Genomic DNA, 72,089 nt, shown 5'->3' with positions numbered 1-72,089 from the left:
AAATTGGAGGTGGAAAGATCATTTTTGTGGTAAAAATATGATTTTTTAATTGTACGGCTGTGCGTTATAAACTTCTGTGAAGCCCTTGTGGGTTCAAAGTTCTCACCACATATCCAGATAAGTTCCTTGGGGGTCTAGTTTCCAAAATGAGGTTACTTGTGGGGGATTACACTGTTTAGGTATGTCAGGAGCTCGCCAAACGTGACATGGCGCCCGATCTGAATTCCAGCCAATTTTGCATTGAAAAAGTCACGGCGCTCCTTCCCTTCTTAGCTCTGCCATGCGCCGAAACAGTGGTTCCCCCCAAATTTCAGGTATCAGCGTACTCAGGACAAATTGCACAATAACTTTTGCAGTCCAATTTCTCCTGTTACCCCAGGTAAAATAAAAAAAATTGGACCTGAAGTAATTTTTTTGTGAAAACAAGTTAAATGTTCATTTTTTTTAAACATTCAAAAAATTCCTGTGAAGCATCTGAAGGGATAATAAACTTCTTGAATATGGTTTAGAGCACCCTGAGGGGTGCAGTTTTTAGAATGGTGTCACTTTTGGGTATTTTCTATCATATAGACCCCTCAAAGTGACTTCAAATGTGATGTGGTCCGTAAGAATAAAATGGTGTTGCAAAAATGAGAAATCGCTGGTCAACTTTTAACCCTTATAACTTCCTAACAAAAAAAAAATTTGGTCCCAAGATTGTGCTGATGTAAAATAAACATATGTGAAATGTTATTTATTAAGTTTTTTTGTGTGCCATATCTCTGTGATTTAAGGGCATAAAAATTCAAAATTGGAAAATTGTGAAATTTTCAAAATTTTTGCCAAATTTCCATTTTTTTACAAATAAACGCAAGTTATTTGAATGAAATTTTACCACGAACATGAAGTACAATATGTCACGAGAAAACAATGTCAGAATCACCGGGATCCATGGAAGCATTTCAGAGTTATTACCTCATAAATGGACGGTGGTCAGAATTGTAAAAATTGGCCCGGTCATGAACGTGCAAACCACTCTTTGGGGTTAAGGGGTTAAACATAACACATAGCATTAGCAACATACTATAAATATAATTGGTGAAGTCCAGGTGTGACTGAATAACAAAACTAAAGAAATTGTGCAGAATAAAAATACAGATATATATCTATTACTTGACTTACCCATGTGGACTGTTTCTATAAACCAGTCTACTAGGCATGCTCAGGAAAAGTATTTCTGATTGTTTAAGACTGCAATGGCAGTTACTATAGAGCCGAGGTACTACATCATGATGCAGAAGCTTCTGTTGGTGATCATAGACTTAGTGAATTTGTCTGCTTTTCTATTTATTGTAACAATGATCATTTTTTTTATAAGTAACTCTGCGCATTAAAACAATTCCAATTTTATTTTTTTGCTAAATGTAAAATGTATTCCCATGAAAAAAAAGCTAATATATGTTTTTATTTGAAATGTATACTTTTTTTTATTACAAACCAGTGAATCTTTTCCTGATTAAAAAAAATTTGCCCCTCTATTACCAACTACAAATGGCTAAGATGAAACACAAAGTGCATTCTCCTGAAAAATAACACGGCTGATTAAACCAACTAGAACTGTAGTGTTGCATGATTTTAATTCTATGCTGCACCAGGATTTTGGCCCATGATATTTGAACCATTTTGAATATAGACCAAAAAGAAAAAAATAGTCAGCTCACCCATATGAAGATATGAAGCACAGTCAGACAACAAACCCATTTCAGACTGCTATATTTAATGGTTTCAATCTTTAAAAATTGCAATGATTAAAAACAGCTGTCTGAAAAGTGTTTGCTAGATATATCTATATAGGGGTTGCAATTATTAATGCTTGCCTAAAAAAATGTGGTTTTAACTAAAGTTCTTGATGCTGGAATCATTTACCTCTTCCTTCTTTGAATATGATATAGAAGTGTTCTTGGAATGTATAAGGGTCCTGTTACATTTAGCGATGCACCAGCGATCCCGACAACGATCGATACAACCTGGTCAGGATCGCTGGTGCATCGCTAAATGGTCGCCAGTGAGCTGCCAAACAGGCAGATCTCACTAGTGACGCAGCAGCGATAAGCAATCTGTCGGCGGTCGCTTTTACCTGTCACACCGCAGCGATGATGACGATTTCCGCCTACGTCCATGCGCCGCTAGTCAGCGCCAGCGGGACGCCAATGAGGGGAAAATGGCCCAGGACATTCGAGCGCGATCAGCGATATCCAGCGGGGGGGTGGCAGTCGCAGGTACGTGTCGCACAAAGCGAGATCGCTAGCGATATCGCTGTTGCGTCACAAAATCGGGGACGCTTTAGCGATATCACTAGCGATCTCGCTATGTGTAAAAGGCCCTTTAGACATTCTAAGAACTAAACACTTTTGAATGGCTAGCCTATGTATAAGTTTTCAACAAAGACTTATTTAGCAGAAGAATAAAAGATATGAAAAAATATTGACATAAAGCAAGCCAACTAATAAGTAATGTACCATGAGCCATCATAACAAATTTCTCAAATATTAAGTTGCTTTAGTCTGTGTTTACATTGTCTAATTGTTAGACACTTTTACGTTCCATTAATGGATTGGACATTGACTTAAACAAAAGCCATTTATAAATGCCACTGTACCATCTTTCTGAAAGAGAAGTAACATTTTGCTTTACTTTCTACATGTTGTGTCTCTGCAAAGAGAATCTGTACCTTTTGGGAAGCTTGTTAGGTAATAAAATATTAGTAAGAATAAACTATTTCATTAGTATATTAAAATATATGAAAATGTCTTTCCTTCAGTCTTGCTTTGCTTTCTTGTTTCCTTTATTTTCTTTCTCTTCCACAATAAAAAAAGAATTTATTGACTGTCCTGGACATTGATTTTCAATCAATATTACCCTAAGACTGCAATCTCCTACTGTAAAAACATTTACCTCAGTTTAAGCATTTACGTGTAAAGAAGTTATAGAGGAAGAGTCGTAAACTCTATCTGTGCTGTAAATGAGGTGTTTAAAGAATTCACTTACAAGCTCACAAAATGGAATTTGGGAGAATTTAATTTTTACCCAGTGCTATGATTACTTTATTCTATGCACTTCTTTAGATAACACTCTGGTCATAATGTTGTTCTAAATTGTGGATTTGTACTAGATATTTATTTAACCACTAAAATCTACATAGGATGAGAGCACTTTAGACAACATTTCTCATCGACCTATTTTAACTTTGTCACTACCTTTTTAAAATCTAATCATAAGACAATTTTTTTTTTTTGCGAATCCTTTATTATTAAGAACTTTGTTCACAGCCAGAAAAGAAAAGAAGGAAAAGTGCAATCAATATATTTTCTGTCCTGGAAGAGAAGGTCTGCACACTTGTCCTTGGACTGGGTTGATGTGCTGCCAGCAATGTTTGTTATTTGAGTGCTCCTGTTATGTGGAATTCACTTATGTTCTGGACAGAACTGGTAATCATAAAAATATCAGATCTGTTGTTAAAAGGCATCTGTGGAACCACAAAAAATGGTGTCTGTTTTCAATTCTGAATGCATCAACATCTGCAGGCAAAGGCAACAACAACAGACTGTTATTTGTGAAAGCGGTAAGTTACATAAAATGTACTGGTGCATCGCAGATGAAAGAAATGGGATGTTTATTTAGACAATCATCTATTCAGAGTCTGCCAATGTCAGGTAGGACATTGTGAATTCAACTGATGCCATGTTTAATGCAACTTCTAAGTTATAAAGAAGATCTTTACCGTCTTTATCTATATGCACAATGAAAAGCCTTGGAATTGCTAAGCATAAAGCCAAAGTGTTTCTTGGCAACAGCTACTGTATGCAGTAATATTCCATGCTAGTAGCATAGAAAGGCTGTGTAAGGCTACAAAATGGATGCACATTGCTGTCCTCGAATAATAGGAAAACAGCCATTTGCAACTCATCTTCACACCCAGGATAGACTTGATCATTTCAGACAGGGATGGTTCTTTAAGAGTTTATTGGCCTGTCCAATATTAAGTTCTTATTTCAAAGGTCCTACAATGATTAGAACATGTAATGAATATATCTGGCCTATAATAAAAAAAACCTTCCTTTTATCGGGTGTCGTATGTCATAGACATAGTCTCGCATTAAGGATTTCATTAACCTCAACACATCAAAGTGATTTATCTAATAGAATGTGAGATTTGCAAAATACAACTTGTGGACTGTACCACAGGCCCCTTAAAAACCTACCCATAGGCATACGTCTGATGCCGCTAATCCAGCTTCCGTTACTATTTCAGCAGTATCCAGACACTTTTCCAGTGCACAAAGGCAAAACTTCTGCCCTTAATTTTGCTTGCATTGAAAGAGTGTCTAGACCTATTAGAGAAAGAGATTATTATTATTATTATTAATAATAATAATAATAATAATCTTTATTTTTATATAGCGCTAACATATTCCGCAGCGCTTTACAGTTTGCACACATTACCAACACTGTCCCCGATGGAGCTCACAATCTAAATTCCCTATTAGTATGTCTTTAGAATGTGGGAAGAAACCGGAGGAAACCCACGCAAACACGGGGAGAACATACAAACTCCTTGCAGATGTTGTCCTTGGTGGGATACGAACCCAGGACCCCACTGAGCCACCGTGCCGCCCAATTGGATTGGAAAAGGGAAATCCTTAGTCAAGAATCCTATTGGATCTTTATGTTGGAAACCAGAGTTCCTTTAATATTAAACATCAGACATGATCTTATATTACAATATAACTGGAAATCCACGTATGCTTCATTAACATCATTTTAATGTGGTATTTACTTTTTATCCAGTTTAGTCTGGTCAGTCATGGCTTTATTTCTTTGTAATCTGGTCTGCTATGTGCTATAATTCTTGGCTTTACTATTTTTGTGAAATAAACTTCAAGTTTTACTTACCTGAGGACGTTTCGCCGGAGAATCAACTTTTACTTCCTACTTGCTTCTGCAGCCCTGGCCTGGGCAGCTCTGTGCATTATTCCTTTTTGGTGTTTTTATTGTTGGTGAGCTGACTTCTCCTGATACATAATAAAGCCTCTATGTTTTCAACAATGTGTTGACTCATACATGTACTACAAATCTATATTGTTTATTTTACTAAAATGTAAAATGTGAGTCTCCTATACAAATTTCCACTTTATTTATATACATCTCTATAGGGAGACAAATGTACATTCACAAAACAGTGCTTCTGTATTGTTTCGCTGCAAAATATGTTAAATCTGAAAGCAAACATTATTTTGTTTTTTTCTTTAAAGCCTCCCTAACACAGTCTTTGGAGATTTCTCTAAAAGGTATTGTTCGCCTTTTATTTCAAGCAAACAATTCCCATAAGCATGTTTTCTATAATCCATTAAGAAAACCCTATGGGAAACTGAATCAAAGTGATTTGAAGTGCATTAGCTTTTCAGGATTACATAAAGAAATGATCAAAATAAAAGTTTTTATGTATTTAAATATGTATGAATAGTTTTTGGCTTGGGTCTCTGGCTGTATAGTTAAGCTATTACTGATTTTTTTCCATCAATACATAGAACTCCCACTCCACCACTGAATAAAGTTCAGTGAGTGCTCGGCATGTCAAAAACCTGTTTCAGACTAATGCTTTCAATAAAATTAGCACATTTTGAAAAGTAGTAGGTTGAAAGGGCATATATGCAATGACTCCTAGCATTTACTTTCCAATAAAACAAAACAGATGAAGTACTCAAGTGAGCCCTTAGCAGGGAAAGGATTTGCTCCTTTCTCTCTACTGACAGTATATATTTGCTTATTCTCAATCTCCTTAATTTAGCATTACAAATTGCATTGTAGGAAATGTTATACCACATTCACACCTAAAATACCTTTGCTTGCAACTGTAAGTCTTTGAATTGTATTCTTCAATAAAGTTGTTAAAGGGGAAATGGGAATTCCAGAAACAGAAGATAAATGTTATTCATTGTGTAACTGGAAGGAGATGGACAAAGGGAAGATTTCCACAGTTAATAAATGTCCGCAAGTCAGCACTGTCATCTACTGGCCAAATATTGTAAGACAAGAACAATGGAGAGGATTGTATCAGCAGGAACTGCATAATGAAGAGCCTGATTCCTGAGGGGAAGAGTTTGAAGGCGTCACCAGGTCAGGTGACAGATATGGTGAAGTTAATAGTTATAAAAGGCCCAGGAGGGCAGTGAAGAGGAGAAGTCAAAGCCTGAATCTGTAGCATTAGTCATTGCATTGGTCCGGAAGAACGATGGGACTCCGAGGTTCTGTGTGGATTATCAATGCTTAAACTCCTGCACTATCTCAGATTCGTACTCCTTGCTGAGGATAGAGGAATAACAACTCAGAGATTTTTCAGCTATTGATGGAAAAGTGTCTTGAAGATTTTAAATTTCAGCCTTGTCTATCAGTGCTTTACAAACACCAGGGCAATGTGATTGACTCTGCATGAAAAATAGTTGCTAACACAAACTAAATTTCTTAGGAGAATCCTGCTTAAAATATCACATCTCCAATAATTCTTGGGGAAGACTTTAATATGCTATTCTCCGAACACAGAGACAGACTTTCGCTAAATAATAGGACTTCTTCATCCCCATCACAAACTTACTTTTCCAGAGAATTCCACAAACTCATTCATAGACCGTACACCCCTCCATACAGTATTATGGGCACCACTCAGTCCACCATACAGAATAACAAGTCCCATATATTGCTCCATACAGTATTATGGGCACCACATAGTGCTCCATACAGTATTATGGGCACCACATAGTGCTCCATACAGAATAATGAACCCCATATGTCATGGACTCTGGAGTTGCGGAGAAACAGGTAGAGGTAAGTATTTCATAGCACAGGTTGTTAAGCGTCGGGTTCCTGCCTCTGCACAGGAGGAATCCTGAGACTTGCCGTCTGCGGTCTCCCATTCCTCTCCAGCCACAGAGGAGCCTGCTCAGCAAAGATGTCATTCCTGGCATCTTGCTCAGTCTACTACTGTTGGCCTGGTTAATGCTGCTAATCAGGGTTCAGCTATAGTAACCTGCAAAAGCCAGCAGCGAGTAGCTCCTGGGACTAAGTCATTCTTTTGGTCCATTGAGCATGCCCGTGGGAAGTCCTCGCATTGAAGGTCTGAGGTAACATGCTCAGGACCTATTGCTGCTCCCAGTGGACCACTAGGAAGGACCCGGAAGGATGCTGCTATAAAAGAGTCGCATGGCAACATGGCCATGCGCTAGTATAGACTCTTATAGTATTTTGTGTGATTGATGATGGATGCATGTATCTGGTAACTGACTCATTATGACTCCCCTCCCTTGGATACATACAGTTTAGGGCTATTAGAGTCAGAATTACCCTCCACCTTCAGGCCCTGAGGCAGCTGCATCAACTGCAGCTTCAGTATGTCCGCCCCTATGTCTTACCATCCTGTCACACTGGTCCACAGTCTCTTCTGCTGAGATTCCTGCTCCAAGATGTGACTCCAGGACACAGAAGACACTTGAATATCATCACCTGTCAGCCAATCACAGATGTGCATTTAAGGAAAAGTCTGTGATTGGCTGACAGGTAATGAGTGCCTATAACTTAAAGCTGTATGAGGGGGCACTCAGGAGACCCCCTTATAGTGATATGGACATGGTTAACGTCCTGCATCAGTGACCTCACTCCCAGCACCTCCCCCTCTTCTCATATCATCAGATCAGTGGCACAGCACAGGCAGGGTTCACACTGTGAGACTCAGTGTGATGCTTCCTCCTCCCTGCAGCATCTCCACATAGATGAAACCAGACAGCAGCTTCAGCACTAACAGGTGAGAACAGCGCCCCTCAGCATAATCCTGTGTAGTGTGCAGCAGAATGGGCAAGCCTCTTATGTTAGCTATGATGCTGCTGCTGGCTCTGTGATCGATTACGCACCATAAGTTTTTCCTAGTGCCCCCTCCTGCTCGGGGCCCCAGTGCAAGTGCACCAGCTGCATCGGCGGTATGTCCGCCATTGTCTCTGTTTGTTCATATTTCAAGAATAAAAATGACCATTCACCCAAAACTGCTATACTTATTCGAAACTTTACCCATACCTGTTCCACTAACACTTAAAGTCGCTCCAAGCATCCACTAGAAGCAAACCTCTCCGCCATCTCTGCTTGACTTATATTATAGGATCAAGGATGTTAGAAATTATGAATATCATACTGTTTTGAATGAAGATTGTGTTGAGAGATTTATTCTCATCTGGTCCCTTTGAGACACTTTCTGGATACCCCTAAATATTTTTTGAGTCACATCTTCTGACTTACTCATTCATGTCCTGATTTCCCTATACCTATGCTTGTCTTTTCCAAGTTGTTGTCTAATGTGAGTAGCACAATCTATTTAGATTCTGGAAGATTGATTTCCCACAGGGCAAGATCCAATCTATCTAACTGACAAGTTTACTTTCAGCAGCAGCTGATAACATTAAGTTATCAAAGTTATCAAAGAAAAAAATGAAAAAAAATTATACTCTGCAGCTCCTTTGACCTAGGCTCACCCCCTCCTCTCATCTAACATGTCCCCCCCCGTCCACCCCTGCTCATTATACAGGATCACTATCCTAGCCAAAGTTATACAAAAGCATTAGTGGAAATCAGATGCTTTACCGAACTGTGACTGAATTTTGCTGATTTTGAGTAAAAATGCTGGGGAAACTGAACATGAATCCAAATGTGCTACATTTGTGAAAATTTAAGCTCGGCGAACTTTTCCTGAACAAGTTTGCTCATTTGTAATCACAAATATTATAGCCAAGGATGTCTTGGTAATAATTAGAGATGAGCGAATATGTTTGGAAAAAGATCGCCAAAGATAAATTCAGTGCAAATATGGCACATTCGGATTTGTGATTGGAAACACTAGTACATTTTCTTAAAATCGGTAACATTCAGTAAAAGTGCAGGAAAATATTTGAGTTGCCACTAAAGTATTTTAAAGCTCCCTTCTCACATAGCGAGATCGCTAGCAAGATCACTGAAGCATCGCCGATTTTGTGACGCAACAGCAACCTCACCAGCGATCTCACTACATGTGACACGCAGCGGCGACCGGCCCCCCGCTGGATACCGCTGATCGTGCTTGAATGTCCTGGGCCATTTTTTCATCGTCAGCGTCCCGCTGGCCAGCGCGCATCACTGTGTTTGACGCCGACAAGTGACCTCGTCGGTGACGCAGAACTCAGGGATGCAGGTGGGAAACGTCTGAAAACTCTCTGTGTGAAAAGGTACCAATGACCGCTGAGGATGGCTGGATGGTTGCTGCATCGCTGAAGAGATCTTCCTGTCTGACAGCTCACTAGTGACCATTTAGCGACGCACCAGCGATCCTTACCAGGTTGTATTGTTGTCGGTATCGCTGGTGCATCGCTAAGTGAAATGGGACCCTAAGCACCTTGGCTAGGATAACAGTGATGTATGATGAATGGGGGGCATGTGTTTGATGAGAAGAGGGGGTGGGCAGAGCTCATAAAAGCAGCATGTTTGTACAATTTTTTTTTTATAACTTTATGTACGCATATTGCAGCTAGCCAATCAGGGCGCAGGAAACATTTCTAATGTCCAGAGACAACGGCTTGTGCCATTGGCTGCAAAGATCACATGTCCCTCTTTATACAAAGAGCAAACATCTTATTTTAGCACCATTTTGCCAGTATAACAGCGCAGAGAGACTGCTCATGATGCTGGTCCTGGATGTTGATAGATTTTAAGTAGCTAGATATGCAGTTCTTTCCAAGTCAGATATTTTAGATAGCTAGTGTTCTGTGTGGCTGTGAAATCGACCTTCCAGCAGATTTTTTTTCTTGTGTTATTTGTGAGGTCCACAGGCAAAGACAGCAGGGCACATTTCATAGAAGTATGTTGTGCACTGCCTCTATTGTGCTTCATGCATGGGTAGACCTTTCAAAATCAATTTTTTTCAGTTGCTAAACGTGAATCAGCAAGGCATATGCTACCTTGTCATTTAGTGCCGCTGAGCTTAATCTGTGTGCACAGCTGTAGCAAAGTAAAAAAATCTTTTCATCAGTTGGTAACATGATTCAGCACACCACATCTCACTTTATCATTGAGTGTCGGTGAAATTCATTTTTGTGCAGAGCTGTTGCAGAGTAAAAAAAAATTTTTCTGTTACAAATGTGATGCAGCACGCCATATTAGACCTTCTAATTTTGTGATGGTGAAATTCATCTGTGTGCACAACTGTTGCAGAGTAAGAAGACTATTTTTTTCTGTTGCTAAACGTGATAGAGCACGCCATGTTCCACCTTGTCATTTATTTGTATAATAGGCTGTTTTCCTTCTTTTTAAACTGCAAATGTTTATTGAAGTTTTTTCAAATTTCACAAAATAGAAAATATAAAAAGAAAGTAAAAAGGCAGATATGTAAACAGGTATCAATATTTTAATGATAAGTTAAAACAAATACATAATAGATATGCATTAGATTATGCGCAAGATACTATTCAGAAATTCTTATTTTTAACCGTATAAGAAGTGGATAGACATGCAAAACTCACAAGCTCATTTGGATGTTTTAGGTTCTCATTAGGCTTCACCCATCCACTAACCATGAGTGGAGAAAAAGTTTTGGTATTATCATTCATATTCCCTGAAAAAAGGCCAAGAAAGCAAAAATTCTTCCGGGGTTGGTAAACTTTCGCACAGAACTATATATACTGTACGTTAGTGATATATCATCACAATAAGCAGTCAACTCTATCAACTATGCCACTTGCTATATGCTTCTACTGAATGCATTGCATTCTCTTTTACATATTAATTGTACAAGATAATTAATACACCTAATATGGTTTTCAACTGCTATCTGTAATATTACATCCACTTTTAATTCAATTTTATAGAACAGCCAAGGATTGTCTAAAATCTAATTACTTAAAGGAAACTCAAATCTAGAAATGAATAAAAGTAGGCAAGATACATAGTTGCACTTGCTATTTTTCAGTCTGCAGAATTTTTGCATAATCCTTTAACATTCAGTCTTGTAAAAACTACAACAGTTTAATCTCCTGCTGATCTGTTCTATTTTCTGCTGCCCACTGGTTGAAATGAAAGGGCTTAGCCAAAGGGAAGGCCTCAGCTATCTTTTGTACTACAGCAGACAGAGCACAGCAGGAAGGCTCTCATGCCAAACAACTTTCTTACAAATACAGAGAGCTCTGTGACTATATAACATATAGGTTTGCCAACCTCTTCATTAATTTTTTTTTTCTGTACAGTTGAACCAAAAACAAATGTCCCAATTATTTTTGCCAGCCATACACAGTGCCCCTCTTTGAAGACCATGCCCATATACCACACTTCAAATATCCTCAACATAATGTTCCTGAGGAGAGATGAGCGATTCTATCTACAGAGGATCAATTTTAAGTTGTATTTCCTTAAATATGCAGGTCTCTGCAAATTTGAACACCTTGTGATTCGATTTGCGAGTATAGGCCAAGTTTAAAAAAAATGGCAGTTGAAATTTCACACGCTGATGAAGACTCAGAGAATGGGCTATTTACATCAGGTGCATACGTGCAGGCTACCTCAATGAATTGCATTTTCTAGCAGTCAAAAAATAGAGCTATAACAGGCAATAAAAAAGCTGAGGTTCATCCAAGGAGCACCATTTTATGCTTGCACAATTTAGCACTAGGAGGTGCCTTTTCTGGGCAGCTGCGGGCTGCTATTTTTAGGCTGGGTAGCCCCTTACCAGCCTGAGAATACCAGACCCCAGCTTTCTGCTTTAGCAAGGTTGGTAGTCAAAAATGGTGGGGCATGCCATTTTTTAAATTATTTATTTAAATAATTAAAAAAAAACAGAGTGGGGACCCCTCTATTCTTGATAATTAGCCTTGCTGAAGCTGACAGCTGAGGGTTGCAGCCCTCAGCTGTGACTTTTGCCTGGCTGGTTAGCAAAAATACAGGGGAACCCAGTCCATTTTTTTTTCATTATTTATTTACAGCGCAGGAGTGGCTGATGAATACCCCCATCTGTCACTCCTGCTCTCACTGTAATTAGTGGCTGCAGGTGTCGGATGATGGGATCAGTAGTCCCATCAATTGACAGTGACACCAGTGACCAGAGGTAAGCTTTATACCTCCGATCACATCTGAGCGCTATTGCTGTCTTTTGACGGCATGGGAACTGTGGCTCTCAGACCGGTGAGATTTAACCGCCAATTAGAAGTGGTGTTTGCTGTGCTGTCATGCACATTACAGAGCAGCAAATACTGGATGTTCGGGCCCCCGATTCAAGTGAATGGGGTTCAGGTTTGGGTCCGGGTGCTGTTTGGTACCTAAACCCGAACTTTTTGAAACTGTTTGCTCGAACCCACCAGACCCGAACATTCAGGTGTCCACCCATCTCTAATCAATAGCTTCACTATATTGCTACTGCACTATAACCAGTCCATGTAAGGTAGTCAATTTATCCAATGATAGTAATTCTGCAATCTTTTTTCAGCAGGGAACTATTATACGCTATTTATAGTTCACCATTTGTTTGTCAAAAACATACAGTCAGACATTGCTAGTGAGTAATAAGATCACTATATTGCTTCTGCACTATAACAAGTCCATGTGAGGTGGGCAAATATTCCTGCGATACTAATCCTGCCAAGATTTCTCAACAGGAATATATGATACATAATTTAAATTGGGCAAGACGAATGGTAAGGGACAGTGAAGTGGACATGATCATGATGGTGAGGGCCGAGGCCAAGGACTTGGGCAATGTCAAACTATGCCTGCTGTGAGTGCACAACAAACACACACATAATGTCGACCTAGCTTCCTGTCCCACTTTGTAAGAGGTTGCGGAACACCATTCTTGAAGCCAGACCAGTGTGAAGTAGTTGTTAGATGGATAGGAGATAATGCTTATAGTCACTGTACCAACCCTGCACTGTCTTCCACACTGTCCAGTCTCATTAACCATAATTCTAGACCACACAATCTTCACCCTTTCTCCTCCCACCATGCCGAGTGCCCGGAAACAAGTGATACTTACTTGGAAACTTCTAAAAGCTATTCACATTTGCATTTATAGATTCTGGCCTCTCGTCTTGCCAGTTTCAAGCAGGACATGAGGAAAGCGCATGCTAAAATATTTGAGCAGTCATGATAACATGAAGTCGACGATGGGAAAATGCAATTACTGTCACAAGAAGAGGATGATGATGTGACACAAGTGATGTTGTTGAGGCAGCATGTCAGAAGGAGGATGAGGGTGCAGAAGTGGAAGACGAGGTGTTGGACGCTGAAGTCACTGACCCAATATGGGAAGTTGACATTCAGAGCGAAGACAGCAGCGCAAAGGGGGAGGGATTAGCAGCACCACAGCAGGCAGGAAGAGGCAGCGGGGTTGAGGGCCTTGCTTTAATCAGTGTTTCGTTTACTTTCTACAGCAGTTCCTGCACCTCCTCCTCTTCACCCTCCATCTCAAAAACGTCAACATGAGTCGCAAACTGGAATACTACAGCACTGCCTCTGACAAATGGGAATAAACTCTCCTGAAGCTAATCTGCTTAGGTACCAAACCACAAACTGCCCCAAAGTTATTGAAAGGTCAAACAGACCAGAATCATCTGTAGCTGTCACCACTGAACCTACAACCTGGCATGGTTGTGTGTGACAATGGCTGTAACCTTGTGGCAGCTTTGAAGCTTGTCTATCTCGCACACATACCATGCCTTGCTCATATGCTTATTATTATTATTATTTATTTATATTGTGCCATTAATTCCATGGTGCTGTACACGAGAAGGGGGGTTGCATACAAAGTTATAGATATCGTTAACAGTAAACAAATTTACAATGACAGACTGGTACAAAGGGGAAAGACCCTGTCCTTGCGGACTTACATTCTATGGGATAGTGGGGAAGAGACAGAAGGTCGGGGGTGCAGCAGCTCTGGTGGTGATGAGGCAGCAGCTTAGGCGGTGGTGAGGCGGCAGAATGTTTATTGCAGGCTGTAAGCTTTCCTGAAAAGATGGGTTTTCAGGTTCTGTTTGAAGGATCTGAGGGTGGTGGGTAATCGGACTTGTTGAGGCATGGAATTCCAGAGGATAGGGGATATTCGGGAGAGATTTTGGAGGCGGTTGTGTGAGAAACAAATAAGTGTGGAGGAGAGTAGGAGGTCTTGGGAGGATCGGAGACTACGTGAGGGAAGATATTGGGAGATTAGTTCAGAGATATAGGGAGGGGAAAGGTTGTGGATGGCTTTGTAGGTCAGTGTTAGTAGTTTGAAGAAAGAATGTGAAAAAATTAATTGTCCAAACCACAGGTGCTGTAGCTTGCTTAACAGCTGGGCTCCTCTGCTGAGTAGCACACAGTTCTTAGATAAACAGGCGGCATAGCTTGGTTCACGGGTGGGCAACTCTGCTGAGTAGCAGACAGTGCTTACATATACAGGAGGGATAGCTAGGCTCACGGGTGGGCTCCTCTGCTGAGCAGTAGACACATGTACTAGGCCCAAAGTATTAACTGTGCTAAATGCAGTCAAAAACTGGTTCTTTCATAAACAGGCAGCATAGCTAGGTTCACTGGTGGGCTCCTCTGCTGAGTAGCAGACAGTGCTACAAAGCCCAAAAGGATTTTCTGAACAAGATGCGGTAAAAAATTATTAGAAACACACACGGTGTAGCTCCTTGACAGGTACACTACACCGCTGGCTACCAGACACCGCTACTATGCCATGAAACTGTCTATTAACATTTAAAACCATTATTAATGGGAAAATAAAGTTACCCTTTTGGTGAACGAACCATTCTCGAACGGAACCTCCAACAGTCAAATTTTAAGCAAAGTGTTCGAGTTCGACGAACGGCTCGTACACTGCCCAAAACAGCTCGAATTTGAACTTGGCGAACAGGTCAACTCGAACACCGCTCATCTCTAATCAGGAGGCAGACTCAGATGGTCTCAGGCCCAGTATGGATTCGACAAGATTGTAGAAAGTTGAGAAAGGGTACAGTATCACTGGATACCAGGTATATATAGCATAGTTTAAACATTAAAAATCTCCGTGTATATTTCCGTAGTCCGACAAAGACACTCACAGCCTCAGTATGGATTAGACAAGAATCTAAAAAGTAGAAAAAGGGTAATGTATTCGAAGCGTACACCAGTATACATTGTTGGGGTATTTTTCAATCTTCATATATATTTTAGTCTCAGTAAGACAGTCCAGACTCTCTGCAAGAGGAAGCGAGATGGATACAAATACAGACAGAAAGTCGAGTGAATACAGAAATTTTGGAATTACTAATCACGGGAAAAACTCCAGGGAGAATTCTCAGACGCAATGCTGACCCTCAATTACTTTGTCTGTGGAGACAGCGAAAACAGTTCTTGTGAAGAAAGGTTTGCTGTATCGCAGTACCGTGGATCCCATCACCGTTACTCATCTCCATCAAATTGTGATCACAGGGAGAGATGTAGACATTGTCCTCACTGCCTATCATGATCTGTCAGGTAACTTTGGAGTGCAAAAGACAGAAGCCACAGGCCGTAGGCGATTCTATTGGATTGGCATGAGAGGGACACATTTAAAAATGTGGGCAGGAATGTCACACGTCTCTGAGTAGGATAACCGTGGAAGCTGATGATAAACCACCGCTGCATCTCATTGTGAGTCGATGTCCATAACAAATGGAAGCCATTGATCATCTAAAGATAGACCCCAGCAGGACAGGGCATAGCTACGTCTTAACCATCATCTATCAGTTCACCAAATTTGTAGTGGCAGTCCCAGTCAAGGATTTAACAGCCCAGACTACACAGCGGTAGAGCAGGGAGAGGTAAGTATTGCAAGTGCTGGGGATCTGAGCAAGTGGGGGGGCCCACTCGTGGGCGGCAGTACTGGCACAGGGCCCCTCATAGTACGCCGGTGTGTCTGACGGCGGGTGTGCACCACCTACCTGTCCAGCGCAACGGCACTCGCACGGGTGCATGCACCAGGTGGTGACCCCGGCCCTGGGGGGAGGCAGCCCAGTTAGGGAGGTTGAAAAAATGGCATAAGTTGATGTTGGACATTCAGCAGCTGCTAATGGAGGAATTAGAGAAGTCCGAGGAAGAGGAGGACAAAAGAGAGCCATTTTTCTGGCAACCTGTGTGTCAGCAGGGGAAGGTGGGACAAAATCCTTTGAAACCCATGCATGGTTCATTTTAATGAAGGTTAGATCATCAACATTTTGGGTCGACAGACGGGTCCTTTTTTCTGTCAGGATTGATCCAGCAGCACTGAAGACTCTTTCGGATAGCACACTAGCAGCAGGGCAAGCGAGCTCCTGTAAGGCATATACTGCCAATTCAGGCCAGGTGTCCAGTTTACAGGCCCAATAGTCAAAGGGGAATCACCTGTGAAGGAGAACATCGATATGGGAGGAGAAGTAGTTTGTAACCATAGTTGACAACTGCTGTCTCCTGTCACTTTCAATCGATGCAGTATTACCAGTCGTGTGAGCGGTACTTGAAAAATCAGTCCACAACATGGTCATGAAACCCCTGTGTCCAAAGCCACTTTGGCTGTGTGCACCACGTACACCTCTTCCACGTTGCCCCTAAGGCTCGTGGGAGAACCATCACCGCCGCTGTGTGCTGGGAATGCCTCAAACAAACGGTTTGCCAGAGTTGCTTGTTTGTTAGACAATATTAGCTCTAGGTTCTCCTGTGGCATGATGTTTTGGAATTTGCCTTTATAGCGTGGATCCAGGATGCTGGCCAACCAGTAGTCGTCATCGTTCATCATTTGGCAATGAGGGGGTCCCTTCTTAGGATCTGCAAGGCATAATCACACATGTGGGCCAATGTTCCAGGTGTCAATGATGCACCTTGAGTGCTGGGTGGAGGAGCCCTTTCTGGCAAATCAACATCCCTCCAGTCACGCACATACCCTGTACGTGACCGTGCCATGCCAACATTTTCTCTTGCCCCCTGAGAAGCATCCTCCTCCCCTAAATAATCATCCCCATCATCCTCCTACTCTTCCTCTTCTTCCTCCACCTCGTCCAGGAGAGTTCCCTGAGCTGACAATGGCTTCCTCTTCCAAATCCTCCTCGGCTGTAAAATGCCTGCTCCTTAATGTGCGTCGAAGTTTGCATGAGCAGATGCATAAGTGGGATGCTCATGCTTATGATGGCGTCATCTGCGCTTACCAGCCGTGTGCATTCCTCAAAACACTGAAGGACTTTACAGAGGTCTTTCAGCTTCGACCACTGCACACCAGACAACTCCATGTCTGCCCTCAAACTGCCTGCTCATGTATCCTCCCACAAATGCATTACAGCCTACGTATGTTCGCACAGCCTCTCAACCATGTGCAGGGTGGAGTTCCACCTTGTTGCAACGTCGATAATTAGGCGGTGCTTGGGAAAGGGGAGCAATCGCTGCAGCTTCTGCATACGACTGGAGTGTATGGGCGACCGGTGGATGTGCGAGCACAGTCTTCTCACCTTATGGAGCAGGGCTGTTAACTCAGGATAATTATTGAGGAAGCACTGCACCACCAGGTTCAAGGTGTGAGCCAGGCAAGGTATGTGTCTGAGTTTTGAAAGGGCTATGGCTGCCACAAAATTCCGGCCATTATGACTAACTACCTTGCCTGGATGGAGTGCTCATGTGACTGTGCTCTGTGGACGAACTTTCGCTTCTGGAGGAGGAGGATGGTCAAACGCCTACAGCCAACTGTTTCCTATACTGTGGGCTAGGCAGCATTGTCCCACTGCTGCTGTCCCCTGTGGAGCCTGCATCCACCACATTAACCCAGTGCGCAGTGATGGACATGTAACGGCCCTGACCATGCCTACTGGACCATGCATCTGTAGTGAGGTGCACCTTTCCACTCACTGATTGATTGAGTGCATGAACAATTCGGTCCTTCACATGCAGGCGGAAGGCTGGGATGGCTTTTCGAGAAAAGAAATGCCGACTGGGTAGGTCATAGCATGGTACTGCGTAGGCCATGAGCTCGCAGAAAGCTTCGCTTTCAACCAACCGGTAGGGCATCATCTCTAACGAGATTAGTTTGGCAATGTGGGCGGTCCAACACTGTGTACGTGGATGAGAGGATGAGTACTTTCTTGTCCTACTGAGAGTCTCTGGTAGGGTGAGCTGGACTGAGAGCTGCATATGGTGGAACTAGAGGTGGACATGGCGGACTGAGAGAGGGTTGGTTATGGTGATGGTGTTGGTGGTCTAGCTGATGGCCTAGATTCAGTCTTTCGTAGCAATAACATTGTGATTCCCTGACTGCTTTGGCCTTGCGACGACACCTCAACATTTGCTTCTGGTGGTGTGCTAACCGGTGGGCTTACAGTGGGGGAAGTGATGTAGCGTTGCTGACTACCTTCATTCGGAACAGGTGCACATGTTGTACGTGAGGTTTAGTAGTCCGTCCATGCTTGCAAGTGCATAGTGGTTAAATGTCTAAGCATGCAACTGGCATTCAAATTTCTCCAATTTTTCCCTCGGCTAAAGGTCTTTGCGCACTTCTTACAGATAACCTTTGCCTGATCATTAGGATTTTGTTCAAAAAAGTGCCACACTGCACTCTTCCTAGTATGGAAGACAATTTGAGGCCTTGCACGCTGTGCTAATTTGACTGTCTGGCCAAGCTGTCCTGCAACTCTTTTGGTTTTTGTAAACCGTTTTTGGACTGCTACGGGCCTGCCAGATAACAGCTGTTGCGATGTTGATGCCTGCTGCTTATCCTCCTCCTCCTCTTCTGAGCTATTGGTAGCGGCACCCTCTTCCCCCAAAGGATGCCAATCTGGGTCAACGACTGGGTCATCCATCACCTCCTCTTCAATTTCATGTGCACCTTCCTCTGTGTCACCATGTAAGGTGGTATAGTATGCGGGAAGGGGCACCTGAGTTTCATCAAGGTCTGATTCTGGCTCAGTACACTGCGAGGACAATGTAGTGCTCTGAGTGAATGTACCAGCAGATAAATCTAGCAGTGGCTGTGCATCAGTGCACTCCATGTCAGATTCATCTTGTACTGGGGAATTCACGATTTGACTTAGTATCCCAGGCATGGTATGTGAAAAGAGATCCATGGAGTAATCTGTAGTGTGGGCTGCCGCATCCTTCACTTTTGGTAGGGGTGAAGGACACAAGGAAAGGTGTTGTTCCTGACTCAGTGCTTTCATTTTTTGAAACTTCAGAAGAGGAGGTGATAGAGCTGGAGGCTGTGTCAGCAATGTAAACCAAAACTTGTTCCTGAAGCTCCGGCTTTAAAAGCGGTTTACCTACTCCCAGAAAAGGGAGCCTTCAAGGCCTTGTGGAGCCAGACGATGATGCAGGGTCAACACCTCCTGCCTTAGTTGCTATTGTGCTTTTGCCACTACCAGCAGATGCACCACCACCCCCACCAACATCAGTACCAGCTGGCAACCCCCGCCCACTTCCATGGCCTCTTCCACCATACTTCCTCATTTTTGGAAAAATGTACCCAAAATACCACCAGCTATATGGTACTGTAAAACAAGGTACAAGGTGTATACAGTATTGTGGAGAATTTGAATCTCCCTAGAGATTTTAGGAGGCTGAACTATTATCTCAGGACCACTATAGATTACACCTCACTTGAACAGGCTGAAGTAGGCAGGTGTATGACCATGCACAAGGTGTGCATATAGTGTTGGGGAGAATTGGAAGCTCCCTAGAGATTTTAGGAGGCTGAACTATTATCTCAGGCCCACTATAGATTACACCACAATTGAACAGGCTGAAATAGGCAGGTGTATGACCATGCACAAGGTGTGTATATAGTATTGGGTTGAATTGGAAGCTCCCTAGAGATTTTAGGAGGCTGAACTACTATCTCAGGCCCACTATAGATTAAACCTCAATTTAACAGGCTGAAATTGGCTGGTGTATGACAAAGTACAAGGTGTGTATATAGTATTGGGGAGAATTGGAATCTCCCTATAGATTTTAGGAGGCTGAACTATAATCTCAGGCCCACTATAGATTACACCTCATTTGAACAGGCTGAAATAGGCAGGTGTATGATCATGCACAAGGTGTGCATATAGTATTGGGGAGAATTGGAAGCTCCCTAGAGATTTTAGGAGGCTGAACTATTATCTCAGGCTCACTATAGATTACACCTCAATTTAACAGGCTGAAATAGGCAGGTGTATGACCATGCACAAGGTGTGTATATAGTATAGGGGAGAATTGGAATCTCCCTAGAGATTTTAGGAGGCAGAACTATTATCTCAGGCCCACTATAGATTACACCTCAATTGGACAGGCTGAAATAGGCAGGTGTATGACCATGCACAAGGTGTGTATATAGTATTGGGGAGAATTTGAATCTCCCTAAAGATTTTAGGAGGCAGAACTATTATCTCAGGTCCACTATAGATTACACCTCAATTGAACAGGCTAAAATAGGCAGGTGTATGACCAGGCACAAGGTGTGTATATAGTATTGGGAAGAATTGGAATCTCCTTAGAGATTTTAGGAGGATGAACTATTATCAAAGGCCCACTATAGATTACACCTCATTTGAACAGGCTGAAATAGGCAGGTGTATGACCAGGCACAAGGTGTGTATATAGTATTGAGGAGAATTGTAAGCTCCCTAGAGATTTTAGGAGGCTGAACTATTATCTCAGGCCCACTACAGATTACACCTCAATTGAACAGGCTGAAATAGGCAGGTGTATGACCATGCATAAGGTGTGTATATAGTATTGGGTAGAATTGTAAGCTCCCTAGAGATTTTAGGAGGCAGAACTATTATCTCAGGCCCACTATAGATTAAACCTCAATTTAACAGGCTGAAATTGGCTGGTATATGACAAAGTACAAGGAATGTATATAGTATTGGGGAGAATTTGAATCTCCCTAGAGATTTTAGGAGGCTGAACTATTATCTCAGGCCCACTATAGATTACACCTCATTTGAACAGGCTGAAGTAGGCAGGTGTATGACCAGGCACAAGGTGTGTATATAGTATTGGGGAGAATTGGAAGCTCCCTAAAGATTTTTGGAGGCTGAACTATTATCTCAGGCCCACTATAGATTACACCTCAATGTAACAGGCTGAAATTGGCTGGTGTATGACCAGGCACAAGGTGTGTATATAGTATTGGGGAGAATTGGAAGCTCCCTAAAGATTTTAGGAGGCTGAACTATTATCTCAGGCCCACTATAGATTACACCTCAATTGAACAGGCTGAAATAGGCAGGTGTATGACCAGGCACAAGGTGTGCATAAAGTATTGGGGAGAATTGGAAGCTCCTTAGAGATTTTAGGAGGCTGAACTATTATCTCAGGCCCACTATAGATTACACCTCAATTGAACAGGCTGAAATAGGCTGGTGTATGACAAATCACAAGGTGTGTATATAGTATTGGGGAGAATTGGAAGCTCTCTAGAGATTTTAGGAGGCTGAACTATTATCTAAGGCCCACTATAGATTACACCTCAATGTAACAGGCTGAAATAGGCAGTTGTATGACCATGCACAAGGTGTGTATATAGTATAGGGGAGAATTGGAAGCTCCCTAGAGATTTTAGGAGGCTGAACTATTATCTCAGGCCCACTATAGATTACACCTCAATTGAACAGGCTGAAATAGGCAGGTGTATGACCATGCACAAGGTGTGTATATAGTTTTGGGGAGAATTGAAAGCTCCCTAGAGATTTTAGGAGGCTGAACTATTATCTCAGGCCCACTATAGATTACACCTCAATTGAACAGGCTGAAATATACAGGTGTATGACAAAGTACAAGGTGTGTATATAGTATTGGGGAGAATTGTAAGCTCCCTAGAGATTTTTGGAGGCTGACATTGATGCTCTCAGTCCAAGTATGGCAGCAGGCAGCCTAATAAGCAGCACTGCTGCACACAAAAGTGTGGGAAAATGAATGTTTGGTAACTGTGCAGAAAAGACGAAGAAAAGTATTTTTGCTTTTAAAAAAGCAGTTTGCACAGCAGTGTGCAAACAGCAATGCAGCTATCAGGCATCCTTATAAGGCAGCCTAATAACCAACAGAGCTGATGCACAAAAAATATAGCCTCCCCTGTCACTGCACACAAACTGTTGTGTTGTGCAGTGGAAATCGCTAATGTGACGTCCATCTGCGAATCTGTGCTGCAGTAGGAACAGCACCCCAAGTAACCCCGAGACCCTTAACCCCTATACAGGGATCTGGAATTGTAGCAAGGCCCAGGGGGTAGCTGTCTGATGGAGCAGTGGACTAGAGCAGGACGGCCGCCAAGGGATTAAAACTAAAACCCGTAATCGTGGTCAGGAGGCAGGAGTCAGAGGCCGGACGGCAGCAGAGGTACAAAATCAGCAGGCAGAAGAAGAGTCAAAAGTCCGGGCCAAGGTCAGTAAACCTAGAAGGGCAGCAAAGGTACAGAATCAGCAGGCTGCAGAAGGGTCAGGAATCCAAGCGAAGGTTAGTGTCAAAAAATCGGAAGAGAGGCAGAGGTACAAAAATGGCAGGCAGTAGAATGGTCAGAAATCCAGGCTGAGGTCAGAGTTAACTATAGCAATTAACACAGTAGCAAGCAGGGGAACCAAGAATATATCCGGCGGCTTGCAAGACCAGTCCCAAGGTATTTGAGGGATCAGGTCATCCCTCTCAGGTTCCCGGGCTGATGATGTAATTAGAACCGCACCCAGGACCAGGCCAGATGGTGATGCAGTAAGCCCTACATGACTGACAGAGGGGCGGAGCCTGCGCCCACCAAATGCCTGCACAGGAGCCTCTTCTCTGTCACCACCCTCACCCAGGGGCGAACCATGGCATCTCTCAGTGGCCGAGGCAGGAACAGCCATTCCCGTGTGCGATGGCGATGCGACGATCCGGCGCCTCCTAGTGGCCGAGACCAGAACAGCAGGCCCCGAGTCTGGCGGAAACGTGTCAGTCTGGCGCCTCCTAGTGGCCGAAGCCGGACCAGCAGGCCCCGAGTCTGTTGGCGACGTGCCAGTCTGGCCCCTCCTAGTGGCCGAAGCCGGAACAGCAGGCCCTGAGTCTGACAGCGACGTGACAGCTAACAGCAGAAGCAGTTTTTTTTGGTCTTCTTCTCTGTCTAACGCTCTCCCTTATTCAGAATCAGCAGTAGCAACCTCTCCCTATGCTAAGATCGGCAGAAGTAAGATGGCGGTCGGCGTGCATGCCCTTTTATAGCCCCTATGATGCCACACAAAGCAAGCCAATCACTTGCATGTCCTTCTCAAAGATGGTGGTGACCGATGCCCCTGTCATCGCGTTGCCCACAGTGTGCGTCCTCCATCATTGGCTGAAAAAGGGTGCTGGAAGCATCATTTGAAACGTGACTTTGGCGCTCTGGTCGCCAACCTCGTGGCCGACCTCACACTATGGTCAGGCTTCATTTCATGAAGCGCGACTTTAGCGAAAGTCGGCGACTTATGAATTTGACCGACCCATTTCGCTCAACTCTACCGCCTAATCATAGACGTTGCACCAAGTTGGAACTCCACCCTGCACATGGTTGAGAGGCTGTTCTAATAGAGGAAGGCTGTAATGCATTTGTGGGAGGATACACAGGCAGGCAGTTTGAGGGAAGACATGGAATTGTCGGGTGTACAGTGGTCAAAGCTGAAAGACCTCTGTAAAGTTCTTCAGTATTTTGAGGAATGCACACGGCTGGTAAGCACAGACGACACCATCATAAGCATGAGCATCCCCCTAATGCGTCTGCTCATGCAAAGTTTGATGCACATTAAGGATCAGGTGTCTGCAGCGGAGGAGGAACAGGAGGAGGAGGAGGGAAGGCTTGCTGACAGTCAGACATTGTCTGTTCAGGGAACTGTCCTGGACGAGGTGGAGGAGAAGAGGAAGAAGAGGAGGAGGAGGATGAGGGGGATGATTATTTTGGGCATGAGGATGCTTCTCAGGGGGCAAGAGAAAATGTTGGTGTTCCAAGGTTAGGTACAGGGTTTGTGCGTGACTGTAGGGATGTGGATTTGCCAGAAAGTGCTCCTCCACCCAGCAGTGGCAGTGCATTATTGACACCTGGAACATTGGCCCACATGTGAGATTATGCCTTGCGGATCATAAAAAGGGACCCCACTTGCCAAAATGATGAAGAATGACGACTACTGGCTGGCAGCATCCTCGATCCATGCTACAAAGGCAAATTACACAACATCATGCCACAGGAGAACCTAGAGATAATATTGGCCAACAAACAAACAACTCTGGTAAACCATTTGTTTGAGGCTTTCCCAGCACACAGCAGCGGTGCTGGTTCTCCCAAGAGTCGTAGTGGGCACAATGGCTGGGCCCACTGATGGCCGACGGCACTGGCACAGGGCCCCTCATAGTACAATACAGTGTCTCTGATGGTGGGGGGGCCCACTCGTCATCAGACACACCAGCGTACTATGAGGGGCCCTGTGCCAGTACCGTCGCCAAGAGTGTGCCCCCCAGCTTGGTCATGGCCACAGCACTTGCAAGTTGCAATACTTGCCTCATGATAGGCAGTGAGGACCATGTCTACATCTCTCCCTGTGATCACAATTTGATGGAGACGAGTAACTGTGATATGATCCACGCTACTGCGATAAAGCAATCCTTTCTTCACAAAGAACCATTTTCGCTGTCTCCACAGACACAGTAATTGAGGGTCTGCATCACCTCTGCAACATCTACCGGGAGGTTTTCAAGCGATGAGTAAATCCCAAATTTCTGCAAACACTGGACTTTCCGTCTGTACTTGTATCCATGTAGTTTCCAGTAGCGGAGAGTCTAGACTGGCTTACTGAGATTGAAATATATACGAAGATTTAAAAGTACCACAACACTGTATACTTGTGTACGCTTCAAATACCTTTCTTCTTCAGCCGCAGTGGAGCCTGCTCGGCAGATTCGTCGGTCCCGGCACTCTGCCCAGGCCAACTCCATGGGTTTGCTTGCTGCTGCCACCTCTGGCACAGATATGACAATGCATGCTGCTCAGCAGCGAGATTCTCCAGGGACTAAGTCCTCATGTCAGGCCACTGAGCATGCTCATGGAGTGATCTCCCATTGGAGATCGAGGGTCACGTGCTCAGGTCCTGCTCGTGTTCGGATTGGCCCATCCGAGAAGCCAGGAAGGTCCCGGACGCCCGTGGCTATAAAAGGTTCGCATGGCCGCTCGCCCATGCACTAAGATAGACTGTATTTACAGACTATGAGGTGTGAGAGATGTATGCACGTATGAATGTATCTGGTGATTGACTCGTTATGAAACCCCTACCCATGGTACACATGTGTTGTGCAGCCTAGCCTGCTAGCGCCCAGGCTTAGTTGTAGGTAGGTTAGGGTTTGAGTCAGACATTGGTCCTCACCAGTGATCCAGCACGCCTCAGTGCATGTGCTCCACACTCCACTGCCAGTGTCTTTAGTGGCACCCGTGGCAGTGACACTGCGTGCTCAGTGGGCCTAGAGGGACTCTAACCTCATGTCCTTGGGGTAGCGTTCTGTGGCCGTACACTGTGCGCTCTTTTAGCAGAGCTCTGTGAGCACAAACAGGCTCCGGCGTTTATGTTCAGCGATATTGCGGCTCTGTGAAGCAACAGAGTCCGCCCCTGTACAATATGGGTGACGATAACCCACGTGTGTTCTTATAGTATACTGCCATATAGCATCCGTCATTACTCAGCAGCAGGTTACCACCCCTACACGGTGGACCCCGGGCTGTGAATGCGCCTTATTACCATCTTTATTATTTGGTGCGTTCCGCCAGCCCTAACAGCCTGTGAGTGTCTGTGTCTGACTCCGGAAGTAAAAACGGAAATTTACAATTACCCCTAGACTGGATACACCTGGTATGTGCTGATACAGTACCTTTGTTCAAAATTTTTTATTACGGTATCATCCATAGTGAGTGAGCATGTGTGATTTACGCCTTCTATATATATACGGTGAATCGGAGATACCAATTTTTACCCTATACTCGATACAACTTTTATCTTGTTATACAGTACTTTTGTTCGACATTTAGTATTACGGTCAAATCCATACTGGGTAAGCGTCTGAGAGTGACTATGGGACTATGTATATGGAGATTTCAATCGTACCCTATAATATATATATACTTGCTATCTTGTTATCCAGTACCTTTTTTACAACATTTTTTATTATGGTCAAACCCAGACTGAGTGTGCGTCTGGGTGTGACTCCGGAAATATATACTGAGATTTCAAATTTGGCCAACACTGTATACAGCTGTAAGCTTCTGATACAGTAACCTTTTTTGCTATTTAAATTCTGGTGTAATCCATAATGAGCCTGTGAACGTCTGTCTGTTACTCAGGAAATATATTTGGAGATTTAAGATTATCTCAACACTGTATACAGCTGTACGCTTGTGTTATATTACCCATTTACAGCTTTTCATATTCTTGTGTAATCCATACTGGGCCTGAGAGCGTTTATGTCTGCCTCCTGAAATATATGTGGAGATTGAGAATGTTTACACTATACTATATATACCTTGTATCTGGTGATACTGTACCCTTTTCAACTTTTTATTTTATTGTGTAATCCATACAGAGCCTGTGAGCATCTGTGTATGACTCATGAAATATATACAGAGATTTACTGTTTTCCCTAGACTGTATAGAGCTGTACGCTTCTGACACAGTACCATATATCTGCTGGTATTTTGGGTCCATTTTCCAAAACATGAGGAAGTATGGTGGAAGAGGACACGGACGGGGGCGTGGGGGGCCACCAGGTACTGATGGTGGTGGTGCATCTGCTGGTAGTGCCAAAAACACAAGAGCAGCTAAGGCAGGAGGTGTTGAGCCTACGTCATGGTCTATCTCCGGAAGGCCTGTAAGGCTCCCTTTTCTGGGAGTAGGTAGACTGATTTTAAGGCCGGAGCATCAGGAACTGTTTTTGGCTTACATTGCTGAAACAGCCTCCAGCTCTATTGCCTCCTCTTCTGAAGTTTCAAAAAATGCAAGCACTGAGTCGTCAGTGCAGGCTTCTGGTCAGGAGCAACTCCTTTCCTTGTGTCCTTCACCCGCACCAAAAGTGAAGGATGCGGCAGCACACACTTCAGATTACTCCATGGAGCTCTTTTCACATAACATGCCTGGGTTCATTAAAAATGGGGCCCTTCATATACTGGAGCTTTCCAAATGGGGGACATCAGACACTGGAGCAGCATTCACGGGGCCCATTATACACTGGAGTATTAGAAATGGAGCACATTATATATGGAGCATTATTTGGGCCCATAAGACACTGGAGCATCATCCATGAGGCCCATCATATACTGGAGCATTCCAAATGGGGGACATCAGACACTGGAGCAGCATTTACGGGGCCCATTATACACTGGAGCATTAGAAATGGAGCCCATTATATATGAAGCATTAATTGGGCCCATAAGACACTGGAGCATCATCCATGGGGCCCAACATATACTGGAGCATTCTAAATGGGGCAGATCAGACACTGGAGCAGCAACTATGGGGCTCATTATACACTGGAGCATTAGAAATGGGGCCCCTTATATATGGAGCATTATTTGGGCCCATAACACACTGGAGGATCATCCATGGGGACCATCATGTACTGTAGCATTATGTGGAGCTCATCATATACTGTATGGAACATTATAAGTGACCAATTATTCTTTATGGATAAATATATGGGGCTCATTATTCTGTATGGCCCACAATGTGATGGCCATAATACTGTATGGAGTAATATACTGTCCTTTTTTTGAGCTATTGCACAATTTAAAATAGATCAGTCATGCCATGTAAGCAGTGAAGTATTTGTCATTGTACTATACCTTAATATAACAACCAATAGTCCCAAAAAGTAAACAGGGCACTTCAACCAAATATATCCAAACAGTCCCTCATAACCAAATGAAGGGCAAAGAAGAGGTCCCACAATAAACTTCAATTAAAAGGTATATATTTTTATTAACAAAATTCTAAAAACAATGTGAACAAGCAGCAAGATAGCCATGATAGAGAACACCTAATAATGAAAAGTGGGCTATAACATTGTGCAAGGTATAGGACAGATCCCAAAACATGAATAAAGGGATATTTAATATAAATCCATAGTAATACACAATGAGGAATTCCAAGTGAAGAATAATCCCCTAATACAATGGTTAAATTTTTCACCCTTAATAATCCATGCTGCATAAATAAAGTACACCATACACATACACATACTATGTAAAAACCCTAACAATGGTAATTAGCCACAAAGGAAGATAAACCGTTATCAGAGCTCCATTATTAAGGACCATAAATCAGTCGGTAAATAAACCCTTATAGGGAAAAAATAAATAAAGGAGCAAAAAATTATATCTACCTGTGGCACAGAATCAAAAGGTGTCCCCACACCCCGACGCACGTTTCGCCGCCAGCTTCTTCCGGGGGCGTGTCTATAGGCAGGGTGACCGTGCTTTTATATATCGAGAGGCCAATCAAAGAGAAAAAAGGTTGTGAGGGGCGGCACCCGTCAGTATGATCGGCGCATGGCGCATCCGCCCGCCTCCCCGTGCTCACTTCCCATCGACGCTCAATGGCACGCAAACAGAACGTTGCGTGTCAATGGGTGAGCATCATAGGAAGCGACAGAGATACGAGAGGAGGCGCATGCGCACCACTGTCAGATCGCCCCTTACACAAAAACCAAGGAAGCCATCGGCAATGACCCAGATATGGGAGGATACTCGCACACATCGCCATATGATCGCTCCTAGATATAAAGGAAATGGGGAGGCAGCTAAAATACCAGTCTTAGTAGCTGTGATCCGAGGACATGAAAAAAGACAAAAAAGCAAAAGGGGTAAATAAAATAAAAATAAGATATAAATATAAATAAGATATGGTGATAAAAATAAATATAAAATAAAAACAAAAAATAATAAATAAAAAATAAATAAATAAAAAATAATAAATAAATAATATAATGATAATTAGAGTTGAGCGATACCGTCCGATACTTCAAAGTATCGGATCGGAATGGATCGGCCGATCTTAAAAAAAAGTATCGGTATCGCCGATTCCGATACCGGAAGTCCCATTCAAGTCTATGGGACTTCCGGTATCGGAATAAGAAAAATCCTGTTTTTCCCTTGTACAGCCTCTCTGGGGTCTGTACGGGACTTTTCGGGGGGCTGTGCCAGCCTGCTGGGGGGTCTGTGCCGGCCTGCCGGGGGGCTGTGCCGGCCTGCCGGGGGGCTGTGCAAGCATTGTCCGATGGGACTACAAGTCCCATCTGGCGATGCCTGCTACCATGACAGTGATTGACACATTAGCCAATGATGGGACAGTAGTAGTCCCATCATCCGGCTAATGTGTTGAATGTAAAAAAAAAAATAAAAAAAAAAATTACATGCTACATACATACAACATGCATACTACATACATGCTACATTCATACTACATACTACATACATGCTACATTCATACTACATATATACTACATGCAACATACATACTACATACATACTACATGCAACATACATACTACATGCATGCAACATGCATACTACATATATACTACATGCATGCTACATACATACTACATACATACTACATATATGCTACATACATACTACATGCTACATACATACTATATGCTACATACATACTACATATATACTACATGCATGCTACATACATACTACATACATACTACATACATACTACATGCTACATACATACTACATATATGCTACATTCATACTACATATATACTACATGCAACATACATACTACATACATACTACATGCAACATACATACTACATATATACTACATGCATGCAACATGCATACTACATATATACTACATGCATACTACATATATGCTACATACATACTACATATATACTACATGCATGCTACATACATACTACATACATACTACATATATGCTACATACATACTACATGCTACATACATACTACATATATACTACATGCATGCTACATACATACTACATGCTACATACATACTACATATATACTACATACATACCACATACATACTACATGCTACATACATACTACATACATACTACATATATTCTACATGCATGCTACATACATACTGCATGCTACATACATACTACATACATACTACATGCTACATACATACCACATATATACTGCATACATACTACATACAATACATTCATACAATACATACATAGACATACAGTACATATAACAGAGTAACATACTTACCAATACTTGTCACATTGTTCCCCGAAGCCATTGTCTTTTACGGAATAAATATTAACATAACAAACCACAAAAATACTCACCCACGATCCGAAGCAGTCCACGAGTGTGTCCCACGATGATCTTGGGTAGAGAACTGCAGCATCAGCTGTTGCTGCCATTCTCTACGGGCTGCAGGAATCCAATGACAGAAGGTAGGTATCCTTCCGCACTGTATTCCTCCGCCACTTAAAAAAAAAAAAAAAGTCCCTAGTCTCACTTTATGCCATTGCTGTGTGGGAAATTCCCACGCAGCAATGGCATAAAGTGAGACTAGGGACTTTTTTTTTTAAGTGGCGGAGGAATACAGTGCGGAAGGATACCTACCTTCCGTCATTGGATTCCTGCAGCCCGTAGAGAACGGCAGCAACAGCTGATGCTGCAGTTCTCTACCCAAGATCGTCGTGGGACACACTCGTGGACTGCTTCGGATCGTGGGTGAGTATTTTTGTGGTTTGTTATGTTAATATTTATTCTGTAAAAGACAATGGCTTCGGGGAACAATGTGACAAGTATTGGTAAGTATGTTACTCTATGTTATATGTACTGTATGTCTATGTATGTATTGTATGAATGTATTGTATGTAGTATGTATGTAGTATATATGTGGTATGTATGTAGCATGTAGTATGTATGTAGTATGTATGTAGCATGCATGTAGCATGCAGTATGTATGTAGCATGCATGTAGTATATATGTAGTATGTATGTAGCATGTATGTAGCATGCATGTAGTATATATGTAGTATGTATGTAGCATGTAGTATGTATGTAGCATGCATGTAGTATGTATGTAGTATGTATGTAGTATATATGTAGTATGTATGTAGCATGTAGTATGTATGTAGCATGCATGTAGTATATATGTAGTATGTATGTAGCATGTAGTATGTATGTAGCATGCATGTAGTATGTATGTAGTATGTATGTAGCATGTAGTATGTATGTAGCATGCATGAAGTATATATGTAGTATGTATGTAGCATGTAGTATGTATGTAGCATGCATGTAGTATGTAGTATGTATGTAGTATATATGTAGTATGTATGTAGCATGTATGTAGCATGTATGTAGCATGCATGTAGTATATATGTAGTATGTATGTAGCATGTAGTATGTATGTAGCATGCATGTAGTATGTATGTAGTATGTATGTAGTATATATGTAGTATGTATGTAGCATGTAGTATGTATGTAGCATGCATGTAGTATGTATGTAGTATGTATGTAGCATGTAGTATGTATGTAGCATGCATGTAGTATGTATGTAGTATGTATGTAGTATATATGTGGTATGTATGTAGTATTTTTTTTTTTTAACATTTATAACACATTAGCCGGATGATGGGACTACTACTGTCCCATCATTGGCTAATGTGTCAATCACTGTCATGGTAGCAGGCATCGCCAGATGGGACTTGTAGTCCCATCGGACGATGCTTGCACAGACCCCCGGACATCAGCACAGCCCCCCGGCAGGCCGGCACACCCCCCCGGCAGGCCGGTACAGACCCCCACAGGGTGCACAGACCACCGGCAGGCCGGCACAGCCCCCCGGCAGGCCGGTACAGACCCCCACAGGGTGCACAGACCACCGGCAGGCCGGCACAGCCCCCCGGCAGGCCAGTACAGACCCCGGGCAGTCCACACAGCCCCCCGGCAGGCCGGCACAGCCCCCCGGCAGGCCGGCAGAGACCCCCGGCAGGCCCGAAATGACGGCGCATCATGATGCGCACACACCGCGCATCATGATGACGTCAGGCTGACAATCAACTTTGAACTTCCGATTCCGATGCCGACTTCCGATATTGAAAAAATATCGGAAGTCGGTATCGGAATTCCGATACAGCAAGTATCGGCCGATACCCGATACTTGCGGTATCGGAATGCTCAACACTAATGATAATAATAAATAAACCACCAGAATGGTGACAGATACTACCACACAAAAACATATCTAAATGGGAAACTTCAAAAATCAATATGAACAAAAATACCTCTAATGAGAATTTAAAAGTGACAATGTGAATTCATTAAAAAGCCATATAAATCCTCATATCAGAGTGACTTAGTGACTATAAAGTGACAGTGAAAGACCAAAATATGTCCATTTTGAACCAACAGTGTACATAATTTAATATTGTACGAAAGTGTGATATCTTACTCATATAGTCACAAATGTGAATATAAAAGTGAAAAAGTGACATTGAAAGTGACGGTGCATACTAGAAATGTAAGTTGTTTATTGTAATAAGACAGTACCATGTCATCATACAAAATAAACAGGGGAAAATGTCATATAAAAGTGCTACACAATCCCGAGGAAAAAATCCAGAGGAATAAAAAAGCCATAAAAGAGCAAGAAAAAAAGCTTACTCATTCAGTCCTTTATTCACTGGTAGCTGCAGATCCCGACATGGACGCCGTGAAGAAATTCTCAAAAAAGGCCTAAGTGAAACTAAAAACACAACAGTTAGAATATGACATAAAAACATTTATATGGCTTTTTAATGAATTCACCATATCTTATTTATATTTATATCTTATTTTTATTTTATTTACCCTTTTGCTTTTTTGTCTTTTTTCATGTCCTCGGATCACAGCTACTAAGACTGGTATTTTAGCTGCCTCTCCATTTCCTTTATATCTAGGAGCGATCATATGGCGATGTGTGCGAGTATCCTCCCATATCTGGGTCGTTGCCGATGGCTTCCTTGGTTTTTGAGTAAGGGGCGATCTGACAGTGGTGTGCATGCGCCTCCTCTCGTATCTCTGTCGCTTCCTATGACGCTCACCCATTGACATGCAACGTTCTGTTTGCGTGCCATTGAGCGTCGATGGGAAGTGAGCACGGGGAGGCGGGCGGACGCGCTATGCGCCGATCATACTGACGGGTGCCGCCCCTCACAACCTTTTTTCTCTTTGATTGGCCTCTCGATATATAAAAGCACGGTCACCCTGCCTATAGACACGCCCCCGGAAGAAGCTGGCGGCGAAACGTGCGTCGGGGTGTGGGGACACCTTTTGATTCTGTGCCACAGGTAGATATAATTTTTTGCTCCTTTATTTATTTTTTCCCTATAAGGGTTTATTTACCGACTGATTTATGGTCCTTAATAATGGAGCTCTGATAACGGTTTATCTTCCTTTGTGGCTAATTACCATTGTTAGGGTTTTTACATAGTATGTGTATGGTGTACTTTATTTATGCAGCATGGATTATTAAGGGTGAAAAATTTAACCATTGTATTAGGGGATTATTCTTCACTTGGAATTCCTCATTGTGTATTACTATGGATTTATATTAAATATCCCTTTATTCATGTTTTGGGATCTGTCCTATACCTTGCACAATGTTATAGCCCACTTTTCATTATTAGGTGTTCTCTATCATGGCTATCTTGCTGCTTGTTCACATTGTTTTTAGAATTTTGTTAATAAAAATATATACCTTTTAATTGAAGTTTATTGTGGGACCTCTTCTTTGCCCTTCATTTGGTTATGAGGGACTGTTTGGATATATTGTACTATACCTATATTTCTGTGCCGTATCGGAGCATCATGAGTTGTGGTATGTGGTAAAGGGGCGCACTGACACTCTTTGGCCCAGGGCACATGAAAACCTGGAGCCAGACCTACCCCCCCGCAACTTTAGCTAAATAACCCCTAGTTTTCAATGCAACTATTATTATGAAGTAAATTAAGGTTGACAAGCTTCGGTAATAAGAATTGATGTTTTTGGCATTGAAATGGGCACTGTAGGTGTGTTTACTGTCCTCCTCTCCCTGCCGACTTTGCTTCCCCATTGACTTGCATTGGGCTTCGTGTTTCAGTCGGCCTCCGACTTTTCCCTATAGTCGGCCGATTTCGTTCAACCCGACTTTTGCGAAAGTCGGGTTTCATGAAACCCGATTCGACCCTAAAAATGGCGAAGTCACTCATCTCTACTGATGAGGTAGTAAAGTGTTGAAATTACATTTCCTGGTGACTGTTTTTTTTCACCATTGAAACAATGCAAAAGTGCAAAAACTCAGCAAAAACACTACATGTGAGCATAGCCCAAGGTTTGGTGTAGCATTTTACTTTCTCTTATTTATTCTGCCTTATATATGTCATTATCCTAGAAAGAATGATTCTTAACATTTTTTCCAGTAATATCCATTTTAACTTTAGTTTTCTATGATTCAGAGATACTTTCAGGGGTCTTTTACATGCTGTTGCCATGACATTTCAGTGCTGTTTCTATCGATTTCAGCAATTTTTAGATCCCTCCAGACCTCCGTCTGGAGGAGTTGCAGGAAAAATGCTTGCATTTCACATTGACCTCCATTATACTCATTACTCGAGTCGAGCACCCGTGCACTACGATTTGCTCGACTCGATTAACAAGCACCCGAGCATTTTAGTGCTCGCTCATTACTAATAAAGAGGAAATGGCCTCCAAGATCTGACTTCAAATTTGGCAATCCAAACATTCTACATGAGCCACATGTTGACAGGATGAATGTTATATTACCACTTCTGTACAGAAAATTGGGTCTCATGGAGCAATTTATTAAAGCTTTGCCAACTGAAGGAGACTTTTTAAATTACCTCATTTTGGCATTTCCTAGCCTGTCATTTGAAAAAAATAAATGCTGTTGTGTTTGATGGTCTACAGATTCTGCAGCTCATAAAAGATGAACATTTCATTGGGATAATGCCAGAACTCCAAAAGAATGCTTGGTTGTCATTCAAAGACCTTGTCAATGAATTTCTTGAAAATACAGGAGCAAACACTTACAGTGAAATTGTCCAGAGACTCTTGGAGAGCTACAAAATGCTTGGTTGTAACATGATCATATAGGTGCATTTTCTGCATAGCCATGTTACTAACTTCCTTGAAAACGTTGAGGCAGTCAGTTATAAGCAAGGAAAATAATTCCACCAAGAACTAAACATCATGGAGTGATGGTATCAGATCAAATGGGATGTATATATGATGGCTGACTATTGTTGGAGCATCAGGAGAGATTGTTCACAGATTGATCACTCCAGGAAGAGCTATAAGCGAAAATTTGTAGCTTAAAGGGGATCTGTCACCCTATTTTAGCCCTATCAGCTGCCGGCACCACCATCAGGGGCTTATCTACAGCATTCTTTAATGCTGTAGATAAGCCCACAAAGTAACCTGAAAGAGCAGAAAAAAGAGTTAGATTATACTCACCCTGGTGTTCGGTCCGGTCCAATGGGTGTCGCCGTCCCATCCAGCGCCTCCCATCTTTATACGATAATGTCCTCCTCCTGGCTCCTCCCTCGGCTCCTGTGCAGGCGTACTTTATCTGCCCTGTTGAGGGCAGAGTAAAGTACTGCAGTGCGCAGGTGCGGGATCTCTCTGACCTTTCCCGGCGCCCCCCGGTGAGTATAATCTAACGTGTTTTTCTTATCTTTCAGGTTTCATTGGGGGCTTACCTACAGCATTACAGAATGCTATAGATAAGCCCCTGATGGCGGTGACCACAGCTTATAGGCCGAAAATGGGGTGACAGATTCCCTTTAACTGCTACCTAACTTTACTACTTGCACACGATATTACTTACATTCACAATATTCTGAGCTAGGAAGGTCAAAAAGGTAAAATTATCAGAAAGATTAAAATTATTTTAAATTATCAAAGGAAAATTATTTTACTTCCGTGCGCAATATAATTGCAATTATCTTTCACAAAATTTTCAAGTTTTTATAAAATCTGTAAGAAACTTTTGTGATTGATGTATTGTTGTATTACCATTAGTGTTGAGCATTCTGATACTGCAAATATCAGGTATCGGCCGATATTCGCGGTATCGGAATTCCGATACTGATTTCCGATACTTTTAGCATATCGAATACCGGAATCGGAAGTTGCCATAATGCTATGAGCCAGTTTGATTTGATTCAGCCAATGAGGAATCCTAAGAAGTGTGGGCACATCCTGTTAGGCATGAGGGCATGTTAACTAATGGCATGGCTGTGATTGGCTGCTGAAATTATGTCATGATGCATTATAAAAGCCGCTGCTGCCGCCATTTTGGGTTCACTCTGCTGTGAATTCAGTTAGGGACAGGACGCTGCTCTTCTGACTCTGAGGGACAGTTAGAGATACCGATTTGCTATATTATGCTTTACCCAGGCTACTTTAGCATCCCCTGTGTGAAGCTTTCTTTTGCCTTGCAGCGCTGTTCACAGCTGTCTGCAAGGTCTGTGTGTGTGAGTGCAGCTCACACTGGAGTGTGTTCTGCAGCCACCTCTGGTTGTAGGCCACTCAGCGTGCGTCACTGCCTCATACATATTTTTTTTTTTATTGCTGCTCATTTTTACTGATTTCTCCTATTAGTGTGCATCCATCCGTATCCATCTACATTGGTTGCAAACACTATATAGGAGTAGATAGCGGAGCCTTTCTGCAGCCTTTCAGTGCTAGTGCACACTGTTCACGGCTGTCTGTGAGGTCTCTGTGTGTGAGTGCAGCTCACGCTGTAGTGTGTTCTGCAGTGGTTGTAGTCCGCTCAGCTTGCGTCACTGCCTCATACATTGTCCTTTTTGCTGTAGTGCTGCTTATTTTTCCTGAATTTCTCCTATTAGTGTGCTTCCATCCGTATCCAGCTAGATTGGTTGCAAACACTATATAGCAGTAGATAGAGGAGCCTTTTTGATGGCTTGTGCCCTGCAGCCCCAGACAGATTAGTATTAGCCTGTTTTTTGGAGCCTCAACTATTGCATTGTAAGTTACCTTCCTGCATTGTAATAGCTCCAAAAAGTTTGTGATACTATCGCTTTTACATCTTTGGTCACATCCTTTTTGTTTTTTTTTTAAAAAAACACATAAATAAAGTTCACCAAACACTCCACTTTACAGTTGTGTAGGCCACATTAGCTCATATTAAAGTGTAGTCCACACACTTTATAAAATTATTGTTTCTTATACCTGTTAGCAGCTGTTCAGGAATAAGCACACTAAGCCCTTAGTACTTTTCTGCCTATCTTTATCAGTCTACAAAGATGAAGAAGGCAGGGAGTAAGGCACGTGGTCATGGGCGTGGAGTTTCAGCAGGGAGAGGACGTGGGGATTCTGTGCCTGCTGCGGGCACCAGTGACTCAACATCCCCCAGTTTTAACAGGGAACAGTCCTTTATGCGCAGCTTTGTAGGAGCTCGCCGTACCCTACTGCTGCGGGAGGAACAAATTGAAGCCGTTGTTGGATGGATGGCAGCTAACGCATCGACTTCAATTACTTCCACATCCTCTCAGGTCCAGAGCACTGAAGAGCAACCATCTGTCTCTTCACCACCTGCCAAATTGCCCAGGCAGTCTGAGAGCCGTGGACAGGAGCCGTCTCATTCTCTACTTCTGTTCTCTGAATCTCTTGGCTTGGAAAGAGGGGGCCAGCCAAGCAGCATTCTAGAATGTGAAGAAGAGGGAGTATGCAGTGATGCACAACAGCTTTGTCTCTTTGAGTCTGAAGAGGCGGGTGGGCCTGTGCCTATGGTCAGCACATCTCAGTACGCATATGATGATGAAACTCAGGTGCCACTTTCTGGTGCGTACTGTGCTGGCGAGACTACCCAGGAGAAGCAGGTGTTTGAAGAGGGTAGTGTAGATGATGAGGTCCTTGACCCATCATGGCGTGAGGAACAGGAAGGTGGTGGAAGCAGCTCTGAGGAAGAGATTCCCCGAATGGCCAAGACAGGAGGGAGAGTGAGGGGGCAGACTTGGTTGCCTGTAGCCTCCACTTCGGCACCCTTTAGGAGCATTCCTCTTCCAAAACCCAAAACGGGCGCTCCAAGAACTTGCAGTGCGTGGTCCTTTTTTGACACAGTTGCAGATGACATTTGCTTTGTCAAATGCAAGCTGTGTAATCAGAAAGTCAAAAGAGGGAAAAGTGTCAGCAACCTCAATACCACAAATATGTGGAAACATGTGCGGACCAAGCACGTGGTGGCGTTACAAAGACACACTGAAGACGTAGGCCAACCTGCAGCACCACCTACCACCTCTTCAGCTCGTGTTGTAGCCTCTTCCTCCAGCTCACACACAGCTGGTTCTGCTTCCTCACAGGATCACCATGGAAGAACCTCTGGCACTGTTGTACAGAGACCCAGTGTAATTACACCCACAGCACCACGTTCCCTGTCATCCTCACACTCCCAGGCCACTCTACAGCCATCGGTAGCACAGGCATGGGAGAAAAGGTGGCCATACTTGGCAAACCATCCCCGAGCACAGGCTCTGAATGCTGGCATTGCAAAACTACTGGCCCTTGAAATGCTCTCATTCAGGCTGGTGGAGACTGACACCTTCTGTAACTTCATGGCATTGGCAGTCCCACAATACAATGTGCCCTGCCGCTTTTATTTCAGAAGGCAAACCGTCCCTGCCCTGCAAAAGCATGTGGAGGGAAAAATTAAACATGCGCTACTAAACGCTGTCAGTAGCAAGGTCGACCTGACCACCGATGCGTGGACCAGTAACCATGGACAGGGAAGATACCTTTCCCTCACTGCCCATTGGGTAAATGTTGTGGAGCCGGGTACAGATCTTGAGAGTAGCACTGTACATGTTCTGCCAACTCCAAAGGTTGCAGGAATCCAGTCTGTACACATTGACTCCTCCTCATACTCCAGTTCCTCAGAATCAGTGCTGCAGGAGCCGTCACGGTCTACCTCCACATGGACCCGTGAACGCTTACCTGTTACGACCGATATGAGCACAGCCGTGGCCAAACGTCAACAGGCCATACTGAAATTAATTTCTTGGTGAATCGAAGCCACACAGCGCAGGAGCTCTGGAATGCCATCAAGCAGGAGAGCAACGTGTGGTTTGTGCCAGCGAATCTCCAGCCAGGCTTGGTAGTGTGTGACAATGGCCGAAATCTGGTGGCAGCTCTGGGCATAGGCAACCTCACTCACATCCCATGTCTGGCACATGTGCTCAACTTGGTCGTGCAGAGTTTTTTGAGGGACTATCCAGATCTTGATGCACTGCTGCACAAGGTCCGCATAGAGTGCGCTCACTTGCGGCGTTCCAGCATGGGAAGATCGCTCATTGCAGCTCTGCAGCGCCGATTCCGCCTTCCGGAACATCGCATCATATGTGACCTACTCACCAGGTGGAATTCAACGTTACATATGTTGGAGTGGTTGTGTGAGCAGCAGGCAGCAGTAATGGAGTACCAGCTGCATCATGCGCAAACAAGTTGCACTGCGCACCGTTCACACTTCACCACCACTGAGTGGGCCACTATGAAGGACATCTGCCACGTTTTGCGTGCCTTCGATGATTCCACGCGGATGGTGAGTGCAGATGATGCACTAGTCAGCATGACTGTCCCCCTTATCTGCCTGCTTCAAAAAACACTGCAAGCACTAAGGGAGGAGGTTTTGGAAGAGGTGGAGGATGAGGAGTCACAAATGCCATCTGCTTCTGGACAGTCTGCGCAACGTGGTTCCTCACAAAGGCCTAGGCAGGGGACACTTTGTGAGGAGGATGAGTAGGAGTCAATGGAGGAGGAAGACATCGCTCCAGAGGAGGGAGGTACACAATGCTCTTGTAGTCAGTATGTAGAGCGAGGGTGTGGTGATGCAGAGCAGGCAGAGATGACGCCTCAGGGGACAGCATTTCTTGGCCAGTTGGGAGTCTGCACCACATGGTTGATTTCATGCTGCAGTGCCTGAGAAACGACCGCCGCATCGCCCACATTCTCAACGCGGCTGATTATTGGGTGTACACTGTTGTGAGTTCATTTTCCCCTTCGTCACTGAGGTCTGGTGAACTCCCTATTCTGGTAAAGGAAGGTAATGAGCCTGATTATCAGGCACCTGAGTCTAATGAGGATGACTGGCTGAGTGGAGTCACTGACTGGATATAAGGCTGCCGACGCCCTTCTGCCCTGCGGGTGATTTCTCTGTGGACTTCTAGGACACCAGTCTGATTCCTGCTTCCCTAAAGCTAAGTTTCTGCTTTGCCTGTTTGCATTTATGTTTTGTGTTTGTTTTCCTTGCTTTTCTGGATTCTGCCATTCCCTGCTGGGATGAGCTGGATCTCCTTTTGCCGGTTGCTCTGTCTTCAGAATATTCCTGAGTACTGACATAGCTTTTTTGAAGTCTAGAATCTTCAGGGCCTTTTTCACTGTCAGTCTGTTGGATCTTATTTTCATAGGGTTTTTCACGGATTGCAGACAGCAGCCTTCCTGTCCTTTCCTATCTAGGTAGTTTGGGCCCCGTCTTTGCTCAGTCTATTTTTCTGTCTGTGTTAGTGTTTTCATCTTGCTTCACCGTCATTATATGTTGGGGGCTGCCTATTGCTTTGGGGTCTGCTCTGGGGCAGTTTAGATTTCCCCTTTCTTTCTTTAGGCCTATTTAATTCTCCCGCTGTGATCGAGGGGTCTAGGGCATCGTAGGAACCCCCCACGGCTACTGTTAGTTGTTGTGATAGGATCAGGGGTCTGCAATCAGATAGCTGCCAACCTCTCTGGTTTTCTGGACTTAGCTAGCATTTTTGTTTTTGCCTCCTATGGTGACTCAATCATAACAATACACCATCCTAGATCCTCGCTACCGGGACAACTTACAAAGCCTCATAACACCGTTGAACCGGGAGCGTAAAATGTTCTCCATTCCACCTGAGAGCAGTGCTTTACAAAGCAGCTCTGTGCATCGAGGCAGTGGAGGAAGCTCTACACAAAGAGGGAGCAGAGGCAGCGCCTCAGCACAAGGCAAGACCAGTATGGCCCACATGTGGCAAAGTTTTGTGTGCCCGCCACAAATGTCTACACCATCACAGACGGCTCCAGTCAGCAGGAGGCAACGTTTCGTCTAATGGTGACAGACTACATGTCTTGCCCTCTCAGTGTACTCCCAGACGACTCTTCCCTCTTCCCAAGTTTTGGGTCCCTAAGCTGGATACATGGCCAGAGCTTAGCCAGTATGCATTGGAGGTGCCGGCTTGCCCTGCTACTAGTGTGTTTTCTGTACGCGTCTTTAGTGCCGTAGGTGGTGTACTAACAGACCGTCGCATGCGACAATCCTCCGATAATGTTGACCGACTTACTTTTCTGAAAATGAACAAGGCCTGGATCTCGCCAGAATTTGCCAGTCCTCTTCCAGATTAATTAATTGGTTGGCAACAGTATACAGGTCTCCTGTTGTGTTCATGTTTCTACCACCAGAACTGTAATCCCTGGGCTCCAACACCACCAGTTGCTGCTCAGAAGTGCCGTCTACACAGAGAAAAACATTAGCTCCTGTGTAAGTGGGGTTCAGTAACGCCAGCTGCTCCCCAGCTTTGTGTCCGGCAACATCTCCTGCTCCCTCCACATTCATCCCAACATCAGATATTAAACTTGCTCCAGTTAGGCCTCAGCCTACTCCATGATTGATCCTGGGCTCCAACACTGCCAGGTGCTGCTCAGAAGTGCCATCTGCACAGAGAAAAACACTAGCTCCTGTGTTAGTGGGGTTCAGTAACGCCAGCTGCTCCCCTGCAGTGTGTCCGGCAATATCTCCTGCTTCCTCAAAATTCACCCAACATCAGATATTAAACTTGCTCCAATTAGACCTCATCCTACACTAGGATTGACCCTGTGCTCCAACACTGCCAGTTGCTGCTCAGAAGTGCCGTCTGCACAGAGAACAACACTAGCTCCTCTGTTAGTGGGGTTCAGTAACCTTCAGTAACGTCAGCTGCTCCCCTGCTGTGTGTCCGGCAATATCTCCTGCTCCCTCCACATTCACACTACAATTGATTTTAAACTTGCTCCAAATAGGCCTCAGCTTACTCCATGATTGATCCTGGGCTCCAACACCGCCAGTTGCTGCTCAGAAGTGTCTTTGGCACAGGTACTCCCTCCTGTCCAGCCTAGTGCGAGCACGCCAGCTGTTTCCGGGTAGTGTCAACGTCACTTTGGCACCAATACGTTGTCCTGTTGTGTTGCGGTCGGGTTAGCCAACTCTATGGTGCCTGCAGTTTAGGTGCTTCCTATGTGGGCTTCGGGATCTGGCAATAAAGGCTGGTTCCGTAGTGCTAATAGGACAAGCACCCCCTGTAGGACTGTGGGTTTCGGTAACAGCGGCCGGCTCGCGGCCTTGCAACGTTGTTTTTCATGGGTACCTTCTGCTACCCATCCAGGTTCCAGCACCGTCAGCTTGTTCTTGGCAGTGCCTTTGGCTTAGGTGCCTCCATCTCGGTATCTGAGTTCCAGCAACGTCTGCTGGTCCTTGGTAGTGCTTTCTAGCACAGGTACCTCCTGCTTAGTAACCATGTTCCAGTACCGTCAGCTGGTCCTCAGTAGTGCCATTGGCTCTTGTTCCTTCTGCTGCCCCTCTGGGTTCCAGCACTATCAGCTGGTTCTCGGCAGTGCCTTTGGCTTAGGTGACTCCATCTCGGTATCTGAGTTCCAGCAATGTATGCTGGTCCTTGACAGTGCTTTCTAGCACAGGTACCTCCTGCTTAGTAACTGGGTTCCAGTACCGTCAGCTGGTCCTCGGTAGTGCCTTTGGCTCTTGTTCCTTCTGCTGCCCCTCCGGGTTCCAGCACCGTCAGCTGGTCCTCGGTAGTTCCATTGGCTCTTGTTCCTTCTGCTGCACCTCTGGGTTCCAGCACCGTCAGCTGGTTCTCGGCAATGCCTTTGGCTTAGGTGCCTCCATCTAGGTGTCCGAGTTCCAGCAACGTCTGCTGGTCCTTGGCAGTGCTTTCTAGCACAGGTACCTCCTGCTTAGTAACCGGGTTCTAGTACCATCAGCTGGTCCTCGGTAGTGCCATTGGCTCTCGTTCCTTCTGCTACCCATCCAGGTTCCAGTACCGTCAGCTGGTTCTTGGCAGTTCCTCAGCCTCCTTGTACCTTCTGCCACATTTCTAAGTTCAAGCTTTTTGAAATGGTTTTTGGTAATCATTCTGGATCTCCCTGACGACGACCCTGAAGCCCACCTCAAAGAAGACCAAAAAGATGACCTTGAAGTAGATGACCAAGAGGACAAAGAACATGAAGACAACCACCAAAATACTGTGACATCCATCCGCGGATCTGGACTGCAGTAGGGACAGCACCCCGAGAAACCCCAAGACCCTTAACCCCTATACAGGGATCTGTAATTGTAGCAAGGCCCAGGGGTTGGCTGTCTGATGGAGCAGTGCGCCAGAGCAGGACGGTCGCCAATAGGGAAGAAGGCGGGGAACCAAAAACATAGTCAGAAACCGGGAAAGCAGCGGAGGTACAGAAACGGCAGGCAGTGTCAACAGTCCAGGCCAAGGTCACAAAACGGGAGAGCGGCAAGGTACAAAAACGGCAGGCAGTAGCAGAGTCGAATATCCATGCCAAGGTCACAAACCAGGAGAATGGCAGGAGGTAAAAAAAACGTCAGGCAGTAGAGGGGTCAGAAATCCAGGCTGAGGTCAGAGTCAAACAATAGCAAATCACATAATAGCACATAGGGGAACCAAGAATATATCTGCTTACAAGACCAGTCCCAAGGTATTTGAGGGATCAGGTCATCCCTCACAGGCTCCCGGACTGATGATGTCATCAGGACCGCCCCAGGACCAGGCCAGATGGTGATGCACCAACCCCTTCATGATTGACAGAGGAGCGGAGCCTGTGTCCATCAGATGCCTGTGCAGGAGACCCGCCATCACTCGGGGCGAACCATGGCGCCTCCCAGTGGCCGAAGCAGGAACAGCAGGCCCCGAGTCTGACAGCGACGTGACAGTCCGGTGCCTCCTAGTGGCCGAGGCCGGGACAGCAGGCCCCGAGTCTGATGGCAACGTGACAGACACAGAACAACAAGAGACAGAAGACCAAGAAGCAGAAGAACAAAAAGCAGAAGAAAAAAAAGCAGAAGAACATTAAGCATAAGACTAAAAATCAGAGCAACAGATATTATCTAAATTATAAGCAGAAGAAGGCTGAGCAGTGTATGGCGGTGAGTCCGTTCCTCCTCATGGTGCCCCTGGAAAATGCCTGCTGCTGCAGGCCAAGCTGAACGTGGACAAATCCTGTTGTAAATCTTTTGTGACAGGCAGAATGGAAGGTGTAATCTTCAAACTTTTATAGATAACAACTACAGGAATGCATGTCACAAATAAGAATATGATGAAGAAAAAGAATAGGAAGAAGATGAAGAAGTAGAATATGAAGAAGAATAATAGTTGAATAAGAATAATATGAAGAATGTAAAAAAAAGAATAATAGGAAGAAGGTGAAGAAGAAGAAGATGAATAAGGTGAAGAAGTTGATGAAAAAGATGCTGCTGCTGCTGCTGAGGATCATGAAGGAGAAAGTGTGGGAGAGTAAAAAAGAAGGTGAAGAGCATGGAAGTAGTGAAACATACATATCTGACAAAATATAACAAAGGTTAACATAGTCAATATCTTTGCAACTCCGAAAGTCTTAAAAAAAAATTAATTCCTGCTATTCCATTTGATTGGGCTAAACCTCTATGCCTTTAATGTCTCCTCCACCTCCCCCAATACATTCTACATTATTCTTAGTTGTTTTTCGTCATGTAGAATTAACCTACAAGGAAAGAAAGGGTTTATTTTTATTCCGATATTTCTGTCCCATTGACTTGCATTGGTTTCCGGTATCGGAATCGGCGATATCCGATACTTTTTGGGTATCGGTCCGATCCAATCCGATCCAATATTTCACAATATCGGAAGGTATCGCTCAACACTAATTACCATTGAAATCTGTGTTCCTTAGTCAGTGACGCTTTTGTACAGCAGACACCATACACTATTCTGTGTTCCGGATAATTTTTTCTTTATAAATAACACTTTAAAAAAGTATTTACAAATTGTGTGAGGTTAAATTTGTCACCCATACAGTTTCACTTGGTCTGGCGCACATTTCCTGTTATCTATAAAACTGAAAAAAGCATTCAAAAATTTTGCACTCTTAAATTTCTCAGCCATACCATTTCATGTGTTCTGTTACATTTCTATGACATCTAACATTAAATAAATTAACTTTATTAAATCTTTCACCCATACACTATTATGTGGTCTGGGATAAATTTCTGTGACATTATCTAACACTGCAAAAAAGCTTTAAAAAAAAATGGCTGGATTATAGTTCACATACATAAACTATTCAATGGTCTGGAAAAAGCATTAAAAATTTTTGAAAGCTTACATTTCTCTGCCATACAGTATTATAAGGAACAGGTATTTTTTGTGATCTCTAAAACAGAGAAAAAGCATATACAAATTTTGTAGGGTTACATTTCTCAGCCGTACAGTATTAAGTAGTCTGGGTACATTTTTGTGATCTATAAATCTGCTAAAAAACGTTTTAAAATTTTGTAGGGGCACATTTCTCAGCCATACAGTATTGCATGGTCTGGGTACATTTCTGGGATCTATAAAACTGAGTAAAAGTTTAAAATTTTGTACACTTACATTTCTGAGCCATACAGTATTATGTGGTCTGGGTACAATTCTGTGATCTATAAAACTGATAAAAAGAGTTTTAAAATCTTCTATGATTACATTTCTCAGCCATACAGTATTTTGTGGTCTGGACATACTTCTGTGATTTCTAAAACAGAGAAAAAGCATTTAAAAATTTTGGAGGGTTACATTTCTCAGCAATACAGTATTACATGGTCTGAGGTATAGTTCTGTGATTTATAACACTCCAAAAAAGTTTTAAATTTTTTTACTGTATTCAATTAGTCATCCATACAGTGTAATGTGCCTAGTGGGCGACAAAGATGGAAGAACGTGAGACTCCCATAGGAGTGATCAGAGGAATATCGGAGCAAGAGCAAGCTGGAACAACAGCAGAGGTGGCAGGAGCCTGTGGTCCTGATTTGGCTGATATCCGAGCTATAATATATCAACCATTGGGCAGTAGAGACAGAACACTTGAATCGAAGGCTGCAAGAGCTGAAGACTTGAACTAAGGTCATGGAGGGACAACATCACTTGTTTGCAGTCGGTGTGATCCCAGAAGGAAGGGAGCGTGATGAACCCTTCTTGAGGAATGAACAGGCCTGGGAGAGCATCCTTGAGGTGGCTCGAGACCCAGCTACTTCCACCCTGATCCTACAGTTTTTGGTGCAAGTGACACAGTGGGTCACTTACAGTCCAGGCACCTGGGAACTGGACTACAGGAAGCAGGTGGAGGCAGTCCCCCAGCCTAAATAAGAAGGAGAAGAAGAAGCGGACTCCTGAAGAGGATTACTGTATTACCCTGCTTATAATTTTTTACTGGCTTCGTACTTTGCACAAAGCCTTTATGACTGTAGAAGTACAAAAAGTACATTTTTAAAATATATGAATGAAGCCTGCCAGTTGTTGCCTTTCAAGGGTCTCTGGATTACAATCCATCCTTATAATTTTTTCCTGGCTTTGTACTTTGTGCAAAGCCTTTTTGAGTGTTGGAGTACAGCAACTACAATTTTAAAATATTTAAATGAAATCTGCTAGTTGTTGCTCTTCAAGGGTCTATGGATGACCCTCCTTATAATTTTTTAATTGGATTTGCAATTTTGTGACATATAACAGTACAAAAACTTTTAAAAACTTTTAAAAACTTGTCTTTACATTTCTAACCAATATACTTTTCTGTGGTCTGGAGTACATTTGTGTTATACAAAACACTCAAAACACTCAAAAAAAGTGTTAACAAATTTTGTGAGGATAAATTTTGCTGCCATACAGTATTATGTGGTCTTGGGTACATTTCTATGATATATAACACTTCTACAAAGTGTTAAAAAAAATTAGCTGGGTTATATTTCTCACCAAAGCTCTATTCTGTATTCTGGGTTACATTTTTTATGATATATAACACTCCAAAAAAGCGTTAAAAGCTTTTGCTGTTAAATTTATCACGATACACTATTCAGGCTTCTTGGATACATTTTATTGTTATATAACCCTCAAAAAATGTGTTCAAGAAATTGTCGGTATGATGTTGCTCATCCATAGATTTTACATATTCTTGGGTAGATTTTGGTGGTATATATGCTTCAAAAAACTTGTTACAAAATAATTGGTATAATATGTTGCTCATCCATAGACATTTTTACATATTCTTGGGTAGATTTCATTGCTATATAGGCCACAAAAAACTCTTTCAAAATATTATCGGTATTATATTGCTCACCCATAGACTATTCTGTGGTCTGCAGTACATTTCCTTAGTATATAACCCTAAAAAAATTGTTCAAAACTTATTGGTATTATATTGCTCTTCCATAGGGTATTACATCTTCCTGTGTAGATTTAGTTCCTATATAAACCTCAAAAAACTTGTTCAAGATTTAAGGCTGTGTGCACACATTGCAGATTTGATACTTTTTTGTCGCTTTTTTCAAGAAGGGATTTGTCACAAAACCTGATGCCTTCACTCAAATCAATCAAAAGCACAGGGCAAAAAAGCACCAAAAGTGTGCAAAAAGGCACCAAAAGTTTGTGTTTTTGCAGCTGTGTTTTCCTGCCAAGAGATGCAGAAATTTTACTCAAATTGTGCACATACCCTTATTGGTATTATATTGCTCCCCCAAAGACTATTCCATTGTCTGGAGCATATTTCCTTGGTACATAACCTTCAAAAGTGCTTAGCCATTATGAGTCTAGGAGTACCAATACATGATAATCTGAACAGAGTGTATGAGGCTCTCTTTTATGTCTAATACAGGGCGTATCTGAATCACTATTTTTTGGCAGCTCTTGCTTCCATCATAAATTAAATAAACTACTAAAAAATTCAATTTAGGTTTGCTTAACTTACATATTTTTTAAATCATTTTTAAATTTTTCCTTATATACAAGTCATTATATGGGAAAATGTTTTTATGAACTTTTTTTTCCCTGTAAAATACAATTTCTCGTCGGTTTGGAACATTTTATTGTCACTTCTTAAAGTGGAGTAAAAGTGTGACACCATTGTTCTCGGCATGGATATGGGAGCCAGTGGTGCTTCCTCGGGTCTTCCCCATGCTGTTCTCCTTCCATTCCGCACTTTTACCATCCATTTGAATATGTAAATGAGGCTGCACTCTCAGCTCATTCACCAGTGGTTCTCAGTCTGGATGGTCTCATCTTGGCACCGTCCAGGTTGAAAATTATTCAGCCCCCAGACATGGATTACAGCGTGGGACAGAATGACGGAGAGGATAGGAATATTGTTATTTTTTATTTTTGGTTTCTTACAGGAAAGAGGGATTCAGTGGAACTAGGTGTTAGGTGAATATAACTGTGTTTGTTATTTTTAGATAAAAATGGAAAACTAAGTTTTGTTTTATCTATAATAATAAATGCCCTAACCAGCTTCCGGTTGTAACAACTTCCGTCCAGTTGTAACCGGTGACGTCACCACACACACACGCACATGTTAACCCTCAACACACCACACCGCCTCAACACACACTCCTCTCACCTTTCACCTCCACTCACTCTTTCACTCCACATACGTTCCTTTCTCTCACTCCGTTTCTCATACTCACACCGTCATCGTCGCTGCCCCGACATCTTCCTCCGCCGCCGCGATCCAGGATCCAGACGTTCTCCAGGCCGCCGACATGTTCTTGCGGGACGCCATCTTGGATGTCGTGAAGTCCCGCGAGATTCAAGATGGCGTCGCCGCAACAATATGTCACTGGCGTGGACGACATCGGGATCCAAAAAGATGGCGTCGGCGAAATCTCGCGAGATTACGCCGACGCCATTTTGGATCCTGATGTCGCCCATGCCAGCGACATGTTGTTGCGGCGACGCCATCTTGAATATCGCGGGACTTCACGACATCCAAGATGGCGTCCCGCAAGAATATGTCGCTGGTGTGGGCGACATCGGGATCCAAAATGGCGTCGGCGTAATCTCGCGAGATTTCGCCGACGCCATCTTTTTGGATCCCGATGTCGTCCACGCCAGCGACATGTTGTTGCGGCGACGCTATCTTGAATATCGCGGGATTTCACGAAATCCAAGATGGCGTCCCGCAAGAACATGTCGGCGGCCTGGAGAACGTCTGGATCCTGGATCGCGGCGGCGGAGGAAGATGTCGGGGCAGCGACGATGACGGTGTGAGTATGAGAAACAGAGTGAGAGAAAGGAACGTATGTGGAGTGAAAGAGTGAGTGGACATGAGTGGAGGTGAAAGGTGAGAGAAGTGTGTGTTGAGACGGTGTGGTGTGTTGAGGGTTAACATGGCAAGAGGTGTTAACGACGTCGGCGAAATCTCGCGAGATTTCGCCGACGCCATCTTGCATTCGTGAAATTGCGTCATTTACCTCACACCGACTTGCTGTGCGGACGCTTGGCATTGCCTGTACCACCATAACTACTGCTGCCTTGGTCCTATGCCTGTTTACTGCCGGTGTCTAATTACTGGACCAATTTGCCTGTACCGCCATAACTACTGCTGCCTTGCTCCTCTGCCGGTGTCTAATTACAGGACCAATTTGCCTATACCACCATAACTACTGCCTTTGTCCTCTGCCGGTGTCTAATTACAGGGCCAATTTGCCTATACTGCCATAACTACTGCTGCCTTTGTCCTCTGCCAGTGTCTAATTACAGGGCCAATTTGCCTCTATCGCCATAACTACTGCTGCTTTGGTCATCTGCCTGTTTACTGCCGGTGTCTAATTACAAGGCCAATTTGCCTCTACCGCCATAACTACTGCTGCCTTGCTCCTCTGCCGGTGTCTAATTACAGGGCTAATTTGCCTCTACCGCCATAACTACTGCTACCTTGCTCCTCTGCCGGTGTCTAATTACAGGGCCAATTTGTCTCTACCGCCATAACTACTGCTGCCTTGCTCCTCTGCCGGTGTCTAATTACAGGGCCAATTTGCCTCTACCACCATAACTTCTGCTGCATTGCTCCTCTGCTGGTGTCTAATTACAGGGCCAATTTGCCAATACCGCCATAACTACTGCTGCCTTGCTCCTCTGCCAGTGTCTAATTACAGGGCCAATTTGCCTCTACCGCCATAAGTACTGCTGCCTTGCTCCTCTGACTGTTCACTGCCTGTGTCTAATTACAGGGCCAATTTGCCTCTACCGCCATAGCTAATGCTGCCTTGCTCCTCTGCCGGTGTCTAATTACAGGGCCAATTTGCCTCTACCGCCATAACTACTGCTGCCTTGCTCCTCTGCTGGTGTCTAATTACAGGGCCAATTTGCCTCTACCGCCATAACTACTGCTGCCTTGCTCCTCTGCCGGTGTCTAATTACAGGGCCAATTTGCCTCTACCGCCATAACTACTGCTGCCTTGCTCCTCTGCCGGTGTCTAACTACAGGGCCAATTTGCCACTACCACTTCATAATTACTGCTGGGCAATTACAGGGTCAATTAGTATCTGTTTACTGCTATTCCATTTGATTGGGCTAAACCTCTATGCCTTTAATGTCTCCTCCACCTCCCCCAATACATTCTACATTATTCTTAGTTGTTTTTCGTCATGTAGAATTAACCTACAAGGAAAGAAAGGGTTTATTTTTATTCCGATATTTCTGTCCCATTGACTTGCATTGGTTTCCGGTATCGGAATCGGCGATATCCGATACTTTTTGGGTATCGGTCCGATCCAATCCGATCCAATATTTCACGATATCGGAAGGTATCGCTCAACACTAATTACCATTGAAATCTGTGTTCCTTAGTCAGTGACGCTTTTGTACAGCAGACACCATACACTATTCTGTGTTCCGGATAATTTTTTCTTTATAAATAACACTTTAAAAAAGTATTTACAAATTGTGTGAGGTTAAATTTGTCACCCATACAGTTTCACTTGGTCTGGCGCACATTTCCTGTTATCTATAAAACTGAAAAAAGCATTCAAAAATTTTGCACTCTTAAATTTCTCAGCCATACCATTTCATGTGTTCTGTTACATTTCTATGACATCTAACATTAAATAAATTAACTTTATTAAATTTTTCACCCATACACTATTATGTGGTCTGGGATAAATTTCTGTGACATTATCTAACACTGCAAAAAAGCTTTAAAAAAAAATGGCTGGATTATAGTTCACATACATAAACTATTCAATGGTCTGGAAAAAGCATTAAAAATTTTTGAAAGCTTACATTTCTCTGCCATACAGTATTATAAGGAACAGGTATTTTTTGTGATCTCTAAAACAGAGAAAAAGCATATACAAATTTTGTAGGGTTACATTTCTCAGCCGTACAGTATTAAGTAGTCTGGGTACATTTTTGTGATCTATAAATCTGCTAAAAAACGTTTTAAAATTTTGTAGGGGCACATTTCTCAGCCATACAGTATTGCATGGTCTGGGTACATTTCTGGGATCTATAAAACTGAGTAAAAGTTTAAAATTTTGTACACTTACATTTCTGAGCCATACAGTATTATGTGGTCTGGGTACAATTCTGTGATCTATAAAACTGATAAAAAGAGTTTTAAAATCTTCTATGATTACATTTCTCAGCCATACAGTATTTTGTGGTCTGGACATACTTCTGTGATTTCTAAAACAGAGAAAAAGCATTTAAAAATTTTGGAGGGTTACATTTCTCAGCAATACAGTATTACATGGTCTGAGGTATAGTTCTGTGATTTATAACACTCCAAAAAAGTTTTAAATTTTTTTACTGTATTCAATTAGTCATCCATACAGTGTAATGTGCCTAGTGGGCGACAAAGATGGAAGAACGTGAGACTCCCATAGGAGTGATCAGAGGAATATCGGAGCAAGAGCAAGCTGGAACAACAGCAGAGGTGGCAGGAGCCTGTGGTCCTGATTTGGCTGATATCCGAGCTATAATATATCAACCATTGGGCAGTAGAGACAGAACACTTGAATCGAAGGCTGCAAGAGCTGAAGACTTGAACTAAGGTCATGGAGGGACAACATCACTTGTTTGCAGTCGGTGTGATCCCAGAAGGAAGGGAGCGTGATGAACCCTTCTTGAGGAATGAACAGGCCTGGGAGAGCATCCTTGAGGTGGCTCGAGACCCAGCTACTTCCACCCTGATCCTACAGTTTTTGGTGCAAGTGACACAGTGGGTCACTTACAGTCCAGGCACCTGGGAACTGGACTACAGGAAGCAGGTGGAGGCAGTCCCCCAGCCTAAATAAGAAGGAGAAGAAGAAGCGGACTCCTGAAGAGGATTACTGTATTACCCTGCTTATAATTTTTTACTGGCTTCGTACTTTGCACAAAGCCTTTATGACTGTAGAAGTACAAAAAGTACATTTTTAAAATATATGAATGAAGCCTGCCAGTTGTTGCCTTTCAAGGGTCTCTGGATTACAATCCATCCTTATAATTTTTTCCTGGCTTTGTACTTTGTGCAAAGCCTTTTTGAGTGTTGGAGTACAGCAACTACAATTTTAAAATATTTAAATGAAATCTGCTAGTTGTTGCTCTTCAAGGGTCTATGGATGACCCTCCTTATAATTTTTTAATTGGATTTGCAATTTTGTGACATATAACAGTACAAAAACTTTTAAAAACTTTTAAAAACTTGTCTTTACATTTCTAACCTATATACTTTTCTGTGGTCTGGAGTACATTTGTGTTATACAAAACACTCAAAACACTCAAAAAAAGTGTTAACAAATTTTGTGAGGATAAATTTTGCTGCCATACAGTATTATGTGGTCTTGGGTACATTTCTATGATATATAACACTTCTACAAAGTGTTAAAAAAAATTAGCTGGGTTATATTTCTCACCAAAGCTCTATTCTGTATTCTGGGTTACATTTTTTATGATATATAACACTCCAAAAAAGCGTTAAAAGCTTTTGCTGTTAAATTTATCACGATACACTATTCAGGCTTCTTGGATACATTTTATTGTTATATAACCCTCAAAAAATGTGTTCAAGAAATTGTCGGTATGATGTTGCTCATCCATAGATTTTACATATTCTTGGGTAGATTTTGGTGGTATATATGCTTCAAAAAACTTGTTACAAAATAATTGGTATAATATGTTGCTCATCCATAGACATTTTTACATATTCTTGGGTAGATTTCATTGCTATATAGGCCACAAAAAACTCTTTCAAAATATTATCGGTATTATATTGCTCACCCATAGACTATTCTGTGGTCTGCAGTACATTTCCTTAGTATATAACCCTAAAAAAATTGTTCAAAACTTATTGGTATTATATTGCTCTTCCATAGGGTATTACATCTTCCTGTGTAGATTTAGTTCCTATATAAACCTCAAAAAACTTGTTCAAGATTTAAGGCTGTGTGCACACATTGCAGATTTGATACTTTTTTGTCGCTTTTTTCAAGAAGGGATTTGTCACAAAACCTGATGCCTTCACTCAAATCAATCAAAAGCACAGGGCAAAAAAGCACCAAAAGTGTGCAAAAAGGCACCAAAAGTTTGTGTTTTTGCAGCTGTGTTTTCCTGCCAAGAGATGCAGAAATTTTACTCAAATTGTGCACATACCCTTATTGGTATTATATTGCTCCCCCAAAGACTATTCCATTGTCTGGAGCATATTTCCTTGGTACATAACCTTCAAAAGTGCTTAGCCATTATGAGTCTAGGAGTACCAATACATGATAATCTGAACAGAGTGTATGAGGCTCTCTTTTATGTCTAATACAGGGCGTATCTGAATCACTATTTTTTGGCAGCTCTTGCTTCCATCATAAATTAAATAAACTACTAAAAAATTCAATTTAGGTTTGCTTAACTTACATATTTTTTAAATCATTTTTAAATTTTTCCTTATATACAAGTCATTATATGGGAAAATGTTTTTATGAACTTTTTTTTCCCTGTAAAATACAATTTCTCGTCGGTTTGGAACATTTTATTGTCACTTCTTAAAGTGGAGTAAAAGTGTGACACCATTGTTCTCGGCATGGATATGGGAGCCAGTGGTGCTTCCTCGGGTCTTCCCCATGCTGTTCTCCTTCCATTCCGCACTTTTACCATCCATTTGCATATGTAAATGAGGCTGCACTCTCAGCTCATTCACCAGTGGTTCTCAGTCTGGATGGTCTCATCTTGGCACCGTCCAGGTTGAAAATTATTCAGCCCCCAGACATGGATTACAGCGTGGGACAGAATGACGGAGAGGATAGGAATATTGTTATTTTTTATTTTTGGTTTCTTACAGGAAAGAGGGATTCAGTGGAACTAGGTGTTAGGTGAATATAACTGTGTTTGTTATTTTTAGATAAAAATGGAAAACTAAGTTTTGTTTTATCTATAATAATAAATGCCCTAACCAGCTTCCGGTTGTAACAACTTCCGTCCAGTTGTAACCGGTGACGTCACCACACACACACGCACATGTTAACCCTCAACACACCACACCGCCTCAACACACACTCCTCTCACCTTTCACCTCCACTCACTCTTTCACTCCACATACGTTCCTTTCTCTCACTCCGTTTCTCATACTCACACCGTCATCGTCGCTGCCCCGACATCTTCCTCCGCCGCCGCGATCCAGGATCCAGACGTTCTCCAGGCCGCCGACATGTTCTTGCGGGACGCCATCTTGGATGTCGTGAAGTCCCGCGAGATTCAAGATGGCGTCGCCGCAACAATATGTCACTGGCGTGGACGACATCGGGATCCAAAAAGATGGCGTCGGCGAAATCTCGCGAGATTACGCCGACGCCATTTTGGATCCTGATGTCGCCCATGCCAGCGACATGTTGTTGCGGCGACGCCATCTTGAATATCGCGGGACTTCACGACATCCAAGATGGCGTCCCGCAAGAATATGTCACTGGTGTGGGCGACATCGGGATCCAAAATGGCGTCGGCGTAATCTCGCGAGATTTCGCCGACGCCATCTTTTTGGATCCCGATGTCGTCCACGCCAGCGACATGTTGTTGCGGCGACGCTATCTTGAATATCGCGGGATTTCACGAAATCCAAGATGGCGTCCCGCAAGAACATGTCGGCGGCCTGGAGAACATCTGGATCCTGGATCGCGGCGGCGGAGGAAGATGTCGGGGCAGCGACGATGACGGTGTGAGTATGAGAAACAGAGTGAGAGAAAGGAACGTATGTGGAGTGAAAGAGTGAGTGGACATGAGTGGAGGTGAAAGGTGAGAGGAGTGTGTGTTGAGACGGTGTGGTGTGTTGAGGGTTAACATGGCAAGAGGTGTTAACGACGTCGGCGAAATCTCGCGAGATTTCGCCGACGCCATCTTGCATTCGTGAAATTGCGTCATTTACCTCACACCGACTTGCTGTGCGGACGCTTGGCATTGCCTGTACCACCATAACTACTGCTGCCTTGGTCCTATGCCTGTTTACTGCCGGTGTCTAATTACTGGACCAATTTGCCTGTACCGCCATAACTACTGCTGCCTTGCTCCTCTGCCGGTGTCTAATTACAGGACCAATTTGCCTATACCACCATAACTACTGCCTTTGTCCTCTGCCGGTGTCTAATTACAGGGCCAATTTGCCTATACTGCCATAACTACTGCTGCCTTTGTCCTCTGCCAGTGTCTAATTACAGGCCCAATTTGCCTCTATCGCCATAACTACTGCTGCTTTGGTCATCTGCCTGTTTACTGCCGGTGTCTAATTACAAGGCCAATTTGCCTCTACCGCCATAACTACTGCTGCCTTGCTCCTCTGCCGGTGTCTAATTACAGGGCTAATTTGCCTCTACCGCCATAACTACTGCTACCTTGCTCCTCTGCCGGTGTCTAATTACAGGGCCAATTTGTCTCTACCGCCATAACTACTGCTGCCTTGCTCCTCTGCCGGTGTCTAATTACAGGGCCAATTTGCCTCTACCACCATAACTTCTGCTGCATTGCTCCTCTGCTGGTGTCTAATTACAGGGCCAATTTGCCAATACCGCCATAACTACTGCTGCCTTGCTCCTCTGCCAGTGTCTAATTACAGGGCCAATTTGCCTCTACCGCCATAAGTACTGCTGCCTTGCTCCTCTGACTGTTCACTGCCTGTGTCTAATTACAGGGCCAATTTGCCTCTACCGCCATAACTACTGCTGCCTTGCTCCTCTGCTGGTGTCTAATTACAGGGCCAATTTGCCTCTACCGCCATAACTACTGCTGCCTTGCTCCTCTGCCGGTGTCTAATTACAGGGCCAATTTGCCTCTACCGCCATAACTACTGCTGCCTTGCTCCTCTGCCGGTGTCTAACTACAGGGCCAATTTGCCACTACCACTTCATAACTACTGCTGGGCAATTACAGGGTCAATTAGTATCTGTTTACTCTACAATACTCCAGGACGCCTTCTTCACTGCCAGATAACTGCCAAATAGACTCCTTTACCTGTGCCAACATGAGTCATAACAAAAAGTATGCCAATGCCAGTGAAAGGAAAGCAGCTTTAGCACTACGACAAAAACAACGCCGTGCTAATGAGACTCCTGAGGAAAAACACCATCGCCTTGAGAAGATTAAGGCTTATAAACGCCGTCGCCTCACACACGAATCCCCTAACTCTAAATCCATAAGATTGGCTGAAGAAGCCTCTGCACGCCGTCACCGCCGACAACAGACGGCCTCTTCCTCATCATTATTATTAGACTCACAACAGGATGCTTCCACATCAGCATGTGGAACAATTTACTGCTACACTTCATCCCATATGCCGTTCACTGACATAACTAATCAGCAATCTGTTTCTGCCCTATCAATACCACCATTCAATACCGATGCACAGTATGCCAATGCCAGTGAAAGGAAAGCAGCTTTAGCACTACGACAAAAACAACGCCGTGCTAATGAGACTCCTGAGGAAAAACAGCATCGACTTGACAAGATTAAGGCTTATAAGCAAACACTAATCAGAAAAAAATCCATAAAAAATCATTTGAAAGGTAACTCACCAAACCCTGACTGGTGCACTGGCAGGACGCAGCAGAACCCCATTGATAAAGGTTTAGGCAGCACAGGTGCATTCCACTGATCAGGACAGCCAGTAACCATTTGTGGTCCGGCTGCCCAGTGGAAATGCACACAGATGAGGCTTGCATAAGGCATAAGTCACACTGATAAATGTGATGCAAAAGTGTCTGAGCAGCCTATTGATCACGCCCATAGTATTAGCAGGCGGGCCGCTCTGCACTATAGATACATGCATCAGTGGAATGCACCTGTGCTGCCTAAACCTTTATCAATGGGGTTCTGCTGCGTCCTGCCAGTGCACCAGTCAGGGTTTGGTGAGTTACCTTTCAAATGATTTTTTATGGATTTTTTTCTGATTAGTGTTTGCTTATATTTAGTGTTAGGGACTCACAATATCTGGGGACCCTTGACGTTGGGTTGTGAGCTTATCTGCTTTGGCCAAAATAGTAACCAATACCCCATATCTATTTATCTTTTTTGCACTTTTTAGCAGGATGCAGCTAGAACCCTCTATATTTGGCTTGGTTCTTTGTGTGTTGCATGTATCTATAGTGCAGAGCAGTCCGCCTGCTAATACTATGGGCGTGATCAATAGGCTGCTCAGACACTTTTGCATCACATTTATCAGTGTGACTTATGCCTTGTGCAAGCCTCATCTGTGTGCATTTCCACTGGGCAGCCGGACCACAGATGGTTACTGGCTGTCCTGATCAGTGGAGTGCACCTGTGCTGCCTAAACCTTTATCTATGGGGTTCTGCTGCGTCCTGCCAGTGCATAGTAACCAATACCCCATATCTATTTATCTTTTTTGCACTTTTCAGCAGGACGCAGCCAGAGCCCTTTATATTTGGCTTGGTTCCTTGTGTGATGCATGTATCTATAGTGCAGAGCGGCCCGCCTGCTAATACTATGGGCGTGATCAATAGGCTGCTCAGACACTTTTGCATCACATTTATCAGTGTGACTTATGCCTTATGCAAGCCTCATCTGTGTGCATTTCCACTGGGCAGCCGGACCACAAATGGTTACTGGCTGTCCTGATCAGTGGAATGCACCTGTGCTGCCTAAACCTTTATCAATGGGGTTCTGCTGCGTCCTGCCAGTGCACCAGTCAGGGTTTGGTGAGTTACCTTTCAAATGATTTTTTATGGATTTTTTTCTGATTAGTGTTTGCTTATATTTAGTGTTAGGGACTCACAATATCTGGGGACCCTTGACGTTGGGTTGTGAGCTTATCTGCTTTGGCCAAAATAGTAACCAATACCCCATATCTATTTATCTTTTTTGCACTTTTTAGCAGGATGCAGCTAGAACCCTCTATATTTGGCTTGGTTCTTTGTGTGTTGCATGTATCTATAGTGCAGAGCAGTCCGCCTGCTAATACTATGGGCGTGATCAATAGGCTGCTCAGACACTTTTGCATCACATTTATCAGTGTGACTTATGCCTTGTGCAAGCCTCATCTGTGTGCATTTCCACTGGGCAGCCGGACCACAGATGGTTACTGGCTGTCCTGATCAGTGGAGTGCACCTGTGCTGCCTAAACCTTTATCTATGGGGTTCTGCTGCGTCCTGCCAGTGCATAGTAACCAATACCCCATATCTATTTATCTTTTTTGCACTTTTCAGCAGGACGCAGCCAGAGCCCTTTATATTTGGCTTGGTTCCTTGTGTGATGCATGTATCTATAGTGCAGAGCGGCCCGCCTGCTAATACTATGGGCGTGATCAATAGGCTGCTCAGACACTTTTGCATCACATTTATCAGTGTGACTTATGCCTTATGCAAGCCTCATCTGTGTGCATTTCCACTGGGCAGCCGGACCACAAATGGTTACTGGCTGTCCTGATCAGTGGAATGCACCTGTGCTGCCTAAACCTTTATCAATGGGGTTCTGCTGCGTCCTGCCAGTGCACCAGTCAGGGTTTGGTGAGTTACCTTTCAAACAAGATTAAGGCTTATAAACGCCGTCGTCTCACACACGAATCCCCTAACTCTAAATCTATTACATTGGCTGAAGAAGCCTCTACACGCCATCACCGCCAACAACAGACGGCTTCTTCCTCATCATCTATAATAATAAATGCCCTAAGCAGCTTCCGGTTGTAACAACTTCCGTCCAGTTGTAACCGGTGACGTCACCACACACACGCACATGTTAACCCTCAACACACCACACCGCCTCAACACACACTCCTCTCACCTTTCACCTCCACTCACGTCCACTCACTCTTTCACTCCACATACGTTCCTTTCTCTCACTCCGTTTCTCATACTCACACCGTCATCGTCGCTGCCCCGACATCTTCCTCCGCCGCCGCGATCCTGGATCCAGACGTTCTCCAGGCCGCCGACATGTTCTTGCGGCGACGCCATCTTGGATTTCGTGAAATCCCGCGAGATTCAAGATGGCGTCACTGCAAGAACATGTCGCTGGCGTGGACGACTCGGGATCCAAAAAGATGGCGTCGGCGAAATCTCACGAGATTACGCCGACGCCATTTTGGATCCCGATGTCGTCCACGCCGGCGACATGTTCTTGTGGCGACGCCATTTTGGATCGGCGAAATCCCGTGATAGTCAAGATGGCGTCGCCGCAAGAACATGTCACCGGCGAGGACGACGTCGGGATCCAAAATGGCATCGGCGAAAACTCGCGAGATTTCGCCAACGCCATTTTGGATCCCGACGTCGTCCACGCCGGCGACATGTTCTTCCGGCGACGCTATCTTGACTATCGCGGGATTTCACGATACTCAAGATGGCGTCGCCGCAAGAACATGTCGCCGGCGTGGACAACGTCTGGATCCAGGATGGCGCCGGCGGAAGAAGATGTCGGGGATCGTGGAGCAGCGGCGATGACGGCGTGAGTATGAGAGACGGAGTGAGAGAAGGGGTCGTATGTGGAGTGAAAGAGTGAGTGGAGATGGTGAAAGGTGAGAGGAGTGTGTGTTGAGGAGTGTGTGTGTTGAGGGTTAACATGGCAAGAGGTGTGATGCTATCGCATCCTCCCGATGCGATAGCATCGGGCCATAATCTAGTTACTAATAAAGGACTTTATTCTGCCTGTCTTTATTTACCATATAGCTATAGGATTAGTAATGGATAGGTGTAGATGCCTCTCCATTACTAAGCCATGGGCTTGATGTCACCTGACAATACAAAGGTGACATCAACCCCACAAATATGAACCCCACTTGCCACCGCTACAGGGCAAGTGGGAAGAGTTGGGAAAAGCACCAGAATTGGTGTATCCAATAGATGTGCCTTTTCTGGGCAGCTATGGGCTGCTTTTTTATGTTGGGGGGATTATATCCATGGCCCCTTACCAGCCTTAGAATACCTGCCCCAGCTGTCAGTTTTAGCAAGGCTGGTTTTTAAAAATTGGGAGGAACACCATAATTTTTTAAAATTATTTATTCATTTAAATAATTAAAAAATATGGTGTTGGGACCCCTCTATTCTTGATAACATGCTTTGCTTACACTGACAGCTGAGGGTTGCAGCCCCCAGATGTCAGTTTTACCTGGCTAGTTAAAGAAAATACAGGGGAAACCACACGTTTTTTCATTTATTTATAACGCAGGCAGTGAGTGAGGAATAATCCCATCAGCCGCTCCTGTTGTCACTGTTATTAGCAGCAGCAGGCGTAGTCCTTTGGAAATAATAGTTCTAAAAGCCGGCACCTGCTGTCATTGTTCTCACTTGAATACATCATTGGCAGATCAGGGGATAATGATGAGAGTCGTCTTTCGCACCAAGAACTGGGGAACAGCGCTTATTGTACCGCTGCTTTCCTGGTGCTCGACGTGTGGTACTGATGAGGCAAATGGGCGGCACATGGTTGTTACACATGTGCCACATGTATTACACACAAGGACACTGACATATCCGGTACCGATTTGACATTAGCACGAGCTCCGTGTTAAAATTTCTATCGGTGCACGAGCTGATGTCAGATAGGTAGAATCATAGATTCATAGAATGGTAGAGTTGGAAAAGACCTCCTGGGTCATCTGGTCCAACCCCTTGCTCAAAGCAGGATTCACTAAATCATCCCAGACTGATGTCTGTCCAGACTGTTTGAAGACTTCCATGGAAGGAGAACTCACCACCTCTCATGACAGCCTGTTCCACTCAGTGATCACCATAACTGTCAAAAAGTTTTTTCTAATATCTAATCTATGTCTCCTCCCATTTAGTTTCATCTCATTGCTTCTAGTCATAGAATCATAGAATCGTAGAGTTGGAAGGGACCTCCTGGGCCATCTGGCCCAACCCCCTGCTCAAAGCAGGATTCGCTAAATCATTCCAGTCAAATGTCTGTCCAGCCTCTGTTTGAAGACTTCCATTGAAGGAGAACTCACCACTTCTCGTGGCAGCATGTTCCACTCATTGATCACTCTAACTGTCAAAGTTTTTTCTAATATCTAATCTGTGTCTCCTCTCATTCAGTTTCATCCCATTGCTTCTAGTCTTCCCTTGTGCATATGAGAATAAAGTTGATCCTTCTACAATGTGACAGCCCTTGAGATATTTGTAGACAGCTATTAAGTCTCCTCTCAGTCTTCTCTTTTGCAAACTAAACCTTCCCAAATCCTGCAACCTTTCCTCATAAGACAGGGTTTGCAGACCGGTCACCATTCTGGTCGCTCTTTTCTGAAATTGCTCCAGTTTGTTGATGTCTTATTTAAAATGTGGTGCCCAAAACTGGACACAATATTCCAGATGAGGTCTTAGCCCTATTCCTCCCATTTTGTATATGCTTTTTTCATTTTTATTGCCCAGATGTAGTACTTTGCATTTTCCCCTGTTAAAAACCATTCTGTTAGTTGCTGCCCACTTCTCCAGTTTATTTATATCTTTTTTAATCCTCTCTCTCTCTTCTCTAGTATTAGCTATCCCTCCTAGCTTTGTGTCATCAGCAAATTTAATCAGTTTACCCTCAATTCCTTCATCTAAATCATTGATAAAGATGTTGAACAATACAGGGCCCAGGACAGAGCCCTGTGGTACCCCACTTGAGTCTTTCTTCCAACTGGATGTGCAGCCATTTACGACCACTCTTTGGGTCCGATCACGAAGCCAGTTATGAATCCACCTAACAGTTGCCTTTTTCATTCCATACTTAGTCATTTTTTCAATAAGGATTGTATGAGATACTTTGTCAAATGTTATGCTGAAGTCAAGATATACTATATCTACAGCTTTTCCTTGATCCACCCAATCAGTGATTCCGTCATAGAAGGAAATTAAGTTAGTCTGACATGACTTATTAGTTACAAACCCATGCTGACTCTGTTTAATCACTTCATTCTTATCCAGGTACTGACATACATGTTGTTTAATAATTTGTTCAAAGATCTTTCCTGGTATAGAAGTCAGACTCACCGGCCTATGGTTGCCTGGGTCCACCTTCTTCCCCTTTTTGAAAATAGGAACAACATTTGCTCTTCTCCAGTCTTCTGGGACTTCTCCTGTTCTCCAAGAATTTTCAAAGATTATGGAGAGGGGTTCAAAAATTTCTTCTGCTATCTCCTTCAGTACTCTGGGGTGTAATTCATCTGGACCTGGAGACTTGAATTCATTTAGGTTAGCTAAGTGTTTCCTCACTATCTTTCTGTTTATAGATATCCTGGATTCTTCTATTCCCTTAATAGGACAGTGAAGAACAGTTGATGTTACATTTCCTATCTGAGAGAAAACATGCAAAATAGGAATTTAAAAGTTCGGCCTTCTCAATATCCTGTCTTACCATTTCATCATTTTCATCCTGTAAAAATCCTATAGCATCTTTGACTTTTCTTTTACTTTTGACATATCCCCAAAATCCTTTATTATTGCTTTTGACATCTCTTGCAAGCCTCAATTCATTGTCAGCTTTAGATAATCTGATTTGTGCCCTGCAGGTTCTGCAGACAGCATTATATTCTTCTTTAGATATGCCTCCCTCTTTCCATTTTATAAACATTTTTTTCTTCCTTTTTAGCATGTGCTTAAGTTCTGTGTTCATCCATCCTGGTTTCCTTAAATGCTTCCTATTCTTCCCTCTTTTCGGAATTGTTAACAATTGTGCTTTGAGAACTTCATTTTTCAAGATCTCCCATCCTTCCTGGACATTTTTGTGTTTAAGGATATCCAGCCATTGGATCCCTCCAATTCTCTTTCTGAATCCCTTAAAATCTGCCTTTCTGAAATCTAACCTTGACATCTGAGTCTTCACAGGTCTTCCTCCTCTAGTTATCTAAAATTCTAAAATAGCATGGTCGCTACCTCCTAGGGTCCCAGCCACTTTTACCTCCTCAACCATTTCCTCCCTGTTTATAAGGATTAGATCCAAGGTAGCAGTTCCCCTTGTTTTCTCCCCTACCTTTTGGAAGATAAAGTTGTCAGCAAGAGAGGATAAGAATTTCCTTGCCCTTTTAGTTTTGCCTGAGAGAGATTCCCAACAAATGTCTGGATAGTTGAAGGGTCTAAGAGGTAAGGTTTCTCCTTGCGGAGAGTGACATGCCAGCTGTGGCTTGTCAAGGTAAGGAGGCTTATTCGCCATGCAATGCTCCTCTGGGAAAATAATATGCAAATTGCCTCTTCAGAAAGAAAGAGGACTTTTACTCTACAGCGCCACCTATTGGTAGTAGCGATCCTACAAGTCATAATCAACCCTTTAACAAGTCTTGTAATATGACTTAGGATACAAGCCAAATCAGAATCCAAGCCAAGCCAAATTGAGATTCTGATTTGGCTTGTATCCTAAGTCATATTACAAGACTCGTTAAAGGGTTGATTGTGACTTGTAGGATCGCTACTACCAATAGGTGGCGCTGTAGAGTAAAAGTCCTCTTTCTTTCTGAAGAGGCAATTTGCACATGGATAGTTGAAATCTCCCAAGACAACTATGTCATATTTTTTGGAGAACTTGGCCATTTGATGCATAAAGAGTTCATCCATGCCTTCAGCTTGCACAGGCGGCCTTATGGAAATGAGAATAAAGATGATCCTTCTACAATGTGATAGCCCTTGAGATATTTGTAGACAGCTATTAAGTCTCCTCTCAGTCTTCTTATTTGCAAGCTAAACATTTCCAAGTCCTGTAACCGCTCCTCATAGGACATTGGCATGCAGACTGGTCACCATTCTGGTCACTCTTCTCTGAACTTGCTCCAGTTTGTTGATGTCTTTTTTAAAATGCGGTGTCTAAAACTGGACACAGTATTCCAGATGAGGTCTGACCAAAGAGAAGTAGAGGGCAATAATGATTTCACATGATCTAGACTCAATTCTTCTGTTAATTCATCCCAGAATTGCATGTGCCTTTTTTGCTCACTTCAGTGAAGTGAGTTCATTGACCGTGAACTTCCAGTACCTTCCTGATGGCACCGGGAGCGTGAGAACTTTTTCATGCTCATGATGACATAAGACATGTCCTATGAGTTCACCATGAGAGACTGGGCAGTGATAGGAGATGCTGCTCAGTGTCTCTGCTGGATGATATGCACCATGCAGCCTGCCATCTAGATGTAGCAGAGCTAGACCCGTCACGGGACAAATGGATTATCATCTTCTCTACAGAAAAGTGAGGAATATTGTTGTTTGCTATTTTCACTCTTTTGCAGGAGACAATGGCGTCTGTGGAATGGGCAATGTCGTAACTATGCTTTAATTAAGATTTATTAAAGGAGTCTATGCCATTCTTTCAATTAAATGACTTTTTTCTGGGTGTCTGTGTTTTTATACAATATGACTATGGGGTTAGTAATTGGGGCTTCTTATTGTTGCCTCTTCACCTCTGGGCTTGATGTCACCTGACAAGACAAAGGTTACATTAACCCCCCAACTATCACTCCACTTGCCACCACTACAGGGCAAGTGGGAAGAGCGAAGCTAAGTGCCAGAATTGGCACATCTTATAGATGTACATTTTCTGGGGCAGCTGACAGCTCATGCATTTAGCTGGGGGGCAGTATCTATGGCCCCTTCTTAAGCTATTAATATCAGCCTGCAGCTGTCTACCTAGCCTTTGCTGTTTAATAATTATAGTGGGAAGCTACGTAATTTTTTAGGGGGCTCCTTCATTTTAATAGCCAGTAATGGCTAAGTATACAGCTGTGAGCTGATATTAATAACCTGGGAAGCTCCAGGGGTACTACCCCCTTCCCAGGCTATAAACATCTGCCCCCAGACATTGGTTTTCTCTCTGCTGGTTAAGAAAATTACACTGGAGCCCACGCTATTTTTTTTCAGAAAAATAATTGTTTTATAATTAAATATATGTACAATAAGATGCACTCACACAGCACTAATTGTAGAAGTCGCTGACATCTATTCTATGCATATATACTGTAAGTAATCCATCTATTCAATGATGTTGTCTCCTGCTGCAATTTTACAGTATGTGGCTGCTGAATTGCCAGCTTTTCTTCTATCGATATATCTATGTAATATATACATTTATATACAGTGGGTATGGAAAGAACTCAGACCCCATTACATTTTTTACTCTTTGTTTCATTGAAACCATTTGGTAAATTCAGAAAAGTTCATTTTTTTCTCATTAATGTACGCTCTGGACCACATCGTGACTGGAAAAAACAGAAACAGAAATTTTTGCAAATTTATTAAAAAATAACTAAACTAAATTTAACTCTACTACGGTTATTGATTCCCCTACAATTATATTTTTGTTAACATGTACACAAATTAGTTTTTTCACTGATCAATAAGATCATATTTACTTTATGCACTAATACATCTCTGCATACATATTTGTATATTACAGGGGAAATAGCTTTTTACTGTAAAGTTTCTAAGAAATAATACAAATAACTACAATAATCCAATCACAAACCAGTAAATAATAAGGATATATTTAGAATCCATTTTATTGTAAAAACCCAAGCAATACAGTGATTTGTTTATTTACAGTGATTGGCATGAAAATTAGTTTTTTTTCATTTAGATTAAACTGAAAAAAAGTAAAAATCATAGAATGTAATGTTTACCTACATATTTAGTAAAATGGTTCATGAAAAAAACTACAGATTGTTTCTGTCATGATCCAAGGTGGATCTGACAAGTAAATGGACGAAGTGAACTTTTTTCCCTTTGGCTTGGTGCCAAAGTGGGTTGATTGCCCCCGGTGGCCATTAGAATTATTACACGTGGTGTCGTTCATTCTAAGTTGCCCCGGTGGTGGTGAGTGGTAGTGCACTTTAGTTTCTTTGGTTTAATGTGCACGTAATTATAAAACAGGTGTGATGCTCTATAAATGAGTGTCAGGTGTGTTTGTTCACTGTTGGTGATATTGTGAGTTAGTCATTCTCAAGGAAGCCTGGGTGAAAGAAGGAGCTGAATGAGAGTCCTGGGCAGCCCAGCCAGAGGGGTTGAGTCAGCTATGGAGTCTGCATGGAGGGCTGGCATGGCATTTATGGTGTCAGCAGGAGATGCTTGCATGGCTTGGTGGAGTGGCGACGATGGTGAGAGTTGCACTCAGCATGCTGGACTTGGTTGCTGAAAACTGGACTCAAGCATGCTGGACTTTTTGGCAGAAGCTGGAATCATCTTTGGGACTCTGTTTACTGGGCAGCTGCAACTGGTGGTGGACTCTGCTCCAAGGCTGCACTATGGTGATGGATCCAGGTGGAGGAGAAGATGCACGCAGAGGGTGGGCTCTGTTGCTAGGAGCGTATGCAACAGAGCAAAGCTAAGTGGTGTTCCCCCTGTATTGTCATTTTCCATTGTGTGTGTTTAGTGCAGTGGTGGGATTAGTTTCCGCACAGACCAATTCCCTAGTGAGGGTTTAGGGTCAGGGCGAGTCAGTGTTTTAAGGTTGCTGTGCATCACCCGGTGCAGAACAGGCATAGGGAACATTAGGAGTGCAGGGACTCTGGCTCAGGGGAGTGCAGGAGGTCTCCACGTCCCTATTCCCTATCGCAGGGCCCACCATTGTTAATGTTACCCAGGTTCCCCTTTATTATTTAAATTTGCCTTACTGGAGGCGGGGTTTCCAGACTATTGTATAAATACGTGTAATACCTAAATTCGCCAGTTGGAGGCGGTGTATCCAGCTTCACATCTTATTATTTAAATTCACTCCAACCGGAGGTGGTGTATCCAGGGTCACGTGTTATGAATGAGTCACCGTAGGAGTCAAAAACAGGAATGCTAGCTAAGTCCAGAAAACCAGAGAAGTTGGCAGCTATCGGATTGCAGACCCCTGAACCTATCAACACAACTAGCAGTAGCCGTGGGGGGTTCCTACGATGCCCTAGACCCCTCGATCACAGCCGGAGGACTATATAGCCTAAAGACAGAAAGGGAGATCTGAACTGCCCCAGAGCAGACCCCAAAGCAAAAGGCAGCCCCCAACATATAATGACGGTGAAGCAAGAAGAAAGAACACTAACACAGACAGAAAGATAGACTGAGCAAAGACGGGGCCCAAGCTAACTAGATAGGAAAGGACAGGAAGGCTGCTGTCTGCAATCCATGAAAAACCCTATGAAAATAAGAGCCAACAGACTGACAGTGAAAAAGGCCCTGAAGACGCTAGGCTTCAAAAAAGCTATGTCAGTACTCAGGAATATTCTGAAGACAGAGCAACCGGCAAAAGGAGATTCAGCTCACCCCAACAGGGAATGGCAGAATCCAGAAAAGCAAGGCAAACAAAAACAAAACACAAATGCTAACAAGCAAAGCAGAAAACTTAGCTTTAGAGGAGCAGGAATCAGACTGGTATCCTAGAAGTCCACAGAGAAATCACCCGCAGGGCAGAAGGGCGTCGGCAGCCTTATATCCAGTCTGTGACTCCACTCAGCCAGTCATCCTCATTAGGCTCAGGTGCCTGATAATCAGGCTCATTACCTTCCTTTACCAGAATAGGGAGTTCACCAGACCTCAGTGACGAAGGGGAAAATGAACTCACAACAGTACCTCCCCCTTGAGGAGGGGTCACCGAACCCTCAACCATGCCACCAGGGCGATCAGGGTGAGCCCGATGAAAGGCACGCACCAATCTTTTGGCATGAATATCAGAGGCAGAGACCCAGGAATTATCCTCCTGACCATAACCCTTCCACTTAACCAAATACTGGAGTCTCCGTCTAGCCAGACGGGAATCCAGTATTTTCTCTACCTCATATTCCATGTTACCTTCAACCAATACAGGGTCTGGAGGTGCCACCCCAGGAACAACTGGTTCAACAAACCTCTTAAACAAGGACTTATGGAACACATTATGGATTTTAAATGTGACAGGAAGAGCCAAACGAAAAGAGACCGGATTAATAATCTCCAAAATCTTGTAAGGTCCAATAAATCTAGGCTTAAACTTAGGAGAAGCCACCTTCATAGCAATATTTTTTGATGATACCCACACCATATCACCAATCTTAAACTGGGGACCAATGGTCGTATGTCGATTGGAAAACCGCTGGGCCTTTTCCTGGGAGAGAGATAACTTATCAACCACTTGGTCCCAGATCTGGTGCATTCTCTCCACCACAGTGTCAACACCTGGGCAGGCAGAAGGCTCCACCTGCCCTGAAGAAAATCGAGGATGAAACCCAAAGTTACAAAAAAAAGGTGACATCATAGTGGCAGAACTAGTTCTATTATTTAAAGCAAATTCGGCCAAGGGCAAAAATGAAACCCAATCATCCTGATCAGCGGAAATAAAACATCTCAAATACGACTCCAAGGTCTGCTTTGTTCTCTCTGTCTGCCCATTGGTCTGAGGGTGAAAAGCAGAGGAGAAGGACAACTGAATTCCCAGCTTGGAACAGAAAGTCCTCCAAAATCTAGACACAAACTGAACTCCTCTGTCAGATACAATGTTCTCAGGAATCCCGTGCAAGCGAACCACCTGTTGCAAAAACAGGGGCACCAACTCAGAGGAAGACGGCAACTTAGGGAGTGGTACAAGATGAACCATCTTTGGGAACCTATCACAAATCACCCAAATAACAGTCATTCTTTGAGAGACTGGCATATCAGAGATGAAATCCATTGAAATATGGGTCCATGGCCTCCTGGGGACCGGCAAAGGCATCAACAACCCACTAGAGCAAGAACAAGATTTAGACCGGAAGGAAGTCCCACAGGACTGCACAAAATTCCTGACATCATGAGACAAGGTGGGCCACCAAAAAGAGCGACTCACCAGATCTCTAGTACCAAAAATACCTGGATGACCAGCCAATGCAGAGCAATGAACTTCAGACATCACTCTCTTCTTCCACTGGTCAGGAACATACAACTTTCCACTGGGACAATGCTCACGTTTGTCCTCCTGGAACTCTTGCAGAGCAAGTCTCAAATCGGTCGAGATGGCAGAAAGAACTACCCCTTCGCCTAAGATGGTAGCAGGCTTGGTCACCACAGGAGAATCAGCAAAGAAACTCCTAGAGAGGGCGTCTGCCTTGACATTCTTAGTTCCAGGAAGGAAAGAGACCACAAAATCAAAACGTGTAAAAAACAAGGCCCACCTAGTCTGTCTAGGGTTCAAGCGTTTAGCCGACTTTAGGTAAATCAAATTCTTGTGGTCAGTGAGGACCACATCTTGATGTTTAGCTCCCTCCAACCAATGTCTCCACTCCTCAAATGCCCATTTCATGGCCAACAGTTCCCGATTCCCCACATCATAGTTACGTTCAGATGGAGAGAACTTTCGGGAAAAGAAAGCGCAGGGATTCATTTTAGATGTTACAGGATCCTTTTGGGACAAAACAGCTCCTGCACCAATCTCAGAAGCATCCACCTCTACCTGGAACGGGAGTGAGACATCCGGTTGCCGCAAAACCGGGGCGGAGGTAAATCTTCGCTTCAGCTCCTGAAAGGAAGCAACAGCCTCCGGAGACCAATCCAACACATCAGCACCCTTTTTAGTCAGATCAGTCAATGGCTTGGCAATACTAGAAAATTTTGCTATAAATTTGCGATAAAAATTAGCAAAACCCAAAAACTTCTGGAGGGCCTTCAAAGAAGTGGGCTGAACCCAATCAGAAATGGCCTGTACCTTGGCCGGGTCCATTTCAATAGTTGACGGAGACAAAATAAATCCCAAAAATGAAATCCTCTGTACTCCAAAAAGGCATTTTGATCCTTTGACATACAGGGAATTCTCCCTCAAGATCCGGAACACAGTCCGAATATGTTCCACTTGAGAATCCCAATCCTTGGAGAAGATCAAAATATCATCCAGATAGATAATCAAAAATTTATCGACAAAGTCTCGGAAAATATCGTTCATGAAGCACTGGAAGACAGAAGGGGCATTAGTGAGCCCAAAAGGCATCACCAGGTACTCAAAATGTCCCTCCGGAGTATTAAACGCCGTCTTCCATTCATCCCCCTGCTTAATGCGGATAAGATTATACGCCCCCTGAGGTCAAGCTTGGTGAACCAGCAAGCACCTCTAACTCTAGAGAATAGATCCGAAATCAGGGGTAACGGATACTGATATTTAATAGTAATTTTGTTGAGGGCATGATAATCAATACAAGGCCTTAAAGAACCATCCTTTTTGGCCACAAAAAAAAAAACGGCACCTAAGGGTGAAGAGGATGGTCTAATATGACCCTTCTCCAACGCCTCCTTAATATAGGATCGCATAGCGTCGTGCTCGGGTACAGATAAATTGAAGAGCCGACCCTTGGGAAATTTACACCCCGGGCTCAGTTCATAACTCCTATGAGGAGGCAAAGATGCAGACTCATTCTCACTAAATACATCATAAAAGTCTGCCAAATAGTCAGGAACATCATGCGACTGAGGAGAGGTGGAAAAAACCGGAGCCTCACTAAAGGCACACTGACAACCCCAACTCACCACAGACACAGATTTCCAATCCAAAACTGGATTATGAATTTGCAACTAGGGAAACCCCAGAACAACGGCATCATGCAGACCATGCAACACCAAAAATCTGCAATTTTCTTGATGGTCTGGGGCGACCCGCATGACCACCTGGGTCCAAAACTGAGGTTTATTTTTCGCCAAAGGAGTAGCATCAATCCCCCTCAAAGGGATAGGCGTCTGCAGAGGTGTCATCGGAAATCCACAACATTTAGCAAAATCCAAGTCCATTAGGTTTAGCACTGCTCCTGAATCCACAAAAGCCTTGGCGGAAAATGTGGACAGGGAGCAGATCAGAGTAATTGCCAGAAGAAACTTAGGTTGAACACCACCAACAGAAAATGTGTGTGCAAAGCATTTCTCTCGTTTAGGACAAACAGAAATAATATGCGAGGCATCTCCACAGAAAAAACACAGCTTATTACGCCTTCTGAACTCCTGACGTTGCGCCCTAGACAAAACTCTATCACATTGCATAGGTTCAGACGTCTGTTCAACCGGTGGCAACACCTCTCGTGCAATCCTGCGTTCACGTAAACGCCGATCAACCTGAATGGCTAATGACATAGAATCGTCCAGACCAGAGGGAACAGGAAATCCCACCATAGTATCTTTTACGGCTTCTGACAAACCCATCCGAAAGAGAGCAGCCAAGGCATTATCATTCCAGGTCATAAGGACCGCCCACTTTCGGAACTTTTGACAGTACAACTCTGCAGAATCTCGACCCTGGTTCAATGCCAACAGGGTCTTTTCAGCCTGATCAATAGCATTAGGTTCGTCATACAACAACCCCAAGGCTTGAAAGAATGCATTCACATTAGTCAGAATAGGATCATCTGGTTTCAAAGAAAACGCCCAATCCTGGGGATCGCCACGCAGCAAAGAGATGACAATTTTAACCTGCTGCGCGGAGCTCCCTGACGAGTTAGGCTTCAAGGCAAAAAATAATTTACAATTATTTTTGAAACTCAAAAATTTAGATCGATCCCCAAAAAATACATCAGGTGTAGGGATCTTTGGTTCAACAGCATGCGAACGAGCAAGGTAGGCGGAAATTCCCCTCACTTCAGCAGCGAGCTGCTCCACCCAATCAGAC

This window comes from Dendrobates tinctorius, unplaced genomic scaffold, assembly GCF_039654945.1.
Source record: "Dendrobates tinctorius isolate UK_male_01 unplaced genomic scaffold, ASM3965494v1 ptg000024l, whole genome shotgun sequence".
Lineage (NCBI taxonomy): Eukaryota > Metazoa > Chordata > Amphibia > Anura > Dendrobatidae > Dendrobates > Dendrobates tinctorius.
The sequence above is the reverse complement of the archived record's forward strand: the minus strand, read 5'-3'. Positions refer to the sequence as shown.